The sequence below is a fragment of the Tasmannia lanceolata genome, unplaced genomic scaffold (genome assembly GCF_043159265.1).
Source record: "Tasmannia lanceolata isolate RefF3 unplaced genomic scaffold, GAP_Taslan_0.1 ptg000015l, whole genome shotgun sequence".
NCBI classification, from domain to species: domain Eukaryota; kingdom Viridiplantae; phylum Streptophyta; class Magnoliopsida; order Canellales; family Winteraceae; genus Tasmannia; species Tasmannia lanceolata.
This window is the reverse complement of record NW_027518692.1, coordinates 29,621,065-29,673,934: the sequence shown is the minus strand read 5'-3', so window position 1 is coordinate 29,673,934 and position 52,870 is coordinate 29,621,065. Positions and strand designations below refer to the sequence as shown.

At 38.0% G+C, this 52,870-nt stretch overlaps 3 protein-coding genes and 2 long non-coding RNA genes across 9 annotated transcripts; 1 reads left to right on the top strand and 4 right to left on the bottom strand.

Moving 5' to 3' along the window:
- Nucleotides 1–2,223: 2,223 nt before the first annotated feature.
- On the bottom strand, nucleotides 2,224–7,283 carry LOC143846785 (uncharacterized). Of its 2 annotated transcripts, none has more exons than XR_013234847.1 (3): nucleotides 7,056–7,283; nucleotides 2,912–3,032; nucleotides 2,224–2,832 (listed from the first exon to the last, which is right to left on the bottom strand). It is a non-coding gene; the product is annotated as an uncharacterized LOC143846785 (long non-coding RNA). The 2 variants fall into 2 exon arrangements; XR_013234848.1 differs by having other exon boundaries at nucleotides 2,934–3,032; nucleotides 7,056–7,274.
- A 2,087-nt stretch (nucleotides 7,284–9,370) lies between these two features.
- Nucleotides 9,371–36,284, bottom strand: LOC143845913 (putative leucine-rich repeat receptor-like protein kinase At2g19210). 2 transcript variants are annotated; one of them, XM_077354312.1, is made up of 9 exons: nucleotides 36,201–36,284; nucleotides 34,415–34,964; nucleotides 25,494–25,978; nucleotides 16,437–16,577; nucleotides 16,035–16,258; nucleotides 14,179–14,305; nucleotides 14,035–14,103; nucleotides 12,839–13,028; nucleotides 9,371–10,144 (listed from the first exon to the last, which is right to left on the bottom strand). In XM_077354312.1, the coding sequence occupies exons 1-7, from the start codon at nucleotides 36,271–36,273 to the stop codon at nucleotides 14,063–14,065; spliced, it is 1,641 nt and encodes a 546-aa protein (XP_077210427.1). In that variant the 5' UTR covers nucleotides 36,274–36,284; the 3' UTR covers nucleotides 9,371–10,144; nucleotides 12,839–13,028; nucleotides 14,035–14,062. The 2 variants fall into 2 exon arrangements, with proteins under 2 accessions (XP_077210427.1, XP_077210428.1); XM_077354313.1 differs by having other exon boundaries at nucleotides 16,035–16,252.
- On the bottom strand, nucleotides 9,736–14,050 carry LOC143891920 (putative LRR receptor-like serine/threonine-protein kinase At4g29180). The gene is made up of 3 exons (XM_077396415.1): nucleotides 14,035–14,050; nucleotides 12,839–13,028; nucleotides 9,736–10,144 (listed from the first exon to the last, which is right to left on the bottom strand). Exons 1-3 carry the CDS (start codon nucleotides 14,048–14,050, stop codon nucleotides 9,736–9,738), a joined length of 615 nt encoding a protein of 204 aa, XP_077252530.1.
- On the top strand, nucleotides 17,466–20,358 carry LOC143846180 (uncharacterized). Of its 3 annotated transcripts, none has more exons than XR_013234681.1 (7): nucleotides 17,466–17,791; nucleotides 17,882–17,932; nucleotides 18,182–18,271; nucleotides 18,503–18,748; nucleotides 18,865–19,035; nucleotides 19,277–19,319; nucleotides 19,952–20,358. It is a non-coding gene; the product is annotated as an uncharacterized LOC143846180 (long non-coding RNA). The 3 variants fall into 3 exon arrangements; XR_013234679.1 differs by having other exon boundaries at nucleotides 17,878–17,932; XR_013234680.1 differs by having other exon boundaries at nucleotides 17,878–17,932; nucleotides 18,077–18,271.
- A 6,251-nt stretch (nucleotides 36,285–42,535) lies between the features above and the next one.
- Nucleotides 42,536–44,853, bottom strand: LOC143846418 (transcription factor MYB87-like). Its single transcript, XM_077354851.1, has 3 exons — nucleotides 44,591–44,853; nucleotides 43,350–43,479; nucleotides 42,536–43,238 (listed from the first exon to the last, which is right to left on the bottom strand). Exons 1-3 carry the CDS (start codon nucleotides 44,724–44,726, stop codon nucleotides 42,668–42,670), a joined length of 837 nt encoding a protein of 278 aa, XP_077210966.1. The 5' UTR covers nucleotides 44,727–44,853; the 3' UTR covers nucleotides 42,536–42,667.
- Between the last annotated feature and the right edge of the window lie 8,017 nt (nucleotides 44,854–52,870).

Sequence of the window (52,870 nt, the reverse complement as noted above, 5' to 3'; positions counted from 1 at the left end):
ATGATTTCCTGAATTTTGGAAAACCTGCTAAATTTAGAATTTCTCAGGAGTTTCGCTTAATTTGGAAATTCTAAGTGTTGAGGGCATTTTGGGTATTTTCAGGGGATACCAAATGATCCTGTTTAATATTACTCACCAAAAGGACCCAATTTTAAAAGTTTCTATTTTTGAAGTTTGACCACAAAGACTTTCCATTTTTAATTTTTTCCTTTAGAGGTGAACCAATCTGAGAGTATTTTGGTCGCATTTGGATGTCTAACAGTCAAATAGGGGCATTTTGGTCCGAACAGTTATTTTCCAAAAAAGAAGGTCCGATCATGTGTGAGGGATTCACCATAAATGTCAAATGGGTTAGGTCCATATATAGAATGTTGAATTTAGAAAGATTTTATTGAATTTTTACGGAAAAACCCGAAACCCGTGTGAAATGACCCATTGGGCGTAAAGCCCGCAAAGATGGAGCTCATGTGGGTTCACCCATATGGGTCGACCACCATGGTGGGCGCCCCACATGGCTGACCCACATGAGTTGAGCACCCAACCATGATGATGTCACAATGGTGACATCATATTTGTTAAAAGAAAAATAAAAAGAATAAAAAAAAGAAAAGAAAGAAAGAAGGAAAAGATGAATGATTGCTTAAAAAGGTTTTCTTCCAAAGAAGCAATGTGGAATGATAATAACATGTCTTGATTGACAAGAAATTAAGATTGAAATCAAATCCAATTTGGAAACAAGAAAGAAAGAAAGCAAGAGGGGAAAATTGAAAACAAGCAAAAAATGAGAGCTCTCACATTGACCCCTAAAATCCTAGATCTAAATCCAAACCCATTACTCCGACAACAGCCATGGATTCCGGCCACAATCTCCATCTCTTTCACCAATCTGAAACCCTAACCACCAAGCTTCACTCAGATCTATCCAAATCTGATCCGCGCTGTCTCCGGCAATCCTGCTCCGAGTCTCAATCGTTATCGAGCTTCGCTCTCCGCCACCAATCCTATCATCAATTGCAGAGAATTCTCATCTTTTCCGGCATGATCTCCGCCACCTCCGATCTTTGGAAGTCCTGGCAAACTGACCGCCAATCTCTGTAAATTTCACCCTGCTCGTGCACAATTCAAAGGAAGAAGGAGATGTGAAGAATTCCTCTATAGCAGGTATCACTTGGTCAAGCTGAAATTTTCTATCTCCTGCATTATTTCATGCCATGAATGATTAGTTTTGTACCAGTTTCTCCTCTGATTGAGTGGTGTTCGGTCCATGAATGTGGATTTAATTTGATTTTTACCATAGCTTTGATCCCTGACTCTCATTGTGATGGCCAATTTCCTCGAATTTCAGTTTTGGATCTGATTTTTGTTTTAATGTTCTGTCCGGGAGAAACCTGAATGATACTTGATTTTTATAGATGGGTTGGCCCTGCAGATTTAGGTTTATTCAATTCCATAGCCTTGAATTCAAATGCATAAATCACAATTTTAACTCAAACTTCTAGGCTCTGTATTACCTGCAATTAGGAGAGCATTCCTACTCTTCATTTATTCGTTAGAAATAATTTTAGCTTATCCATGTTCTTTATAAACTGTATGTTCAACTTTGCTCTTTTGTTGCCCATGAATGCCTGCTAGTAATCCCCACTTAAGCATGAACTATGATAGTTGGAAGTGAGGTCTGCTAGTTTTGTTGTGAAATGGCAATTCGAGAGCAGACTTTGTGAAATCATGAGAACTTCAGCAATCAAACCATTCTGACCTTCTCTATGTGTTAGATGTGAAACACTGTCTCTTGTGACGATCTTCATCTTAGGTTTAATCTAGTAATTACAGTTGATATGTGTTCCCATTTAAGCTGTTGTCCATTTGCAGGACCCATGTTGGTATTCCAGGGTCTTGGTGCCTTAACCTTGGTGTGATTAGATCCATAACTTGCTTAAAAGTATATGGTAGCCATGATGCTCCTTTACTTTTGTTGAAACAGCCAAAGATGAGCATGGTTTAGGAAGATATAGTTAGAGGGTATAATGTCTCGGGTAATACTATTGTCAAAGAACAGGGCCATTGTTAAATCATAGTAACATGGATGTTAATTGGCAGTTATTGATATTGACACCACCATGTTTGGCATGTATGTGACCTAATGTGTTTTTCTCTTTTGGCGAGCTTGCAAGATCCTGTTCAGAATTATGATGATATCTTGACAATTCTTTGAATGATATCAGGTTATAGCTCAATCATGTTTTGATAGGCATATGCTTCATTGAGTAGTAAAGGACGACGTGAATAAGGTGTGATTACAATTTGATGCTTGGGTGAATATCTTTTTGTGAAATTTGGGATGTTTGCAAAGCAACATAAATTTCCTGTTCTTTTTATATATATGCCTGGGCATATGTTGTGGTGAGCATCTCCTTGTAACATCTGTAAGCTCAAGTTGTCTTAGATACTTGCAAGGTAACTGAGATTCCCTCCATTATGCACATAGGACATATGATTTTGGGATCATTTCTTCATGATGTATGTGAGTATAGGTCATTTCTGCATTTTGTCAAAATTATGGAGATTTATCTTTCCTGTGTGAATTCAAGTCATAGGGGTAATTGCAAAACTAACTGAGACTTTATTTTCGATGTGTTATGGTAATGCCCCAAAGATCATATCTTTCATGGTATATTTGGGGTTCAGGCTATGACGGAATGTTTCTTGAGCCAACACCTTCCTTTCCTGCCTAGAGCTTTCACAGGTTAAGGGATTTCTTCCACTTTAGGGTTCTTCATAGAGTCATCTAGATCCCCATCCTATGTTAAGCTCCCTCATCAATCTCCACATCATCTGTGAGAGGAAAATAGGTCAAGCAAGTTGTACAACTGGAGAAGACTTCATGTAATAAAAGTGCTATAATGGAAATTACATTACAAAATTGTTCAATATACATCAGTTCCAGAAGAGTCTTGATTTCCTTCGGCATAGAGCAAGTTGTACAACTTTCGGTGCTTCTTTCTGCACGGATATGATGTGCATAGACCTGAATTCTAGCCAAAACTACCATTTGAATTATGAAATGATGGATGTCCAATAAATTCCATGGAAATAGTACTAAATAAAATGAGAAATGATACAAATGTTAAATCTAACAGTCATGATTTCCTTCAGCATAGAGCAATAAAACAATAAAGAACAAGAGCTTAAAGGTATCTAATAGCCACAAAGAAATTTAAATTTATAAGGCATTTGATAGCTATAGAGAAATTCACATGTGTATGATATTTAATAACTATATATATGGTATTTAATATTTAAGTAAGCTTTACATTTATGATGTTTTAAATGCCATGGACTCAAGTTATTAAATTACCGAACACAGATGTAGATAATGAAAATCGCATGTATAATCTATTTAATAGTGTAGACACCCCCATTTTGCTACGCTTTAAAAAGCAAAAGATTCAGTAGTATCATCGAGTTTTAAATCCGTATTCAGCATTAGATTAGGCATCCATGCATTTTAGGGTAGATTTCATTTCACTATGGGAGTTTTGAAGTTGATTCGCGATCCTGAAGGTCTCTAGGGGGTTCCTTTGGCCTCTGGAAGATGAAAGTTCAAGTTTCCAAGCAAATGAAAAAACCTGCTATTTTTAAAATTTTCAGGATTTCTCTCATTTTTGCATATTTTGCACTGCAGGGGTATTTTGGTCATTCCTGATATGTCTCGTTTGACCCCCGAGTTATATTTGAGAAATCTTGAGTGATTTTACAAATTTTGAAAATGCTGCTATTTTTAGAAACTCATGGGGCTTCTACATTTTCATCATCTTATGGATATTTCAATCATTTCTCATATGTCCAAAACCATCTCGAGGGTACGGCTGATTGATTATGAGTAATTTCGTAAGATTTGGGAAACCTGCTAAATTTAGATCTCTCAAGATTTTCTCTTAGTCTTGCACTTCAGGGGTATTTTAGACATTTCCAAACATATCATATTTGGTCCCTAAGTTGTGTCTAAGAAATCTTGAGTCCGTTCATAAATTTTCGAAAATCTACTATTTTTAGAATTTCTCAGGGTTTTCCCTAGTCTCGCCAAATTTTAGCACTTCGGGGTAATTTGGTCTTTTCATGTGTAATTCTTTTGATCCCCGAAATATGTCTGGGAGATTATGAATGATTTCCTGAATTTTGGAAAACCTGCTAAATTTAGAATTTCTCAGGAGTTTCGCTTAATTTGGAAATTCTAAGTGTTGAGGGCATTTTGGGTATTTTCAGGGGATACCAAATGATCCTGTTTAATATTACTCACCAAAAGGACCCAATTTTAAAAGTTTCTATTTTTGAAGTTTGACCACAAAGACTTTCCATTTTTAATTTTTTCCTTTAGAGGTGAACCAATCTGAGAGTATTTTGGTCGCATTTGGATGTCTAACAGTCAAATAGGGGCATTTTGGTCCGAACAGTTATTTTCCAAAAAAGAAGGTCCGATCATGTGTGAGGGATTCACCATAAATGTCAAATGGGTTAGGTCCATATATAGAATGTTGAATTTAGAAAGATTTTATTGAATTTTTACGGAAAAACCCGAAACCCGTGTGAAATGACCCATTGGGCGTAAAGCCCGCAAAGATGGAGCTCATGTGGGTTCACCCATATGGGTCGACCACCATGGTGGGCGCCCCACATGGCTGACCCACATGAGTTGAGCACCCAACCATGATGATGTCACAATGGTGACATCATATTTGTTAAAAGAAAAATAAAAAGAATAAAAAAAAGAAAAGAAAGAAAGAAGGAAAAGATGAATGATTGCTTAAAAAGGTTTTCTTCCAAAGAAGCAATGTGGAATGATAATAACATGTCTTGATTGACAAGAAATTAAGATTGAAATCAAATCCAATTTGGAAACAAGAAAGAAAGAAAGCAAGAGGGGAAAATTGAAAACAAGCAAAAAATGAGAGCTCTCACATTGGAAACTACTATTTCTCTCTTAACCCTAGCTTTTTGTATAAAAATCAAGCAAACAATCCTGGGAAGGATTCAAAAATATCCAAATTCGTCCTTTTTCTCTCTCCTCCCAAAAAAAAAGAAAAGAAAAAAACCTCCTCTCTCTTGAAGTGTGTTCATCTCTCTCTTAAGTGTTCTTCACAAAAGGAATTCTTGAATTCCTTCTTCTTCTCCAAGGCATAACACAATCAAGGATTATTGGAGTGTTCTTCGGATCTTTTTTAGCGTATAAAAGGGTTGGACAAAGCGTATCTCTTGGATCACCAACCCTAGAGACAAGGATCGCGATCAACGGTAAGGATTCCTCATCTTTGTGAAGTAGAAAAAGTATACTAGGGTTTTAATTTTGATGGATCAAATCAACGAGTTTTTCTTTGAAATTCCAGTATGTTATAATATAGATTATGATTTTTCAAAATCCAAAATTTGATCCAAAAATTAATTTTCCTCCATTTAAAAATGGTTTTCTTTTGTTTTTATTCAATATGGATTTAAATTAGATTATCAAAGCAAATGTTTGACAACATGGTTCTTTTTAAAAACTGATATTTTCTGGGTTTTATATAAAATACAAAACTACTGAAAATTTAATTTCCAACCGCGGTTCGGCCGTTTTATTTTTCATTCTATTTTTCAAAGAATAACCCCAAAAAGGGTTATTTATTGATGAATGAAGCCAAAAGTATATCAAATCATGTCCAAATTTAGTGAAAGTTTGTTTCCAGTATTTTTACAAGGTTTTTAGATCACCCAAAAAGTTTCATATTTTTTAGAGTTTATTTAATCGGATTATTAATTATTTTAAATTTTCGTCTATTTTTAATAAATACCAAATCATTTTAAAAATTGATGAAACTTTCCAGAATTAAAGCCTAATAATAAATGGAAGTTTCCATTGAAAAATATTTTAAAACAAATATGGTTTTTATTGTTTTCTAATCGCTTCCCCGTTTTACGTGCCATAATTCTTTTTCTTATTAAATTAATATATTTTCAAAATTTTTCTTTACAAACCAGTAACGTTAGATAAAATTGTAAGCTTCAAATGCATGAATGGAGCTTTATAAATGATCTTGGGCCATTATAAATAAAACAATTCTTGAGAAAAAACATTAAAGATAAACGAATTTCGCAATACCGGAATTTTCGCTTCTCAAATAGTGAAAGCAAAGTCTATTCTAGCTAAGAACCACAACAAAAAATGAAGGACAAACACATAAGATGTACTTCAATACGAATGATAGAAGAACATGAACACAAGATAAGAACAAATAAAGAAACCTTCGAAGCATAGAGAAAATTTGGGGCAAGTTGGCCCTCTGCTTAACATCACAAATAGAGTTTCAATGGAGGCCTTCCTAGTGGAGAATCTCTACAAAAACCCTAGCAAGTAGTTGTAAATGGAGATAGGCTTAGTCGATGGAAAATAGAGAGTTACTAACTAAGTGAAGTGGTGATGGGTATGAAAAAGTGGAGACTTAATTTCTCAGAGAAATGGTGGTGGGTTTAGAGTTTCAAAGAAGGGTTTTAATTTGAAAAGATGGAGCAAACATGGGTGACTCACATGTGCAAGCAAGGCAAAATGAACAAAATGTCCTTAGACACAAAATTACAATTTTATCCTCACCACATCTCTCAAAATAAAAACTAAACATAGTAACCTTTCAATTATTTGGGGAAGATCTTGAATTTTTTTCGTGTAACCCAGCTTACCTACCAACAGGAGGGAGGGGGAGGGAGCTTAACATGCTATAAGTAATTCGGTTTCAAAAGTCCCATTTCTTCCTCTCTTTCTATGGTTTCCCTATATACAAATTTTCCTCATTCTTTTATTGGCCTAAGAGAAAAATAAATAAGAGTAACAGAGACATTCCTTGTACATGGAGAAGAGGAGGAGAATTGTATGAATGTCTAATTTCAGTTAGATATCATTTCAAGAAAAAAAAAGGTGTAAATGAAATAAGCGAGGGGCATAGAGTGAAGTAAGACAAACAAGTAAAAAGATAGATATTTACTGGAAAATGGTACAAGGAAAAACACAAGATTTTGAACTTACTAACCTGGTTGTCCATGGAAAAAAACAGCAGCAGAAACCAAGAAAGCCAACAGGAAGAAAATGCCTCTCATCACCATTTTCTGTTCATATCTTCCTTTCCCTTTTGCAAAAGAGTCCTCTTATTCTAGATTTCGAAAGAGTCCTCTTTGATGGCAGAGTGGTTGGCTCCATAGTCAAGTCTTTGCAGATGGGCCACTCTAAGATAGTAAGATGAGAGCAAAAGGTCTTACGTCTTGACTAATGTAGGTGTAGAAAATTTATAAGGAAAGTTCCATGAATTTATGTGAGGGAACACAAAACTTCTTGCAAAATTATGCACGAATATTATTTGAAGATTACGCCGTAAATTAAAATTTTGAAAATGATTTTGTAAGGAAAATTGAACTTACATCCTAATGTGGCAAAAAATGCACTTAACCACCCTTTCATGCCTTATTTAAAAATAAACATGTGTTGTACGCTGGAGTTTTCCTAAATATTTCCCTAATTTTTTCAAACATTTGCCTTGCCAAATACTTCTTGGACAAGTCTTGGGAGTTTTTATTGAAGCCACCCATAAATCACGGAGAGATGCTAGGAAGACCCAGTTATCTTAAAAACATGGGGCTTGAATAGTGGCACGTGTGGGGGCATTTGTTGCTTCCAGTGAAATGACCAAAATAACCCTACACATCAAGGTTAAATTCTCACAATAATAGGGAAATGATATATTCGCCCCTTTTTTTTAGGGCAGTGATAAATCGACCCCCATATATAGAGCAGTGCTTAGAGAGAGAGAGAGAGAGAGAGAGAGAGAGAGAGAGAGATGGGGGTCGATTTATCACTGCCCTTTTTTACTTGGGACATCCTCCTCTAGTGTAAAAAGTAGCGATACATATACTCGAGGGTAGGGTTGTCAACGGATCCACCTATGTCTTAGTCATATGATCCATTCAAATCCCTGATCGGTCGCATTGGATTCGGAGTGTTCTTCGGATCCTACTTCTTGTGTCCCGGTCACGATCCATTTCAAATCGGACCATCCTTCGGAGTGTCCTAGTAGGTCCTACTTACATAATAACAAAAAATCTCAGCTTTCTTCACTTGAAATGATCTCCAAAACTTCCTCAATTTAGAAAAGAGTTGGTCACTATATCTAATAACAACCCATGATTTTGATGATTGTTGAAAAGAACCCCAATGTTCAAGGGTGAGTGATGATAAAACTTTCTAGTAATTAATCCTTGTTGACAGGTGAGTGGCAAGTTTAGAGAAAGAAAAACTAATTGAGGAAAGGAAGAGAAAAAGATGTCTAGAAAAGGGCGAGGTAAAAAGTCGTAAGCTAAGCAATATTTAGTTCATTTTTATGAAAATGCCCCTCGTGAGGGGGTTGTCCTAAGTAAAAAAAAGGGAGAATATATCACTTCCCCCATGATAACAGTACATCATCTATGGTGGTTGGGTTAGGGGTGCAGCTCGGGTCGGGTTGAGGCCAACTCGAACCCGACCCAAGGAACCATTTACTCAACCGGAACCCGACCCAATCCAACCTGAGTTTTTAAGTTTAGTAGAAAAAAAGTGATTAAAGATGTTGTGTTTTGCTCGGGACAAGTTGCCCAAGCCCTCAGCCCGAACTCAACCCGGTAAGGAAAAATCAACCCGAACCGACCCAGCCTGACTTTTTTAGGTTGAACCCGACCCAGCCAGGGTGATAGCTGCATCCAACCTAGGGGTGCAACTCTGAGTTATGGTCTCGTGATCACCGGTGTTTGAGCCGGGCCGAGTTCGAGCAACGGGTCGGTATTTGGGCGAACCATGTTTTCGGTGATGAGCAGGGGCCTGAGCAGGCCGAGGGGAGGCACGCGGTGCACAGAAGTGCTAGAAGGCGCTGTTACATTAAAGCGCTCGGAGGAGATGTTGAACGGTAATGATCAATGGCACTGTTACATGTTCTATCTCTCTCAGTTCTTGGCGTCATAGGCTCTCTCTTGATCATTCATTGGGTGGGATGGCGAAACCAACCCATCAAAGTCTGCATTGAATCCCTTACGTCCGATCCAGGCGATCGGAAAATAAAGAAATGGTTGATATATTCAAGATAATTACGTATTTAGGTGGCAGATAAAGACTATGACGCGCTGGAAGAAGACTGCAGCCACGGAATAGCTACGGAAGCTCCCTCGACTCTACTGTCGCGCGGTCGGCTGATCCCAAAGTTTATGGTGAATAGCTTGTCCAGCTGCTTGGAGGATGTGACGACCCATAGAATATGTGATAACAGGATTGCAAAAATTCTAGCTTCAACTTCGTCATTTAATTCTCAGACAACTTTTTTTAAACTGAAATTTATCTAGGGTGCCGGTCTGGCACCTTAAATTTTATTGATAAGGTAAAAAAAAAAAAATTTACAAGAGGGGGTGTCCCCCCTTACCTGAAAACCCATAGATAAACTGGAGTTACTTGCATCGAATACTTGGACCAAAGGCATCACATCTTATAACACCCTTAGCATTAGTAGGAAGATCCCTCCAGTGCCTAAATGCATTATTCGATTTCATATCAAAGCAAAGCTGGCCAAAAGGTCGGCAACTTGCTCTGTCTCTCTATTGTGATGAGACATCTTCGGCTTCAAATTGAAAGAAAACCATATTCTATATAAAAGCATTAGAAATCATAAAGCTCTCTCTACTAGCGGCGAAAAACTACTACCTTGCTGAAGGATAGCTCATACTATCGTAGGATAATATCTCTGGTTGTTCAATCATCATACTCATTCTACTTTCTTCAGGAGCTATGTCTACTTGCAAAAACCCTTTCAATTCCATTATTACATCACTCATGCTTGGTCTCTGTATGGCTATGGGTGGTGTGCATGCAATGGCTATCTCTATAGCCTTCCAGGCTGAATTAACGTCGTAATGTCCTTGCAACCTTGGATCAACAATATTTCTTATGTCTCCTCTTCCAATCATGTCAGTCACCCACTGGACTAATGTTACCGTCTCCAAGTTTGCGAGTCGGATTATCGCTGTTTTGCCTGTGATTAACTCCAAGAGAACAACCCCAAAGCTATAAACATCACTTTTCTCGTTCAGATTGTTAGAAATGAAGTACCTGTAGAGCAAAAACAAGTAATGTGGTCAGCTTCTAAATGATGGTAGCCTTAGATAAATGTTCTCTCAACTATCCCTAAGGCATAATGAACTACTTAGACTCGAATATAGAAACTATCCAATTTTATAAAATAAAAATACTTACTTTTTTAAAGCTTGTCCCTTATTTGGCTCTTTCTTGGAATAATAAATGTCAATTTTCAAAAAAAAAAAAAAAAACTTAGTTTTTGCCTAGGTCTCCTTCTAGCAGAGGTGGGAGGTGGCTGAGTAACCCCCACCCCCTATATGGGATGCTTGGTATGACGTCTAATTAAAATGAAGACAACAAATCGAAAAAGAAACCAAGGAATTGTTGCAAGGCAATCCACTTAGGGCTCTATCTTAAAGACCTTTGTTTCTGTACTAATGCAAGTGGCTAACATAGAATAATGCCCCCATGATACAATGTCCACTCATAAGTTATCGGGTTGATCGATTAAAAACAATGAACCCCATATCGAAAAAGTGTTTCTAGTTGATCGACCAGATAACGTATCTAGTCCGTCGACTAGAAAAAGAGTGGGGCCCTAGTTGTTTGGGTGATGCAAATCATTCATTTGTCCTGACATAGATAGGGTGTACCCAAAAATCATTTCCATAGGATCATCCTAACCCTTCGATTCATGGAGTTATTAAAGACCTTTGTTCCTGTGCTAATGCAAGTAGCTACGATCAATGCCCTAAGGCCTATGTAGAACTCATAAATAGAAAAAAGAAACAAATTTAGAAATCTGAGACAGTTCTAGAACTATTTTCAAATGAGACTATTAAGCCTCCTTTATGTAAGGTGAAAATACATGAAGCACCGATTCACACAAATGATTTTTGGATAAAAGAAACTGATAATTTAAAATACTAATATTTGCAAATACTTCACTCCCAACAAACACGCCCTTAGAAAAAGCAACCAGGTAAATAATGTCCCCAAGATACAATGCGCACACTCTTTCCACCATGGAGTATGAATAAAAGCAAACCAATGATGCCCGAGGCTTATATAGAACTCATATATGGAAAAAGAATACTAATTTAGAAATCTGAGACAGTTCTAAAACCAAGGTTTTAAATTTCGCGTCGATGTCGGTTTCGGTTGCAATGGAAACGGAAACGTTTCAATCTTGATTTTGGTTGGAAATTTCGGTGGAAACTTTATAAAATCACGGAAATGTATGGAAACATATGAAAATGATAGAATTTTAAGATGAAACTCCAGAAAATACTTGAATAAGCACAAATACACACTTAGAAACCACCACATAAGCATGGTTTTAAATTTCGTCTGAAACATTTCGATTTCGGTTGTTACCAAAACGAAATCCACGTGGTTTCGAAAAAATTCAAGATTCGCCTGAAATCTTGGGATTTCCTCCAAACTTTTAGATGAATTCGATAGCAACCCTGACAAAAATAAACTCCAACCGTGGAAAAGAGAAGAACAATGAGATTTCTTTAAATTATTTCTAAAAATGAAAAAATAAAAAGAAAAACAATTGGTGAAGAATTTCACCTGGATTTTGGCTGTGATTTTGTACCAAAATGTTTCTGTGATTTTACAAGATTTTGGCCAAAATTTCATACTAAAATCAAAATGTTTCTATTTCACTGATGACCGAAACCGAAATGTTTCTGTTTCATTGACGATCGCCGAAACTGGAACTGAAATTTAAAACCTTGCACATAAGCAAGAGTGCAAGACAACCATCCATAATGGTTTAATAAAATCAAATACTTAGCGACATGTGCAATCACACTCACACATGCCTGATAATTTAGTACATACCACATTTCACATGAATTTATTAAACCAATTCAAAGCCAAATCAAATTAGCTTGTACCATAATGTGTTCATTCCCAAAAGCAATTTGAAGAGGGTACCGTAGGCATTGCTCTAAATTTGGAATCAAATAATGTTGGTGTTGTATTAATGGGTGACGGTTTGATGATACAAGAGGGAAGTTCTGTAAAAGCAATAGGAAGAATTGCTCAAATACCAGTGAGTGAGGCTTATTTGGGTCGTGTTATAAATGCTCTGGCTAAACCTATTGATGGGAGAGGTGAAATTTCAGCTTCTGAATCTCGGTTAATTGAATCTCTCGCTCCGGGTATTATTTTGAGACGTTCCGTATATGAGCCTCTTCAAACGGGGCTCATTGCTATTGATTCGAGTCAAAATGAATCCTCCCTAGATACATTTCTTAAATTTCATTATAGAATATAGATCCATTATAGATCTATTTCGAATATACGGATCAGATTGTGCTAAAGATTCAAAACCAATTTTATTCTTCTCTTTCTTTATAATTCTTCATTGGAAACCAAGTACCTATACTCTGAATCTGTATCATGTGTATTCCACAACCAGTTTAGAGAGTATAAAATAGTGTAGAAGGTAGTGTTAATTGGGCATGTTGTTTAACACAATCCAATATTATATTGTGGAGCATTTTTAGGATAAACCTTTTGTTGGGGTTTAGGGGTACCAACCTCACATATTAAAAAAGGACTAATAGATATTGTAGAAGATAATAATATGACCATCTGCATCGCCTAATGTCTTTAATTGCAATAATGAGTCAAATTTAGTTCTTTAATTGCAATAATGAGTCAAATTTAGTAAAATCATACTGTTTTTTCATGCTAGGCAAGTGAACATACTCGGGATCAAGATAACCTTGCGTGCCCTTGACATCGGTTGATATGTGAGTGAGATCCTCATCATGGAGAGCTTTAGACATACCAAAATCTGCTATCTTAGCCTCTAACCTTTCATTTATAAGGATATTTGCCGCTTTCACATCTCTATGAATTATTGGTGGCTTACAACCTGTATGTAGATACTCCAATCCTACAATAAAACGTTAGTCTCAAAGATAAGCAAAGAGAAGCTACAGAAAAATAGGGTGATGGCCACTTGGCCTGAGCAGATTGGATGCGGAGCAACTAACTGCATGTAAGGAGGTGTAATAGGGGGAATAGGATTGCAACTCGGGTTGGGCGGGTCGGGTTTTCCTGAACCCTACCCTACTCAGAACGAGAAAGTGAGAAACTATCTCAGGTCGGGTCATGTTGGTTCTTTTAAAAAAAAGCCAAAGATTCCTAAACCCGACCCTACCCAAGATAGTTTCTCAGGTCGGGTTGGGTCAGGTTTTTCTACATTCTCGATGCATACACCATAATTTATGTTCGAATGGTTGAATTTATGGCGAGTGATCTATTCCAATCCAATGGTTGCACTTATATATTTGGAGCACATCTTGGTTAACGGTTTTTTCTCCAACGACCTCCCAAATATGATAAGAATTCAACAAATATGATAAGAATTCAGCACTCGTAGAGGCGTGTTTGTACATCAAAATGCCCACATTAAAATGATGTCTAATCCTCAGTATTTAATCTAGTTGTCCTAGGAATCGCTAGGACACAAGAAATTATTGTTGTTGTATTCAACAGTAATGGTTAATTTAGATGATCATCATGATGGAAGTGAGAGGCACAAAAAATGGAGTTGCAACTCAGGTTGGGCAGGTCGGTTTTGTTAGAACCCTACCCTACCCTAGAAAAAATCTCGGGTCGGTTTATTTTTTAAAAAACCCGAGGTTTCTAAACCCAGCCCATGGTTTTTTTGGGTCGGGTTGATGCGTGCAACCCTAAGGGGGAGGGTGCAGCATTGCACGCTCCAAGCAGATTGAGATGGAGTTGGACTTTCCAACTCAAACAGAGTATATAAACAAGAAAGATAGACATGATCTGATCCAAGTATTTTGCTACCAGTTGCAACAAGTAGCCCTCCGCATCATCTAAAATATTTTCTCTACAAAAAATAGGTATGCAACACACATTGTCCTACTAACCTTGTGCGACATCCATCCCTATCCGAAGTCACTGACCCCAATTTAGAACTACTGAATCGTCGCCTTTTGCTGTAACAGAAGATAATACTTGCATCACTGTATTTGTCAACTGAGCTGGATTAAGAAGCTGTAGGTTTTTGATACCTGAGAGAACTTTTGCTAGGTTTCCTCCCACCATGTACTCTAAGATGAGGGCCCTGTTGTTACCTTCAGCACAATACCCGAAAAAACGGACCAAGTTCTTATGGTGAAATCTCATTAATAACTGAGCCTGCAATACAAACGGAAACCGTAATTGAGTGAATTTCGGGTGTGTATGTGATAAATTTTATTAACGTACTCATTGCACTTAGCTCTTGCTAAGGAAACCTATAAAATCCGATCCAGCATTTTTTTTTTTTTCAATTGGGAGGATCTGTCTAGAGAGGCGAGAGGCCGAATGAGGTGTGGCAGAATCCTAACATTCTTATCAAAGTACATAGCCCTAATGGTTAGTGCTACAGTAAATATGTCTTCTTTCAGTCTTCTGGTCTTCTTATTAGGATTATGAGATATTCAAGGTCAATGCAAGACTGCTATTGCTACCTTTGTACTTTTTTTTTATCTTCAAAAAAATCCAAGGTGAAGGATTACACACTCATTGGACTTCATGAAGGATTACACACGAAGTAACTAGCCCACTGTGTGCCACATGTATGTAGGCACATCCTCGTTCCAAAATGATTCGAGACAAAGAAAATTAAGTGAGTTTCAAGTAACAAAATAAAAATAAAGGGAATGGTGCTACTTGAAACACAAAAGAAGCACTCTATGAGAACATTTTATTAACTAAAAGAAAATCAACAAGGATTTAAAACAAAGCCAACACATCAATCTTTGATGGAGTTCTCACATTGAGCAGTATTATATGAGAGGTTGAGAGCTATCGTTTGGGGAGAGTAAATTTCACGTCAGTCTACAAAATATCTGTTAGGAAGACACGTCCATGTCAGGGATGCTCCTAACAGCCTTCCTTATTATGCCATCGTTTTAATTGCATAGTACCACTTCATGACAAAAAGAAGCACATCATGAAGATCTCACAAGGTCCCTAAGCAAGTGTCAAGAAGGAGCTTGGAGTTGAACATGCCTTGGTGACACCTCATGTACCTCACAACAAGCATTGAAGATTGGAGGAAAAGTCACAAGAGCCGAATCAAGTTGAAGATGTTCACTCAAGCCGAAGAAGTCCAAGAAAGTGCAAATGAGAGATTACATTCCAAGAAGACTCAACGGTATCCTCTTTAGAATGTATTTAAAGTCCTCTTGATAGTTTGGTAAAATGCACTTTCAATAGGTTTTCAAATGATTTTCATACTTAACTTTTTACATCTTTGGAAACCACACACACCCAAAAATGTGTTTGAAAACTTAGGACCTAAGCCCAAAAACCATGGCCTAAAGCCCCTTATTTTTAAAGTTAAAAATAGAATTTTACTCAGGACCGGTCGACCGGACTATGCCGGGCGACCACGGGATGGTTCCTGAAATTCTAGGCATCTCGAAATTTATCAGGCCGGTTGACCGGGCCAATCCGGTCGACCGCGGATGTGTTTCTGTTTCTTATAACGAAATAACACACATGACCTTATCTTGGTGCATTCGGAAGCATTATGATGGATGTTTGGAATGACCATAACACAATGGTGTTTGCTTACTGCATTACTTGTCGAATGAGAGCTGTTAGGAAGACATCCTCCTCATGTCCTAACACCTCTCTACTGCGCCACATGTACCATCACATTAATAACCAGTTTTTTATGATAAGAAAATCCTACTTTTGTATGAAATGACATGCATACCCTTATGTGGGTTGGTGTGGCAACATTGCGAGAGTTGTTTGGGATGACCTTGACACAAGTGTGCCTTCGTATTGTTTCCCCTTACGTTGAGATTAATCTAAAACACACAAAAACACAAAAACACACACACACACACACACAAAGGATTGCTCTTATTACCTCAGTTTGAAATTCATTACTCCCATGATGAATTTGAGAGAACAATTTGATTGCGACCTGATTCCCATCTTCCATATGGCCATGGTAAACAGTCCCGTACGCTCCTCTGCCAATGATCCTTTGGAAGTTTTTGGTCATATGCATGATCTCAGTGTATGTGAACCGGCGATTTCTTGAGAACACCAAGCTTTCTTCTTCACTGGCCTTAACGGCAGGCTCTGTGGCTAATAAAATCATAATAAATACTTTGCATGGTTCGAAAATATCAATGCCCACGAATAAAACATATGAACTGTATTTCAAATGATGGGACTACTTTTATTTAGTTATAATTCTGCAATTTCATTATTACACTGCTATTACAATTCTGAGAAATTGAAAAAAATCAGATCAGAAATTTACCTCCTTGTCTTCTCCCTCTAAATTTGTGACAGACAATCAGAATGGTAAAACCGACCATAACTGCTACAACCAATACACCCACGATAACTGGAATAATAAACTTTCGGTGCTTCTTTCTGCACGGATTTGATGTGCATACACCTGAATTCTAGCCAAAACTACCATTTGAATTATGAAAGGATGGATGTCCAATAAATTCCATGGAAATAGTACTAAATAAAATGAGAAATGATACAAATGTTAAATCTAACAGTCATGATTTCCTTCGGCATAGAGCAATAAAACAATAAAGAAGTTATTTAATAGCCACAAAGAAATTTAAATTTTTAAGGCATTTGATAGCTATAGAGAAATTCACATGTGTATGATATTTAATAACTATACATATGGTATTTAATATTTACGTAAGCTTTACATTTATGATGTTTTAAATGCCATGGACTCAAGTTTTAAATTACCGAACACAGATGTAGATAATGAAAATCGCATGTATAATCTATTTAATAGCTACAAACAAAGAGATTGTTTCACCTCTGTTGCGACTAAATGCGCCACCTGGAATCAGTGTTAAGGGCCAAGATTAAACAACATGACTTATAATGAGGCCAATCTCAGTCCTTCACACAAAATTGCAACGGAGGTGAAACAACCTCATAAAGAAATTAGCATCAATAATGTATTTAATAGTTTTTTTTTTTAATAGCAATATAAGGTATTTAATAGTTAAACTTTACATTTATAAGGTTTCAAAGAACCTTGGGGGCCACCTAAGTTTCCCATTATATTTAGTATAGAAAAATCTAAACTTGCCACAATCTCCAACATTTTATTAATTACGACCCTAATATACCTACTTGCAATGTCTTTTTTTCCTCTGAACAATTGCTACTTGCAATCTATTCGGATTTGGAAATTTGTATAGTAAATGAGGGTATAATCACACAGTACTCAGCAATGGTCACAAGCAACATTCTACGTATACTAAAATGAAAGGGTCATTTTTAGTACACTAACCCTCTCTTTCACAATTGTTTATTGTGTGAAGCCTCTCTTTCTCTCTATCTCGGTTATAATATCTCCCCTCTCTTACTACCAGACATTCTAATCGTAAGAAAATCTCTCCCATCTTACACATTTCTTTAAATCTTCTCTCTCTTTCTCTCTACAATAACTTCTCTCTCATGTCATGAAAATCTCTCTCCTCTTGTAAATCCCTCACCCTTCATCTCTCCTCCCTCAAGTCCCACTCCCATAAACTCTCTTAAATAACCCTCTCATAAATAATTAAATATCTCTCTCAAACACAGATATTGGTATCCACCTCTCGCTTGGACATTAGAGTCACAAACTGATTGGTAAAGGGTATTATTTTTAGTTTTTTTTTTTTTTTTTTGTAGATGGAGTGCTATGAGAGGGATTTTAGTTGGTGTTTTTTCTGTAGGTAGCTATGGAGCAGTTCGATTCGTGGGCACTCTCTTGTAGACGAAGATGGAATGGTGGGTTTCTCTAATGACCGAATATTGAGTGGAATGAAGGAATTCTGTAGCATCCCCAAATCTCACTCAAATTTCCTCTACAGAAGATATTTGGGGTGCTTTTTAAGTATTTTAAAATCCCCATATTTGACTTGGCTGTATCAGGATTGGAAAGAACACCAAGGCAAATCAATGAACTGAAGCCAAGTTTTGTTCATCAATGAAAGAATAGAAGCCTTAATATCTACTTCGCAATTTCCTCCAATGCAGGATGAGATCGGGGAAGGATCACAGTGACATGAGTGTAAGATGTAAGCAACAACCTCTCGCTCTCTCTTTTGCCCACGGATTTTGCATCAGGTAATAAAGCTATATATTTTCTTTTCATTTCATTTTTTGTATCAGGCTTTGTCACTTTCTCTTTCACACAAAAAATATATTTATTTTTATTGTATTTTGCTCTTCATTTATCTGTAATTCTCAACTCTAACGACCTTTAAAAAACATCTATCCTCCGTTGATTCACTCCTTTTAGTTCATTGGTAGAGATGGTAATTCAATGTCTAAGAAACTTTTTCCCTGTTTCTACAGATCTCCATTGGTAGAAATGGACAAAGTAGTTTTTTCGGTGTCTCAATACGAGATAAGAAGTTTGTGTATTTCTGGTGCTTTGTGGTTCCAAAATTTTTACATGGGTTGGTAAGACTAGGACACTAACTCCCAAGCTGTTACTGCAACTTAAGATGCTTTCCATGGTAATATTTCATAGACTCATACCATGATAACCTGGTCTTGGCTCTGCTGCTGCGGCTCTGCTTTTGGTAGACTAATTTGCAGGTAAGTCAAATCACTCCATGCATCCATTCACTTATGGTTCAGTATTTTTGTCAAACTTCATCATATTTTGGAAGAGATGATTCATCATGGCCATTTCTGGTTGCTCAAATTTGCAGTGTATAATGTTCACAGCGAAGACAAAAAACTTCGAGTTGACATTAATATTTGGGAAAAGGAATAAAAGAATAGCAAGCAATCTTAGTGTATATCTTGGTGCATCTAAATTCATTGGGGAGATGGAGAAGGGACAGGAGAGATGATGCCATCAAAGGAGAGAGGATTCTATGGTTGGTAATGCTTTCTTTTTGTTTGCATAAGTGATTGTTTGTTATAGTTGCATGTATTTCCTATTAAGACTCATTCTTTCACTTAAGTTTCAAGTGATTCTTGTTATTGAACTGATTTTTATACAAATGATTCAAATCATCTATACATACATGAAATTTGGCCATGTGGTAACTTCATGAATTTCCTTTTCTTTATAGGTTTTTTTTTTAATTATTTGAGACAGGTTTCAATTTTTTGTAGGTATATTCTTTCGTTGAAGAGAGCAAAAGGGGGAACAAAATTAGTGAGTATTTTCCCGGAGGGTGTTTTCCATATCTGTAATTTTTCACTATGGGTCAAATATTTTCTTTCTTATGATGTGAATGGTTTAGTGTGGCATTCGAGTCATGTTTGCAGGGGTTTTCTCTTAAATTTGGATATTTAGGTCCCATTTTTCTTTCCCTGCATGATTTTGCCATCAAATGAATGCCACAACCATAAATCTCTAAATTTAATTTGTTTCAGCAGATATAGCTGCCGGAATTGCGTAGTCTTTAATGTTAAGGTTTTCATGACTTTTTGGTATTCCCAACAATGCCCTTATGGCCGCTTTGCTAACACTCTTTCGGACATGGGTGTAGCCCCTTATGTCCTTTACTGCAATTGTATTTATCTGGGTCCTCTCCTGAATGGGCTAACAGCTAACAAGTGTCTCTTCTTTGTTTTATTTATTCCTCTCAAACATGGTATATAGCTTACAGTGTTAGCATTCTATGCTACTTTATTTGTCAGGGTAATCTCTCTTCTTCCTTTTATTCACTAGATACACCTGCATATGTAAACTATTTGAGATTGGTACATATCATTGTTTCAAAAATTGAGGAATTAAATTACCTAAAAGAATGGAATGGTAATTCTTTCATTTGTCATTCACAGGTCGTCGTAATTGAGCAACTTAGAAGAGTTTCGTGTGTGAAAATCTACATGTTGGAGGTTTGATCCCGCTCACTTCTACGCAAAAAGTTGCATCTCATTAGTGTTAGGATGGACTGTGGGAGTACATACACATTCCTCAATCATACTACCTTGCTTGGGGTTCTTTTTTTTACAATGGATGGGTATTTTTCCTTTTTATTACAATGGATGGGTGTTTTGATAATTGTTTCATATTTATATTTGTAGATGAAAGTGTTGATTTGCTATGTAATGGCATTTTTATTTCGAAGCTTTTGACGAACACGAGTTTTAATCTTCATAAAACTATAGACTGTGTTCTTTGCTTTGGCAATTGATTCTTGATTGTAATTTTTAGGTTCTTTAATAATATTCCACCCCATCCTCCATATGGTAGATTGTGAAGCATGTTTGTTTCATGCGTGCATACTGCATAGTACTTTTTGTTTGACCCTTTGCGGTCACTCTTAGCAGCCGTGGAGATGTAACGCTAAGAAATGGGTGAAGAGAGTTTTCAGTGGTCGAGATGAAAATTTATTTCTCCCTATGAATTTACTTTCTGAATATGGGTTTCCCTGAAATTCTTCTTTACTTGCATCATTCAAAAATTTTAACTTAGTTTCTTTTTGTTAATCATTTACATGCATTTTCTTTTTTCTACAATTTTTGGACACATTTTTTAACTTAACATTTACCTCTTTTTTTCCCCACGGGTCTGCAACTAGTTGGATAGAAAATCAGGTGACTCTAAGCAACAGAAAGACTTGATCCCAATGAAAGATTATTGGCAGTAGTAGTAGATGGATTACTGGAAGAGGAAATGTCACTTTTTGGACTAAAAAATGATTTGATTAGTATCCTCTCATAAATCATGTTTCCAACTGGGAGCAGGTAAACTTGAAGTTACTTGTTAAGGATGTGACAAATGAAGATTGAGAATGGAATTTTTCTCTAGTAAAGGACAATATTCTGCAAAACTGCCATTAAATCCACTATAGTTAAAATAACAAATAAGGAAGATGAATTGGTATGGGCTCTTAACAAGTCTGGTTATTTCACTACGGGATTAGTGTGGAATTTGGTGCGAAACAAAGTCCCTAAGGAGATATTGACTAATTTCATTTGGAAGGACCTCACAACCAAACTTGGATGTTTCATGTGGAAAATATTCATGCATGTTGTCCTAGTTGATAGTAAATTGACCGATATTCTCATACCTATCCCTTCCAAGTGTGTACTCTATCAGGCCAAAGGAAGGGGACCTAAATCATGTCTTCATTGATAGTGATGTGGCTTAATCTATATGGAACAAATTTGCAAGATAGTGTACCTCTAATTAAGAACCCATCTATCAATGCTAGGCTGCTTTAATGGTTTGAGCTCTCTAAGAGGAGAAGTAAAACAACATTTGGGTTTGCTTTAATGGTAATTCCTTCAACTATTACCTGAGAGATATGGTGAGATAGATGCAATAGGTATATGAAGAGTTCTTTTAAGCCAAGCAACTTTCTAATTAACGTCGTGACTAACTGGGGGAAGACACTTGCTCTGATTGCTCCTCTTGGTAGAAGATGGCTCTAAGCATCATGAGGATTATTCCTAGACCATTAAAAGTGCTTAGAGTTATACGAGTGTGTTGGGAAAGATAGGATATCATAGATTAAATACTGATGTGAGTCGAAGGGCAATCCAGGTTTATATGGGGGTGGTGGAATAATTAAAACTTTTGAAGTTAAGACTATCTTTGCTTTCTCTCCTTGTTACGGAGTTAGGACCAAGATCCAGGCAAAAATAAGAAGCATTCAGGATGACCTTGATTTTGGTTTCTCGAATGCTAGGGTGGAATCCGATAAAAAGTCCTAATTGATTTGATTTCCACTAATAAGGAAACCCCCTGTATCATAGTTGTGAATTTCGGTATGTTTCAGCTGAAATGGCCGAAACCAAAGTTTTGAAAATTAGAATCAAATCATAAATCGTAAAAGGGTTCGAAATGTATTGAATCGTAAATAAGGTCGTAAATCTTTAAAAAAAATCAGATTGATATATATAACTGAGAAAATATATTAAAAAAATATAAAAGGCCAAACACAAGAATAAAACGAGTAAGAATTTATTTTTCATTCGGAATCATTTAATTAAATATAAAATTCCATGATTAGTAATTCAAAGCACAAACTATATTCATCATACAATAAATCACTAAACAAAGCACAAATATATTCATCATCTAATTTATCACAACAGCAAACAAAGCACATCCTAAATTCTATAATCATAATACAAGAAGTGTCAGCAGTAAACAAAGCATATTGAAATCACATTCAATTCTTGAAATCCAAAAAAGCAGAACCTAAATAATTGAAACAAGGGAGAAACAAACAAGGCTTAAATCAATTAAGAGATTTTCATTTTAAGGCCTTGTTTGCCCCATATGCCCCACATTAATTGTATGGTGATTATGGTTCTCAAAAACCAAAAGAAATTGGGCCTAAGTCATTGAAATGATTGTCATATTGAAATCACTATCAGCTCTCATAATAAAAAAGAAACGTGCCTAAATAATTGACATCACAATCAGTTCTCAAAATCCAAAACAAACAAAAACCAAATCATTGAAAAAGGGAGGAAAAATCCCTTGAACAGACAAAAATAACTTGGCAAAGATAGGCTTAAGCAACCAACAAGTGTCCTTGTTTGTTTTGGATTTTGACAACCAATTGTGAGTCCAATCAGTTCTCAGAATACATACCAAATAGTAGGGCTACAGATGGTTCGGTTTAAGAAAATTTCTTAAACCCAACCGATCCCATCGGTTTGGATTTTTTCCAAACCGTAACCGAACCGATTGGCAGTTGAACCAAACCAAAACCGAACCGGTTTTGGTTCACGGTTTATCTGTATTTTACCTATAAGTAATGGGCAGTCATAAATAGAAAAAGACATAATGGATTACTATTGGACGAACCGTTTGATTTTGGGGATAATGGACAACTTTGGACCATTTGATTTTGGGGATAATGGACGAACCGTTTGAAGTTTGAAGTTGAACGACAAAAAATACTAAAAAGAGATATCTGAACCGGTTTGGTTCGGTTTTCATATCAATTGCGGTTCGGTTCGATTTTGTGGATTAATATTTTCTAAACCGTGAACCGAACTGATTGGATCGGTTTTGTGAAAATCGTAACCGCAACCGAACCGGTAGATATAAAAACCGAACCGAACCGAACCGGTTCGGTTCGGTTTATTGGTTTGAGCGGTTTTGTTGTGCAGCCCTACCAAATAGGAACTAAATCGTTGTTCAAACTGGAAAAAAAAAACTGCAACTGAAAAAAAACCAGCGGCTCGTATTGGTAAAAATTAGGAAGGGTGAGGAGGAGAAGAAGGAAAGAAAAGGAGGAAAAGACGAAGAAGAAGAAGAAAGTTAGGATTTTCTTTCTTTGTTTTTAGGAAAAACAAGAAAAATGCAAAGAAAAAGAAGAACAAAGTTTCAAAAGGCGCTACACGTTTTGTAAGTTGCTAGCTTTGACTCCTTAATTCTTCGTCTTCATCGACTTGGTGATTTGATGAGGATCCTCCATATGAACACCTCGATGATGCCAATGAATGTTGACCATGGTAGTTTCCTCTCCACAACAATTGCCAAGGATTAACTTTGTGCTCTGACGCTAAATTAGTGCAGCGGAAGAAGAAAATCGCAAACACAAAACGCAAATACCATCCAAACCACTTGAATCTCCTAAATATCTCGTTTCGGTAGTGATGGATACAAAAAACATTTCAGTTGTTTCGGGAAAATATCGGGGAAATTTTAAACAATGGCTGCAATATAATTGACGAAGGACCAAGTTTATCATATGATAAGCAATCATATCGATACCAAATATCATTTCATGGATGAAATGATATTTGATGGAACCATGGTTTTGGAGAAGAAAACTACTGTATAAAACTCACCAGGCATAATGAAAAAGCATGTTCTAGTGGATAAGTTAAATTTTTTGTTGGACTTGATCGATGCACGACATAGCTAATTTGAACATACTACCGATGCAGTGGAGAAGATGTAAAATGAGTATCTTTTGCCGAGAGACATGTTATATTTATTTTTCGAATTCTATCTCATGTATATTCCTATGTTCCCTCCTCCTATGGCAATGACCTTAAAGCACAAAATAAGAGTATATCCATCATATAAAAACCACATAGTTTCCATGTGTGGGCGGAACTGTTACAATGGGAATGAGGTTGGGTTCTTTATAGGCCTTGTTCCTAGACCTTTAGATTAATCTTCGCCTATTGTGGAAGCTCTTGGATTCATTGATGAACATAGTGAGAAGAAGTTATGAAACATGCAAATCTCATAGGTTCTGAATTTTTGTTTCATTGTAATTTCTTTCTTTCTCTGTGTTTCCATCAAAACTTATATTGATGCTTTACAAACTTAGATCAGGAGGTTATTTTAGTAGTTTTCTAACAAATTTACTCATCATGGTTTCCTCCTAAGATGCGTGGACATGCATTCACGTGTTTAGTGCTGACATGGATATGAGATGTCCGACACTACAACCCCTAAAAATCCAAAAATGGGAATATGCTAGTACACACATACATATAAAATTACTGATTATCAATCATAATTTGCAACAAGATAAACGTGTATTCATTTAAAAACTATATTAAGCAACCACAAGTGTAAAATAAACGTTAGATAATCAAATTGCAATGGAATCATCAATCTGATCTAGTCCTCTTCCGTCTCAAATATGCAACAGGAAAGAGACACCAATAAGATATAATGAATATAATATTGGAAGGAGAGTCTGTTTAGGTTTTAGGTTTGAGAAGAGAGGGGTACGGAAGATAGCATAAAATAATAAGTGAAGAAGGGTTAGTAATAAAATGAGAGTTATAATTAAAGAAGAGGTAAACAACTCAACTCAACTCAACTCAGCTAAGCCTTTGTCCCAAACTAGTTGGCTAATAGAACTTGACACAGTAATAAAATGAGAGTTATAATTAAAGAAGAGGTAAACATAATATTTAATAATAAAACAATATTTCGAACTTGACACAGTACAAAAACGTGTCGACACACCCACACTAAGTCTACACTTGTAGCAATATGTTTACAAGTGTCAAAAGGAGGGCCGACACATGTGGACACGTGTGTCAGGGTCGACACGTGTTTGCGCACAAGTCAACAATAAATTCAAAAGTGTTCGCTAAATCATAGGTTTCCTCTACATGGACAATGATACCCATGGACTTACTCTATGAAAATATGTTAAATTTCCCCAATAGATTCTGCCCTAACATGACATGTCTAATGGCATGTGTGAACTTACTGTATGAAGAGAAATCTCAAATGTTGGATTCATGGGGCACCACCCAAAAGGAGTGAACTAGAACTTGGAGTACTAAGTACTAACAATACTAATATTCAAAATAAAACAAAATGGTTTGGATGATTCATCCAAATGAAGAACAATAAGCAAAGGCAATTTGGATGGTAACATACCATCGTGTTTGTTTGTTGGTGATTTTAGATGCTGCTTGACGTAATGAATCTCATAGGCATTGAGGATCGGAGGAAGGGTGGAATTCCTCGTCTTGTAGAGAGCAATTGTATAATTTTCATTACCAGTCAAAGGCGATGGAGTGGAGAGGGTGCTTGCAACCTGGTACTTAGGAGAGAAAGGGTCAAGCAAAAAGGCACCATTCAAAGAGACGGTAAACTCTCTCAATTGGTTGCCCTCTAGCAATTGCAGTTCGGCGAAGTGCATGTAAACATAGAACTGTATACCGGAGTCTATGAAATTCAATGGAAAGCTGAAGTTCAAGTTATCATTGACACCGAGTGGACGGACTGCAGTACTCATGACCACCGTTGGGGGTTCAAATCCAAGGTCTTGCTTGTTTTTTACGATAGAAGAATTGCTGAATGGAGTCCAAGAACCGTCCTCGCGATGCATCCAGATGCGATCGTAAGGATCCTCTGGGTACCTGTATAAAATAATCTCAATCGGATAGGAAGATGATCTTATTTGCAAATGAGACACTATGACCATTATGGAAGCCATAAAATATGGTAGATAAAGCCATATATAAAAATCATTTGCGCATAGAATTAGATGCAAATAAGACTACATGCATAAGATTATATAAAAATGCTTTTTAGTGCTACCCAAAGAAACCCATACTTATTACAAAATCACGCAAACCCTCCATTATCATTGTTTTTTGCTACTATCGAAGACCATTTTGGTCTTTATGCATGTGTTAAAGGGTATTGTAGTCTTTGTACCCTGTAACCCTATGTTGGGCTCTATATATACATCATACACATGAGAAGCTCCCTAGTGGAGACTCATCATCTCACTCTTCTTCTTCTTCTTCCTCTCTCCTTCCTTATCCACTATAGCATGGTATCCGAGCTTCTGATCCTGCGCTGACCACAACCCTAGAAGCATCACTCTCCAGCGGACGGCCAGATTAGTAGCGGACGTAGCCAGACCTCTAGCAATCCTCTCTCTCTCTCTCTCTCTCTCTCTCTCTCTCTCTCTCTCTCTCTCTCTCTCTCTCTCTCTCTCCAGATTAGTAGCTGTCCGCCGGACCTGTAGCAATCCCATCTCTCTCTCTCTCTCTCTCTCTCTCTCTCTCTCTCTCTCTCTCTCTCTCTCTCTCTCCATATTAGTAGCTGTCCGCCGGACCGCCAAAACTAATTCAGTAGCCTTTCTCCTTGCATCCGCCTCACACATGTGGAGAGGTGACCTGATTGATGTCACTTTTGTCTAAGATTGGTGTTGCTTCCTCATCTCCCGCATCCCTATATTGTGACAATAGAGCAGCAATTCATATCGCCTCAAATCCAGTCATATGAGAGGATGAAGCATATTGAAGTGGATTGTCATTCCATTTGTGGGAAGCACGAAAAGGGAGAGATATGACTGTGTTCACTCAATCTGAAGATCAATTGGCTGATGTGTTCACCGAACCATTGGAGAAGTCCGAGGATTGTATGACATATACACTACAGCTTGAGGGGGAGTGTTGAAGGGTAATTTAGTCTTTATCATCTTGTGTAACACTAATTATATATATACATCATATTATGTGAGAGGTTATTATTATAGAATCTCTCTTTTCTCCGTCTCTCTTTCTCATCGCCCTCTCTCTCTTAACTTTTCTCCTTCCCATCATCATCAACAGTGGATTGAGTGCCCAACCACACCCAATCATGGAGTTAGGCACTGATATCCAACTCCACACAAAGCCTAGCAAGATCAGTTATTATTCCTTGAATTGTAGGAACGTCCATTTTGAGCACTCTCCCCACCAATCCGCAAATAGAAATCAAACAGTACTCATTGAGAAGACCGGGACGGGTAATCCAAATTCGAGCTGGTGATGGGGGGAGCTCATCACCCAGGCTGAACTTAGGAGACCACCTCTAGAACCTGAATAGAAACCCCTGAATTTTCAAATTATCAGCTAACCACATAGCTAGGAAGCCCCTCTCCTTTCCAAATCTGAGAATTAGGCTTCTTTGATCCAAAAGGGTAACTATATGGTCGTCAGATAGTTGCAACTAGGCTACCAAGGCAAGCCGGAAAGGTGCCACACCTTTCAGGATCTCTTTGTCATTGAAGAAAAGAGCAGGAAACCCAGAAGTAGTTTCAAAGGACTTCTTCCCTCTCAGATAGAGTTTGGGACGAAAAAGCTTTCGATGTAGCTACGTCTAGACCTGGTAATAGTCGTATGGATAGTTAGTTTGGGCGGCAAAAGAGAAGGAACCAAATATATTGCTCCTGCTGATTGAAGGAGGGCAGGGAAAGGATCCTCAACACGGCAAATGAGGGAAATGGACGGAGGAGCCTCCAATTGTGGAGGCTTCTCAGCTAAGGGCTTGGCCAGTCCTCTTAGGCATTTTGTCAAACAGTTGAAGCAGTCTTCAAAAAAACCACAAAACTGAAAACTCCACTTTAAAATTTCCCTAAACTCTACCCAGAAAGGGGAGAGGGATTTCGGGCCTCATCACGTATGTCCTGGCTCACTCACCCCCTCCTCTTCGGCAGCTTTGAGCTCTACCCAGATGAATCTTATTTCCAATTTCAGTACATCGGGTAACAATCGATCTTATTATGCGACAGCAGAGGAGACTGGGGTCAGCCAATTGAGAGGACCTAAGACAATAAATCCCACCAGCAGATGTTTCTTTTTACCTAGAGAAGACTGTTTTTCCCTTCAGTGCCGGGTGGGACATAGGGTGGTGCTATTTGACAATCGTTGCTGGGGTGATATGAGTTCTTTATTCTACTGTACCCCTAGGGGGCGGCCCTTTTGTTCCCTGGTCCAGGTTTCAATCGGCAACTACTCCCATCCTCCTTCTCCAAGATGGTGTAGCAAGGCAGTCCTCCAGCCCCTGCTTTGTGCCCCATCACTCTCTTCTTCTCGGGTTGAATCAGGCCCAGTTACTATCCATCAGGTGATTGAATTGATGGTGGATCATACAGTGTCTATCAGCTCCCACTTGGGCCTAGTTTATCCGGGGCCGGCTGAAGATTACCGATCCAACATAAAGGCGGCAGAATTGAGGGAGGTCGATGTAGTGTCATCTCCTGCACCTATATCCGACGCAAATCTGAAACGTACGGAGAGAGAATTGATACGGCTTCATTCAGATATCAATTATGACTCTGGCTCGCATAGCAGTGGTCTCAAGCGTACGAAAAAAGGAAGAAAAATTGGAGTTGGGGAGGGGAGGATCTAACCGCACTCTAGTTGTTGATGAAGATTCTATCCTGGAATATCAATGGCTTGGGCTCTCGAGAGAAACGAATTCAAATAAAAGCAATAGTTAAACACCGGCGACCCGAGGTGGTGTGTCTACAGGAAACTAAGATGGAACAAATCAGTTCCATAGATATGAGTAGCATGGGGTTCAACTCTGATTGGAATTTTACTTTCGTAGCATCTAAAGGAGCTTCAGGGGGTATCTTGGTGGCATGGGATACAGTCTTGTGGGCCAGCTCAGATGTTTGGCGAGGGGTCTTCTCACTATCTGTAGCCTTCCGCAAATGTAACGATCAATCAGAATGGTTATTCACAGGCGTCTATGGTCCTTTGTCCCCTTCCGACAAGTGTTCTTTTTGGGAAGAATTAAATCAGAGGCGTGGCCTATGTTCCGCTCCTTGGTGTATTGGGGGGGATTTCAACGAAGTTCTAGATTCACGAGATCGAATTGGGGGTCAGCGCATTACTGTAGGTATGAGAAATTTTGCTGATTTTATCGCAAACAACGAACTAGTCGATTTACCGTTGGGCGGTGCATCCTTCACATGGGCAAGAGGTACGAACCGGAGCCGGCTTGATAGGTTTCTTTTATCGGGCGACTGGTTGGCAGGTATCTCAGAAGTTTACCAGCAGGCATTACCCCATTCTGTCTCCGATCATTGCCCTCTTCTTTTGTCCCCTAAAATGGAGTCCTGGGGCCCCCCTCCCTTCCGATTTGAATTAGCTTGGCTGGAAAATCCCCTGTTGGAGGCTCAATTAGTCCGTTGGTGGGCGGACTGTGCCTTCTCGGGACCCAGTGATGTCGTCATTGGCAAAAAATTAAGGTTTATCAAAGGGAAATTAAAAGCATGGGATAAGGAGCAGAAAGAGATTACCCTCGGCAGGAAGAGGGTCCTTGAGGACCGATTGTTGGAGATCCATTCATTGGCTGATAGTGGATCGGCAACGGCGGAGGATTTTGAGCAACAAGGCAGGCTTATCCAAGAACATAAAGAGTTGTTAAGGCTTGAAGAAATCTCATGGCGGCAAAAATCCCGAGTCAAGTGGTTGATGGAGGGGGATAAAAATACAGCCTTCTTCCATGCCATAGCCAGTACTCGCAGACGAAGGAACCGAATTGAATCTTTAGAGGTGGAAGGGGTTGTTATCTCGGACCGGGAGAGGATTATTGCGGAAACTATTGCATTCTACCGTTCTTTGTACTCCGCTGACGGACTTCTTCGCCCAATACCCCAAGACATTTGTTTCTCAACTTTGAGCCTGGAAGCTTCTGCTGGATTGGAAATCCCCTTCTCTGAGGAGGAAATCCGAATCGCTCTATTCTCTCTAGCTCAGGATAAAGCCCCTGGCCCTGATGGATTTTGCTTGGCTTTCTTTCAGACGTGTTGGGACACAGTCAAATCGGATCTTATTCGTTTCTTCCTAGAATTTTTTGAGGGTGCTATTCTCGACAAGGGGACGGGGGCGACTTTTCTAGTCCTTATTCCAAAAATTGATGGAGCATCCAAAGTATCAGATTTTCGTCCGATTAGCTTGGTGGGCAGCCTATACAAGGTGCTTGCGAAGGTGCTGGCGGACCGTATCAAAGTGGTTCTTCCATCCATTATATCGGTAAATCAGAGTGCTTTTATAGGCAAGCGTCAAATTCTTGATTGTTCCTTAACAGCAAATGAGGCAATTGACTATTACCGACGGTCAGGGGAAGGCGGCATCTTATGTAAGCTTGATATGGAGAAAGCATATGACCGTGTGGATTGGGCCGCTTTAGATTATCTTATGGGTCGTATGGGTTTTGGGGAAAAGTGGAGAGGGTGGATCCGGAATTGCTTATCATCTGCATGGTTTTCCGTTCTAATTAACGGCTCAGCAAAAGGATTCTTCAAATCCTCTAGAGGATTGCGGCAGGGCGATCCTCTCTCTCCATTTCTTTTCTTGATAGTGGCCGAATCCTTATGCAGTATACTGAAAAAGGGAAGTGATATGGGGCTATATAGAGGTTTCCTAATTGGGACCAATAAGGTGGAAGTCTCGCTGCTTCAGTTTGCGGATGATACCCTCCTGTTCTGTTCCCCGGTCCTCTCCCAGCTTCTCAATCTGAAAGCCATGCTTCGGTGTTATGAGATGGTCTCAGGTCAACGATCCAATTTTGGTAAATCTCGGTTGTATGCGATTAATGTATCTGAGAGTGAGGCTTCATCCTTCGCCGGAATTATGGGGTGTGGTCTAGATGTCTTTCCCGCTACCTATTTGGGTCTCCCTCTCGGGGTGGGCCGTCCGAGACACACCCTATGGACTCCTATTATACAAAGGATTGAGCGTCGGTTGGCCACATGGAAGCGCCGTTTGGTTTCCAAAGGAGGTAGATTGGTGCTTATAAAGGCTGTTCTCTCTAATATGCCGATTTATTTTCTATCCCTTTTTCATTGTCCAGCTTCTGTTGCTGAGAGCATCGAGCAAATTCAGAGACGATTTCTGTGGGGCGGTTCAAGGACTTCCAAAGGGGTCTCCCTTCTTAAATGGAGTTTAGTTTGTTCTCCAATTAAAAAAGGAGGTTTGGGTATCAGGAGAGTCCAGCTCTTTAATCAGGCCCTTATGGGTAAGTGGTTGTGGAGATATGGAGAAGAACAATCCTCTTTGTGGGTTCGGGTCATTGACAGTAAGTATGGTTCATCTCATGGGAATTGGGACTCTGTTGATACTTTCAAAATCAAAGGAATCACGGTATGGAGGGACATATTGCGTTTGAAGACCGTTTTTGCCCCTGGAGTTCGCTTCAGAGTCTATAGGGGGGATCGAATTCGGTTTTGGCAGGACCCTTGGTGTTCGTCCCATTCTCTCCGAGTTTTGTTTCCTGACTTATATATCGTATCTTCTCAGAAAGAAGCTTGGGTATCGGAATGTTTCGAACGGGTCCAAGGGCAAGTGGAGTGGATTCCTAAGTTTCGTCGAGCCTTCTTTGTCCGGGAGTTAAGCGATTACAACGCCCTCATCTCCTTATTGAACTCTTACTTCATCAAGTCTTCGGGCATAGATCGTCGTATTTGGATTTGGAATCCGTCGGGGATTTTCTCTGTTAAATCTTTTTATCTCCATCTGATCCCCACTCTAATGGAGCATGCGTCCTCCGCGGTTTGGCGCCTCGCATGCCCCCCAAGAGTTGCTTTCTTTGGGTGGTCGGTTAGCAGGGGACGAATTCAGACGATAGATTTCTTACGAAAAAGAGGAATGTGGCTGGTTGATCACTGCCCCCTATGTCTATCCGCCGGGGAATCCATCGACCACCTATTTATACATTGCCAGGTTGCTTCATATATTTGGGGTCAGCTCTTTTCTAGATTTGGAGTCAGTTGGGTTGCTTCCAATTCTATGGCCGAATTTATTAGGAGTTGGGACTGGGCTCCGTGGAAGAGGAAAGGTAGAATTTTGTGGAAGATGTGTCTCTTAGCCTCCTGGTGGTTCTTGTGGAAAGAGCGGAATGCGCGGGTCTTTGAAGGGAAAGTCAGGTCCCCATATTGGATTTATATACAGGTGGTAGCAGCGGTCATCTCCTGGGCCCGTTCACTTCCTCTTTTTCGTTTTGTTTCTGCGTATGCCCTTTGGGAAGGGTGGTCAACCATATGCATGGAATCGGTTACCAAAGTGCAATCTCGACCCTCATGGTCCCCCCCGCCACCGGGGTCTCTGAAGCTCAATTTTGACGGTTCCTCTATCGGTAACCCAGGGGCGGCTGGAGTGGGGGGGTTATGTCGGAATCACAAAGGGGAAGTCATTTGGGCCTATTCAGGGCCTCTTGGATTTGCCGACTCGTCTGAGGCGGAGGTTCGAGCCGTTCACAGTGGGATTCTTTCCATGCCTCGCTTGGAGTGCGACAGTCTGATAGTCGAAGGCGATTCCGTAAATGTTATTCGCTGGCTTTCGGGAGATGCTTCTCCCCCTTGGAGATTTGTGCCTTTCTTTGAGGAGATAGAGGATAGAGGAAAGGGCTACTCCATGGTCTTTCAGCATGTCCGGAGATCGGCCAATGTGGCAGCCGACTCTCTGGCTAAAAGTGGTGTTTCTCGGGCCGAAATGGAGTGTTTTGACTATCTCCCCCCTTGAGTCATTGTCTTGCTATTTTATTTGCTCATTGTTCCGACAGGACCATCTCGGTTCTGCTTATTCATATATATAAATATATATTCTGTTGCCTTCTTCAAAAAAAAAGGTTCAATCAAAAAAAAAAATTTCCCTAAACTCTAAATCCTAAACAACCTTCTAATAGTTGAGGTTTTTAACAATCAATTTGTAATATGCTTTAATGTAAGCCTTGTACTTTTTTGGATTTTGAGAAATGATTTTGACTCCTAAAATGATTATTGGACTCAAAATTGCGTTTAATTTTGACCCCAACAATCAGTTTTGAACCCAAAATTATCTCCTAAAATCCAAAAAGAACAGGGCCTAAAATCTCACGAGTTCACTCTGTTTTGACTCTGCAAAGTCAATTAAAAAGTCATTTGAATCACCCGAGCAACCAAAAACTTATCCATCAATCATTGAGTTACCGAGTTAGTTCCTGTTGAAGTATTAATGTTTAAATAACATCAACTCTAGCAGCTCAAGTTTTTGTAGTAATTGGTTGTTTCACACGGTATCAGAGCTATTGCTAACTCTTAACAGCAAAGCTTTCGGAGCTATTGCTTCACGGCAGGTCCTGGATTCAACTCAAAACCCAACAACTCCTTGATATTAAAAATCCATATGTAGTGCTAAAAAAACAAAAGAGACCACACCTGAGGGGGAGCCTTAAAGTATAAATTATTAAACAACACCAAAAAGAAGTTAAATGATATCGACACAACCATATTTTGATATTTTCACAAACTATCTTGTCTCTAGTATTTAAAGAGCTGCCAAAAAGTTATAACATTTCCCAAAAAGCTCTCACAAACCAATTAAAGAAGAAAAGACAACTGAGTTGCATAAATATCAAAATATGGTTATGCTTATAACATTTCCCAAAAAGAGGGGTCACAGTTCTTAACCATGTAAAGATTTTTTCAAGTAATGCTATCGTTGAAGTATAAATGATAAAATGACACCAACTCTAACAGCTTAAGCTTTTGGAGTAATTGGTTGTTTCGCATGGTATCAGAGCTAAAGTCTTGGGTTAAAATTCAACAACTCCTTGATATTGAAAAATCCATGCCCCCCCCCTCTCCGGAAAAAAAAGAGAAATAGGAGGACCATATTGTTAGAATGTGTGTGAGAGATCCAACGGTTGGATTGGGTTAAGATCTCACCGTTGGATCATCTTAGAGGTAGATTGGGTAAGTTGGCTAAATGAAGCAACTAGATAAATTAGCCAAGTGGATTAGAAGAGGCAAGCAAGAGAGATTAGGAAAGTAGATTTGATTAGGTAGATTTGATTAGGATTATTTCCTTCTATAATTATCTTAATTCCATTCTATGTTTATCATGTAAGTACTCTATATAAGCACACCTTGAGATTATTGTAAAGCATCCAAGAAATTCAAGAATAATAGAAATTCTCCAAAAACTCTTCACATATGTGAGGGGGAGTGTTGAAGTATAAATGATTGAATAACACCAACTCTAACCGCTTAAGCTTTTGGAGTAATTGTTTGTTTCACAGCTATCACATACCTGACATCTCTATTAGTAGATGCTCCTGGGTTGAACCGGTGGTGGAGTAAGAGTGATTGAAACTCGTTCACATCTCTGTAGAGTCCGTTCTTGAGAGGCCTCAACTCGAGAGCCGATATGAAAGGCGTCCCAGACCTTGTGTTTACCAAACAGACGGGAAAATAATCCATGTAGGCCATCGTCATTATCTCTATATTTTTCCTTTTACTTGGATCCTGAAAGTTCATGGTGTGCTTGATATTTGCCCCAAAAGAAAGATCAAACACAGGCATGTTATTTAGGCCGTCATAGTTTCCATACATAAATGAGGCTCTGATCAGATATTTGTGTCCCTTTACCACAGGTTTTAAGGTGTAACAGCTCTGATTTCCTTCGGGAAAGCTTCGTAGATTCTGAAACACCCGTTGAGTTGACTTGAGATCGTAAGTGGAGGATATGTTATGGTTTGTTCCCGTGTCTATGAATCCAGCATCTGAAGAGTAATCTATAAAGGTTTCGCGGTCTGTGTAGTTGAGCCCTTCAGCTGTGCCACAGTCAATGCTTATGAAGCCTGCAATAAAATCGATAATTAACGACTTTATTTGGATAGGAGATTGTCTAAAATGGTTACAAATTTGAAATGTTGGTTGTTTCATCATGAGAAAACAGTAAAAATAAGGGATAATTACATTTACACCCTCTCTAGTTTCTGACACATCCACTTCCACCCCTATAGTTTAAAACGTGACAAATACACCCCTGTAGTTTCAATTTGTTTAAGGTTTGCCCCCTCAGCTGAAGGTTCATCCATAGATTGAAGGGTTAGGATGATCCGATGGAGCTGATTTTTTGGGCACACCCTATCTATGTCAGGACCCATCAAATGAACGCTTTGGATCATTCAAATAATGTGGGCCCATACCCGAATCCAAACACTACCAAACGCTTTGGACTATTTGTCATGTTTTAAACTATAGGGGTGGAAGTGGATGTGTCACGTTAAGGTGTATTAAATAAAGCATCCCCAACAGCTTAAGCTTCTGGAGTAGTTGGTTGTTTCATCAAAGAAAGCAAAGCTCCATGTTTAAATCACTTTGATGTTTAAAATCCACATGTAATCCCCAACCCAATTTGACAAAAAACAGAGTAGATGGGTTGAGTTAGGGTTGAGAGATTTAGAGGCGGGTTGAGTTAGGGTTGACCATCCTCGACCCAAGGCTCCGGTTGGGTCAATTTAGCGTTGAGGGAAAGCTATCTCGGTTTGGGCTAGGGTTGGCCTCAACCCGACCCCGAGTCGCACCCATATTGTTCATCTCTCTATTGTTTTCCTATACAAATTGTCCTCATTCTTTCATTGGCCTAATGAGATAAATAAAAGGAGACTCGTATGAATGTCTCATTTCAGATAGAGAGCATTTCATGAAAAAAAAAAATGTGTCAATGAAATAAGGGAGGGGCTTAGGCTGAAGTAAGACGAACAAGAAAATAGATATTATATAGAGAAATGGGTAGCTACACGTACGGTAGCTAACTTAGCTACTCCGTCGGCTTAAAAAACAGTGGGCCCACATTGTTTGGGTGATCCAAATCATTCATTTGATAGGCCCTCACATTGATAGGGGTGCCCAAAAAATCAGCTCCATTGGATCAACCCAACCCTTCAACTGGGGAGCCAAAAATGGACAGATTTGTGAAGGTTTTTACACGTCCATTTTTGTCTCCATCAAATGAATGGTTTGCATCACTATATAACTAATTTTACTGGAAAATGGAACAAGGAAAAACACAAGATTTTGAGCTTACTAACCTTGTTGGCCATGGACGAAAACAGCAGCAGAAACCAAGAGAGCCAACAGCAAGAAAATGCCTCCCACCACCATTTTCTGTTCAAATCTTCCCTTACCTTAAGAGTCCTCTTATTCTTGATTTCAAAAGAGACCTCTCGGATGGAAAATTGATTGACTCTGCAGTCAAGCCGTTGCATATGGGTCACTCTAAGATGAGGGCAAAAGGTCTTACTTATTGACTGATGTGGGTATAGAAAATTTATATGGAGACTTTCATTCCATGGAATTATGTGAGGGAATCACGTTTGGAAACGATTCATTATTTCCTTACCGTTCACGCCCCGTTTGCACCTTTGGAAACGATTCATTGTTTCCTTACCGTTCACGCCCCGTTTAGCCCTGTTTGTTTTGGATTTTGAGAATCATTTTTTTTAATCAGAAAACTTATTCTTGGTCAAATTAGGCATTTGATACGCAATTTAGAATTCATTTTGGATTCAATTCCAAAACAAACATGGCCTTAAGAGAAAGATATATGGTACATGGACTGCCACAATATGGGGTAATTGGGTCCTTGGATCTTTGACATCCGTCACTCATTGCATGATCCTAGCCCATTGATCAAAAGAGATAAAAATGGTGTCATCTTATATGCCTCCAGGCCATTGATTCTTTGTAAACCCTAATCTTTCGATAGTCATCTATGTTTTGCATAGGGCACCAAATGAGGGTTCCAAGTCACCAAACATGAGCACAATTTTCGCCGCGATGTCTAGTTGTTATGAGTTTCATAATATATGTGCTTACAAAACCTTAGCAGCAACCTTAATTAATTTCACCCATTGATCTTTATCCTCACCCACCATAACCTTATAGGAAAAAGAGATGAAGTGCAATGCGTTACCCTAGCTAGCTGTTTTTGGATGTACACCGAAACAAACACAAAAATGATTAATCTATTGAAATGCTCATTTCATGTCATCTATCCAAGTAGGAGAAACAAATGTGTCAAGGCATTGACTTCGAACAGCATGATTGGAATCCACAACAATTTCTTGTATTTCTCTTTTGTTTACTATAATTATGGTATAAGATTCATTGATTTTATCAGAAATATTATGGAATAGTAAGGCATGAAGCTTAAAAAAATATGAAGGCTATCGTTGATTATGGTTTTCTTTCACTAAGCAAAAGAAAAGAACAAAGGAGAGGTCTATTCTATTAAGAAGTAAACTACGAGTTAGGTCATGTTCTTTAACTCTTCCCGACAGAGTTCTTGCAATTTATTCGTTGTGTAGAAAATGAAAAAAAAAAAAGAGAATGGTGTGTGTGAAACAACCAATTACTCCAAAATCTTAAGCTGTTAAGAGTTGTTGTTATTTAATCATTTATACTACAACATGTTGTTTGGCAAATCTGACCCATTCCATCCATTTCTATTATTTTTAGTGATTTCCAATGAATTATCAGAGCAAGATGAGTCTTTCTAGTCGATATTCTCTTCCACCCATTTTGCCCAATCTAAATACTTGAGATTGAGAAATGTGGAAGAACACACCCTTAGTCTCCGATAAATTCATCGAAAGCTTCGTAACTAAATTATGACTTAATCTCCAATCGCTTCATGAAACATTCATTTGAAAACCTTGGGTGTGAATTCTATCATATTAGAAAATTTTAATCAAATCTTTGTAGTTCATACATATTATTTATATAGATAAGCTTCTTTCCCGTGGTTAAACCCCTGTCGCCATGCACTTTAAAAGAAAATATATCCATTGACTTAGTGTATTGTCTGTTTGATCATAAAGTTTATCTCAGTTAATTACACACCATTTGGTGAATATAATAAAGAGGTTTCTTTGTTGACTTTAACATGGTAACTGGACTCAAGGATTAAACCAACCCATTATTTTAACAGAACATTCTTTGACTTATTAATCCTGTAGTGCTTACTTTTCTTTTCTTTTTCTTTTTTTGCAGAGACTTGAAAATGTATGTTGCACGGGGTGTAGATAGTTTCTTCCATCCCGCAGACTAAACTCTATAGTGAAGACTCTTTGGATGCCACCAAGATTGGACTTATATGCAGAGTAGCATTCCTGACACATGCTATGCATGGTAAAAAATGGTGGGCCTCACCCTATGCATGAGTTTGGGTGGAGATGACATGCCCCACTCATCAAAATTAACATGAGATAAAATGGTGGGTCCTACCCATGCTATGCATGGGTATAAAATAGTGGGCCCCACTCCATCAAACATTAGGTTTAAAATGGCGGGCCCCACCATGTTATGCATGAGGTCTAAAAAATTCCATGGGAAATGTTCCATGTTCCGATAGGTATGCAATTTTTCTTGAAAAAACAGGGAAACTGTTAAATTTTGGAAAATAGGTTTCATAGACAATGTGTTTATGAAATGCTTGAACATATTGTCAATGTGGTTACTTTTTCTTGCAGGAATGAAAAGTAATCTACTCATCCAGGCACATCAATAGCCTTTCTAAGAACGAGAGGAATATTTAACTACAAGTCATGCCATCAAGATGTGTCATGACAAAGTAATTGTTCTCCAAACCAAAGGGAACAAATGGAACAGCTGTGGTGGGCTCCTTTGTTTAAGAATTCCACACTCCATGTAGAAACCTGGGTGAGGCTCCAAATCCTTAGAAATCAGTCCCAACCCTAGCTAAGCTTCAGAGTTTTGTCAAAGAGCAACCCAAATGAAGAGAAGGGAATCACACTAGTGGCACAAGAAGTCAAGAATCCTAGGCCATGTTTGGCCACCTAATTATGGTACACCGAACTTCAATTAACAAAACCCAAGTTAAGAATAAACTAAGAAAACTAGGGTTTCCTAGTTTAATTGACATGATAGGATCCAATAATGGTGGGAATCTTAGAATCGAAGGAAAACTTCAAGGAACGAAAGGACGAAGTTGGAAGGAAGGTGGTTTGGGAGTTAACTTGGTCTTAACTCCACTGCCGGGGAAATTTTCTTTGAACCTTTTCTTTGTCGTTGCATGAAATGTTAAGCCGATGTGAAGGTTAATAAAGTAGTTCAAGAAAAAGAAAATACTAATTGAAAAAGTACTTAATTATCCGAATTTCCTGTGTTTTCTTATTGAGAAACTTTAGAAGGAATTTTGAGGTGTTGAATAACGACCCAATGCTTTGGGCCACCACTAGTCTGTCCTATCTACCTTGGTCCCACCTTAATTGGATGGTTTGATCAATGGCTTATAATCATCCAATTATGGTGGACCAAAGACAATCAATTGCATGGTGATGGCTCTAGATCAACCTGCTTGATTGCTACAAATGTAACATTTAGGATGGACCATACTATGTTACAAAAAATAATAGTTTTACTAAAGGATTTTCTATTATTTTTTCTTTATTTGTTTCTATATTTGAGACCTTTAATGTCACTTGAGAAAAAAGGTAACGTGGGTAGAATATATTCTTAAAGTCATGTAGACATCAAGGTGGCAAATGGGCCGTGTCGTGCCATGCCGGCACGATATTTCTCGGCCCAACGTGGCCCGCGGGCCGGCACGGCACGATTTGGCCACGGGCCATGCCGTGCTGGCACGAATAAGGTTAGGCACGGCACGGCCCACAGTCCGCGGCCTGTGTCGTGCCGGCCCGGGAAAACAACCACATAGGCTTACTTTTTAACTGATTTTGTCATGCCGGGCTGCTTGTCGTGCCGTGCTGTTTCGTGCCGCGTGCCTAAACCCACAGCCCGGCACGGCCCACGCACTGTAGCAATTCATGCCGTGCCATGTTGGCCAGGTCGGACCGGCACGGCCCAATTGCCACCTTGATGTAGACACGAAGACGTGTAGACAAACTTGGGACAAACTATTAAAGTCATGTAGACCAACTATAGTCATAGATACACTCAAGCTTCATTGTATGTGGCAATCATCATTCCTTCAAATGTAAAGTACATCAGCCCCTTTGCAGTCATAGATACACTTTAGCTGGGTGTCCCAAGTAATGACCCATTTATCATTTCCCTTTCGTTTTTGATAAACTTTAGTAAGTGGAATTTTTTGGGAATTTTACGTTAGGCTCCGATGTAAGATGTAAGATGGGCCTAGATCGAAATTTACGATCATGTTTCCACTAAAAAAATGGGCATAAAATTTGTTTTGTGCTCATTTAGTGTCGCAATGAAACAAAGCCTATGGCCAATAATGAATGTGCTCACAGAGCGAACACACACATCCACACATGTGAAATTGACAACCAAGACAAACTAAAAAACAACAATGAATCAACAGTCTAGGTCATCCGAAGATCGTAGGGCTAAGGGAATTAGGCCAGACTTGTGATGACCAACAATGTTCATGGACACGATCACTGTACATGTAAGAATGATAGATGAAAAAGGTTTTCTCAATGTAGAGATGATGGATTTTTATCTCATGCTCAATGTTTTTTATTTTCATGCTTAACATGAATTATTTTTTATGATATAAAATGGGTTTGCTAGTGTGGAAATAAAGAAAGCTAGGCACATTTGGCCCTTTGTTGGAAGGAAAATGCCAAATGGATGCTCCATGGCCCGCGATTGATGATCGAACACATTGATCTTGTAGGCCACGATTAGGATAGAGCTAAAATTTAATTGATCGGGCAATCCGGGCAATCCTAACCATCCGATCGGTACAGATTTTTCCTATACAATGCAAAACACCACTCATTTTTTACTCAACCTTTTCGTAGCCATCTATTTGCAGACCACGAAATAGATTACATTGATAGTCTAGTCTCCCTGATTTTGGGCCCACCAAATCTATGATCAAAATCACCATATGCACATTCCATGTTTACGGTCCAGATGAAAGAGATAACTAACCACATGTCATGTGTACGGTTCAGATGAAAGGGATAACAAACCACACTTTTTTAATAGCTCGAGCATGTTTGCAAACCTGTTTATATATTAGCAATCAATTTTATTTCCATTCAATCGAAGTAAAATTGTCGTAAAATTTTTTGAGTAAAACTTTTATATGGTAAATTTTTTCACAGTAATTTTTTTTTGTTTTTCTGTCAATCCATTCAACACAGTAAAATAAAATATAAATCAAATACAGTAATGCTAATTTTATGGCGTAAAGCTCGAACTTCTGTAAGCCATCTATTTTTGTGGCAATTAATTTAGTGGGCTAGGATCATCTTCTCTAGAGAAATTTTGGAAAATAATATTTTTTAGTGAAACCATGATCCTTGTGATCTCCAATCCCTACTCTTCAAACCCTAATTTGATAATCAAACCGAATCGAAAACCCTATTAACAATCGACGATGGTGGACTTGAATTTCCTTACAATATTGAAAATTGAAATAAATTGATTAGAGTGGGTCGCATCGGATCTTAATACTAATTTTCTTTTAACATGAAGAGATCCAATTGCAAGAAATTAATCTGAAAGAATCTATGATTGGTCTAATCTTTTAGGGTAGGGCCCTCTAAAAGGTGAGCTATCATTTTCGACGGTTTGATCCGACGGTAGAGACGATGTACACACTGAATTTCGATGTATAAACGGCCAAGAAACTAACTCAAGAGGGAAGAACAATGGGGTCAGTTCAACTTTTCTTACCTGTCAAAAGAGAAGAAAATTGTGTGTGCATGTAGTAAGTTTTAAATGATATCTAGAAGAACTTGTTATTTCTCATGGAAATGAAACAGTGTGAAGTTTCTAAGAAACCTAGTGCAATGACACATTCACACTTCAAGCTGAGGACAAGTTGTAAAATTAAATAATAAATAAAAAGTAATAAAAGAAGAATCACTATTGCTCTTGTGTGATGAATATGATTTCTTCAGCTTTGAATTGGCCATCCCATGAATATTTTGTGATCTCTGAGCAGTCAGAAAGAAAGAACCTTGCTGATTGTAGCCACACTCATGGAAACTTCAACACAGACAAATCCCATGAATATTCCTCTGACAAAAACAGATCAGCATCTGAAATCTACTTCATTGTAAAATCCATTTATTTACATTAAGGCCTTGCAAGAATTTCCTGGAAAAGTTTGGAAAGGAAAAATATTTCAAAATTTTCCAATTTTTTTTACACACCAATAAAGATAACTTGACCAACCCCATTCAATTTTTATTTAGAGGGAACTTTAATTTATGATGATATCCCTCTAAATTGTGAAAAGAAAAAGTTTTCCAAGAAAAAAATTTCCATCAGAAATGTTTTTCTTGCAATCCAAACATGGCCTAAGATTTCAATCTATACACACACAAAAAATATACTAGAAAATAAAATAAACAAAATCACACACAAATCCCATGAAGATTACTATGACAAAAACAGACCCGTATATATAAAATCTACTTCTTCCTTGTAAAATCCATTTGTTTACATAAAAATGTCACTCTCTACACACACCAGAAAGCTTCTAAAACACCTAAAGAAGACTACCATTCCCTCTTTTTTGTTTAATATTCTCTGCTTAGTATGTAATACTTTGATAATTCTCAGCACTATAAAACAAGTCAGTACATGGAAAATTAACCATATTTGGAGCAGTTTCCCCCATTCTCTCCTGAAAGCCATAACCATTGAGTAGATCACATGAAGACCCATAACTGAAATCCATCAAAAATCCCTCAAATTCACCACCTCCATTACCAGCCCATGAAATGTAGTTGTTTTCCATAGGAACAGAGGAAGAAACAGAGTAACTGTTTTCACTTGGGCTAAAATCGGAAATTTCGATGACCTTTGGGGGAGGAAATGAAATGGGTTCAGAAAGAAATCTCTGAGAGTGTGAATTATTTTGGAAACCCATTTCAATTGTTGGAAATATGTTGGATTCTTGGTTGAGAGACACCGAAAAATCATAAACAGAGCTTTTGCTTTGTTCAATTGAAGCAGGGGAAGGTGAAGAGCTGAGCTGAATATGATAATTATTTTTGGAATCTGCATTTGGTGGCAATAATTTCTTCTTCAATTTGGTGTTCCAGTAATTCTTCACATCATTATCTGTTCTTCCTGGGAGTTGAGAAGCTATAACAGACCACCTAAAACAAAAACCCAAAAATAAAATCAGTAAAATGAAGAAAATGACAGTAAAAACAATTCTTCAATTTTGCCATTTAAAAAAAAAAAAACAATTCTTCAATTTAATTCACCTGCTCCCCAATTTTGAGTAAAGAGTATATATGATATTATCTTCTTCCTCTGTAAATCCACCATGTTTGATGTTTGGTCTGAGATAATTAAGCCATCTCAAGCGGCAGCTCTTCCCGCAGCGTTTGAGGCCTGAAACAGAAAAATTACATTGGGTTAAATGGGAGAGGAAAAAGGGAGAATTGGGAGAAAGACACTGCCAAGAACTGAGAAAATGGGAATTGGGCATTTGAGAACTGTATTGAAGACAAGAAAATTACATTATTGGAAAATGCAGAAATTAAGAAATGGAAGTTTAGTTTAGGGCTCAGCTAGAAACAGAGTAAACCTGCTTTGTTGGGTATTCTAGTGGGAAAATACCAACAAATAGGAATTTGATATTTGAGAAATTGGTCAAAATTGAATTCCAATAAGTAGTGGATGTTGGTTGCTATTTCACAAATTGATCAACAACATAAGATGGTCTGAAAAAGGAGCAACAAAGAAATGGCTGCATTAATAAGAAGACACTGGGGAAAAAATCTGCTTAATTGCACCTTGGGCCAAAAAATGGTCAAAAATAGGGTATTGGATGGCTATAAATTTGCAAAACACAGAGCCTGATTTGAAACATGGGGTTAGAAGCTTTGTTGATAACTTGGATCATATGTTTGGGAAAATGAAATTGAAAAAGAAAGTACTTTTTGGCCTCCTGCAGTGAAATTATGAAGAAGTTGGAAAATGAGTATTACAACTTATTCAATAATAGAAGAAAAATCTCATTTTTGGGATCATGGGTTGTATTCTTGCATCTTTGAGTGATAGATGTTAAAATTGAGAAATGGGTATTGGAGAGTTTGATTGGAAACACGCAGAACACCAACTTTTGCAGTCCTTGAAGAAAAAAAATGTAGATATTAGAAGTTGGTAAAGGCGAAATGTAACAAAAAAGTGGGAAAAACTTCAAATTTTTCTGTTAAGTAAACATAAATAAGAAGAAACAGTTACGGATTCCATAGAATTGTTCAATCAAAGACATACAAAAAATGGTACTTTCTATGAGTTCAAATTCATTTCCCAATTACATCTATCTAATTCCTATATTTCCAATCCAAGAACCACGAAACTCTTAAAGGAGAACAAAGAAACATAGAAATTGAAAAATGGGTATCCTTAAAACATAGGGAAAAAAACACTTTTCATGAAATTTGGATTGAAGACTGTAGAAACTGAGAAATGGGTGTTCAAAACATGCATAGAAAACCTGCTTTGTGGGGCAAAGCAATCCAATTTCCACCAGTTCCATATCTCTCTACATAGTTCTTAAGGGCTGTGTCTTCTTCAGGGGACCAAGACCCCCTTTTCACCTTAGCCTTGTCACAACAAGGAGCTCTCCCCATGAGATTGATCAATGGAAAAAAGGCAACTCACAAAGAGAAAACAGAAGGCTCTTAATTATTATACTCTTGTTGCAGTTGAACCCAATCAGTGGGCTTTGCTCACTATTTAAAGAGCTTGGAATGGTTGAGTTTGTATGACTCTCTCTCTCTCTCTCTCTCTCTCGGACCTTTTTAAAGTAGTTTTTTTTTTTCTTTCTTAAAACCCAGTCAATGTGGGATGCATGGAGAGAGAGACTACCAATGGATAAAAATCTGAAAAAATCAGGAGAAAACCCAGTCCTCGAGAAATTACCAATTTTAAACTACTTTAATTTTACTACAAATGGCATTAATTAGTTGGGGTTATTTTTCACTGAAATTGTCTATTAAGCTCACCATATTTAGCATTATATAGATTTGAGATTCATCTTCTCGAGATAAACGTGGAAGATATCGTCTTTTGATCTAGTACAGTACTTGGTAGAAAGCAGAAAAAAGTAGGATTTGAACTCTTCAAAAAGGAGACGAACAAAAACGATGCAAAACAGATCTTCAAGAAAGGGTAACTGATATTGGCAGTGTCATGAGTTCTAATAACCGCACAAACTCAGGTTGTCTTTTCTATCTTGATTGGCTACTTGTGACTTTTTGGGTACGATAATAACCTTTGACAGCTATTTAAAATAGAAAAGACAAGATGAGTTAGTGCCATTATTGAAACATAGCAGTGCAGATATCAAAGCACAAAAAGATGCAAAACAGAAAAAGGTACCAGCACAACCATTATTAAAACATAGTGGTGCTGGGAAATGATATCAGCACAACCATGTTTTGATAATTTGTACTAACTCAACTTGTATATTATTATTAACGAGAAGTCGAGGGTTATTATTGTTCCCAAAAAGCTTTTGCAAACCACTTAAACTGGAAAAAAACAAGTTGAGTTTGTACAATTATCAAAACTTTTGCTGATATCATTTTCCTTTCTATATCATGAAAAGTGATACTTGGAGGGTTGTGAATATCAAAACAATGGGCGGCGTTAGATTATAAACTATCCTTTTTCTTGACCAACAAGGGTAATTCCGTCAATAAATTTGCGAAACGGCTAATAGGAGACATGAACCGTTTCGGTGAAACTAGAGGACAACGGTTTAGAGTGAAATTACCAGTTTACCCTTTCATTTGCTGCTCATTAGAATCGTGAACGATGAAAATTTCAACATTTGGAAATTATTACATTTGAATTTGTCTGCTTTGCTTTTAGAAAACGTTACATTATTTAATAAAACAATTCATTTTATCCATTGGCTTGAGACTTTTTCTGCAATTTTGGGAAGAAGAAATGGTAATAACGACTAAATAAAAGTCATTTACACCCCTCTTGTTTTTTTTGATAAGGACACCACCGTCACCTCATATATTTATTTAAAACTTTCTCGATTGATTGTTAATGATTCATAAGGAGCATTGGAGCTCCAATGCGAAGAATCATCTTGGGTAGGGTTGCAACTTGGGTCCGGTTTTACCCGACCCGACTTGAAAACAACATGGGTCTGGTTTAGAAATCCTGGGTACTGGGTAGGGCTGGGTTGTAAATTGGAAAACCCGACTCAATCTTGGGTAAGGCTGGGTTTAAAGAAAGACAATTCGAAATCCGACCAAGTCATATCGGTGTACTGTGAGACTTTCTTAAATATCTCTTGACCAACATAGCAAATCATTGGCCAATACATTGTTACAATTATTTTCATTGAAGTGAATAAGTGATCATGTCTTTTATGTGAAAATATAGTGTCTTTAAATTTATACACTAGATTACATATATTTAGAGATTGTTAGTGTGAAGATTTGTGTTTCTTTTCTACAATCTTTAAAATTAGTCAATATTATACGCTGCAAAATGAAAACCTGACCCGCCCGACCTGAGTTGCACCCCTAAACTTGGGTATGAAATATGATCTATACACACCAATTTGGACTGTTTAAAATCGTACCAATCGGAAGTTCTTAACTGTCCAATAAATGACCAAAGTTTGTATGATCAGTAAAAGCAAACGGTTCAGCTGAGAGCGCTTGATTGGACGATAATGATTATATCCCACTTTTGAATGGCATGTGCATTATTTGAAGTTCAACCCTAGATATGCATATACATCGAGTTTAAGCGTATGCTTTACAAGTTTACATACATACAGTAGGCAAAATAAAAGGGAAATGATAAATTCGAACCCACTTTAGCAGGTGCGGAGGCACATATACAATGATGGGGGCATGCCCCCCCCCAACCGACTTGGAAAATCCCTTTAAAGGTGCATGGTTGTTCATGCATGCCTAAGTAGCACTCCTTTAACGTTCAAAAAGCATTAAAGTCTGTCCCCATACCCTCCCTTAAAGAGGTGCGAATTATTCTACAGGGGGTGCGAATTTATCATCACCCAAAAAAATTGTGTAACAAACTATAAAGGGAAATGATACCTGCAGGTCCCATGTTTTGATAAAGCTCTAATTGGCTGACGGTAGCTTGTTGGGAACTCTAACAATCTATGAAATAAGTGTAAAACAATGAGAGGAGTGGCAGTATCAAACTAAAGGGGTGCAGATATCATTTACATCGTTATAATACTTGTCTAAAATATTTAGGCTCCATTTCTTTCGACGTAAAATGGGCGTAAAAACCAATTTTAATGCCCATTTTTACACTTAAAAATGAGTGTGAAATTTGTTTAAAAATGAGTGTAAAATTTGTTTTACATACCATTTTACGTCGAAACAAACAAAGCCTAGTTTAATTCTTTCGACGTAAAATTTGTTTTATGTTCATTTTTACAACATAAAACAAATCTTACGTCCATTTTTACGTCGAAAGATACAGAGGAAAACACTTCCAAAATGAAACTTCATTTGGCTAATAAAGATGAAAGTGGAAATGCCCGCCAATTTGGTTATTTCCACACTTTTTTCGGTGGATGTGAGGGTTCAAGCTCTCTTCATTGTCTTCCTGCGCACTTGTAACGAAGGCTGACCCCGTTTTTCCTTCAAAACATATTTTTTTTGTTTGGGAAATGATATCCCCCCCCCCCCCCCCTAAACGGATAAAATCCCCCCTTTAACGGTTTCTGTGAGAATGGTTCACTGCTTGAGGATAAATTCACCCCCTTTTTAATGTTTTTCTTTGCCTTTAAAACCTAACGGATAACGTTAAAAGGCAGATTTCATCCATAAGAGGGAGGGGGGGAATATCTTTCCCCTTTTGTTTTGCTAGCAGTCCTAAATATTTAAATAGGGAATTGATACTACACATCCTTGTTTTGACATTGTGGTCCCTATATTAAGTACTTTTTTTATTAGCAGTTTGGTGCAGTTCTTCGTGCAGATAGCAGGCCAGAGTTTATTCTATCCTAGGATAGTTTGCTATCCTCCTAACATCGAGAATAGCCTTAACAGATATTGTATACTATACAAGTAGGATAACCAATCCCAAGTGTTTTTTCAAGATAAGATTGATCCAGGTTGATCTCAAAGGTATGTGGGCTCAGATCGGGGTCCCACATGCAAGATAATATTTCACATGTGTAAACAATAAGATAAGCACCAAAAAAATAATGAGCTATGAGGTCTTTCTTATATTTTGTTGGAAAGAGTTTCTCTTAAGAAGGGGAGAAAAATACCGTAAGAGATCTCCATCTCCTAGTAAACTTACTATTGTTCATAATTTCGCAACTTACTATTTATAGTAAGTCCACAATTTACCATTTATAGTAAGTACACAATTTAATTACTAATCTAGTAAGTCTGAAACTTATTATTTATAGCAAATAAGAGATTCAAGGAAGCTGCAACTATTATACGTAGGGGCATACATATAAATCAAGAAAAAAAAAGGAAGAGAAGAACAAATTGATCGAAGAGGACCAGTTACTCGAAAAGCTTAAGCTATTGGAGAAAGGTGTTATTTATCTTTTATACTTTAACACTCCCCTGCACGTGTGGCCCACTTGGCAAACACGTGGCACATGTGGTCCCACCATCGCATGTGGATTTTTGCTATCCGGGAGGTTTGAACTCGAGACCTTTGGCTCTTATGCCATGTTAACTACCAGTTACTCCAAAAGCTTTAAGCTATTGGAGAAAGGCGTTATTTATCTTTTATACTTTAACATAAGTCAAGAGTATCTCTCCCACTCATTTTCTTTATTGTTTCTTGTTCTCTTCTTCTAAATATCGTTGTTCCTTCCCTATATATATATATATATGATAAATAGAGGAAGTATTATCTTTCTGGGAATTTAGAGATAGGTTTGTGGGTGGTAGGGCTTATTTGATCAAAGATTATCCAAGCAGGATGGTAAATTCTATTCACAACTTATCCCATATTTCTATCCATATAAAGGACAGCCCCAGGGAGGATTGTAACATCTTTTAACAGCTAAAGTAGAATTTGTGTAAAATAGAGTAACGTCATCATTGAAACAGTGGAGTGCCAATATCATTTTAATGCAAAATAACAACCAACATGGCAACACGAATCACCACTTCAATGGTGTTGTCATTACATCAATGATAATGCCACGGCAATATATTCATTGATTTTATTTTTTTTTGTTTTTGCTGCTGTCTTTTGTAACAATCACACGCATCAGAGGTTTTTCTTGCAATCCAAACATGATTGGAAACTATGAATTTTTTTTCGATGGAATATTAGGTTACCCAAGGTAAGGGAAGGGCGGAAGACGGAGAGAGCTGATGGGGATTGAGTGAGGAGAGGGTAAGAAAACGCTGAAAAACATGGAAAAATTCCACTCAAATTGTGATTTATTTTTTTCCTGTTTTCAGCCGCTTCTCACCCTCTACTCACTCGAGCCCTCTCAAGTCTCTCATCTCACTTCCCCCATGTAAACCTTTTTTGGTTTTTTTTTTTTTTTTTTTTTTTTAAGTTGGTATTCTTGAAGAAGAAAGAGAATGAAAAATTTAAAGTAACAAGAGGAATTTGCTTTGCGAATAAATGTGAGTCACACACACAAAGAAAACTCGCAAAGAACGTGGATACAATGTTTCTGCTGACACGTGAAAAACCAACTTCTATTCACACGTCTACTTCGTATATATAGTTACAATAAAGAAAAAGTAGTTTCGTCAGGTAACTCCAATTACCTAGTTATCCTATGCTTCTCGAACTCCTTCTAGTTATTCTAGATGAAGAGAAATCATCTAAATAAACTAGATAAATAACAAGACTTTCAACCTATGCTACTAGAAGTCTAGAAGTCCAACATAATCACAACTCCCTAATAGCTATCCCTACCGGTTCCTTAAAACCAAATTTAAAAAAAACCTCTAAAGTAAATTACTAAAAGGGCTCTCAAGAGTCGGTGGTGGTGAAAATACACGTTCACAATTCTCTCCCTCAACACCAACTCACAAAACTACTCAAACCCGTCGGCCCGGCCCCTCCAACACCGTGCACAAATCAGCGATGACACTAGCACTCCCCTTCAACGTTAACTCTTCACAAGCCATGCTAAGTTCCTTCTGAGAAAATTTTCGCGATCTATCAATTCACCACTCCTTGACATGTTTTGTATCTTCAAAAAAAAATACCGAATCCTCTACCTTACAAAAACAAGCCAAATTTGCGAACTTCGGATTCGCCTTTGGAATACGTGTCGATCTCCGTGGCTTAGACGCACTAAACTCACGCTCTTCAAAATCTTCAAGTTGCGATGGTCGCAACTCTTCTGGTGAAGCTAGAACATCTTTTTCACGCGACGGACTTTTTCTAGTCTTCCATGGACTAGAGCTCTTGCTCATCGAACTGCCATTTTATGGGGTTGTGGTTGAACTTTGACGTAGCGCCTCCTGTTCTGACTCTAACACATCTCCATCCATTTGTAAGAGATCAACCGTGCTTTTCACCCTTGAGATCGAATCAGGATTTGCTTCACCATGATTTTCCTGTAGTAGCACAATCGAATCTAATCTCTCTTTCAAATTACCAATCAAATCAGTTGAATCTGGCATTGCGGTGTTTTCCACGGACCACCAAGATGACGCTTCATCGAACACCACATCTCTTGACATATAGACCATTTTCGTACATTGATCCAAGCATCTCCACCCTTTCCTTTGTTCATCATAACCAACGAACATAGCTCAAATCGCCGCTTTCTTCATCTTTGTCCTCATTTGCTTTAATAACCGCACAAACTCAGGTTGTCTTTTCTATTTTGATTGGCTCCTTGTGACTTTTTGGGTACGATAATAACCTTTGACAGCTATTTAAAATAGAAAAGACAGGATGAATTAGTGCCATTATTGAAACATAGCAATGCAGATATCAAAGCACAAAAAGATGCAAAAGAGAAAAAGGTACCAGCACAACCATTATTAAAACATAGTAGTGCTGGGAAATGATATCAGCACAACCATGTTTTGATAATTTGCACTAACTCAACTTGTATATTATTATTTAACGAGAAGTCAAGGGTTATTATTGTTCCCAAAAAGCTTTTGCAAACCACTTAAAATGGAAAAAAACAAGATGAGTTTGTACAATTATAAAAACATGGTTTTGCTGATATCATTTCCCTTTCTATATCATGAAAAGTAATATTTGGAGGGTTGTGAATATCAAAACAATGGGCGGCGTTAGATTATAAATTATCCTTTTTCTTGACCAACAAGGGTAATTCCGTCAATAAATTTGCGAAACGCCTAATAGGAGACATGTACCGTTTCGGTGTGAAAATAGAGGACAACGGTTTAGAGTGAAATTACCAGTTTACCCTTTCATTTGCTGTTCATTAGAATCGTGAACGATGAAAATTTCAACATTTGGAAATTATTACATTTGAATTTGTCTGCTTTGCTTTTAGAAAACGTTACATTATTTAATAAAACAATTCATTTTATCCATTGGCTTGAGACTTTTTCTGTAATTTTGGGAAGAAGAAATGGTAATAACGACTAAATAAAAGTCATTTACACCCCTCTTGTTTTTTCTAATAAGGACACCCCGTCACCTCATATATTTATTTAAAACTTTCTGGATTGAGTGTTAATGATTCATAAGCAGCTCCAATGCGAAGAATCATCTTGGCTAGGGTTGCAACTTGGGTCCGGTTTTACCCGACCCGCATCAATCCGACCTGAAAATAACATGGGTCTGGTCTAGAAATCCTGGGTATTGGGCAGGGCTGGGTTTTAAATTGGAAAACCCGACTCAATCTTGGGTTTAAAGAAAGACAATCCAAAATCCGACCAAGTCATATCGGTGTACTGTGAGACTTTCTTAAATATCTCTTGAACAACATAGCAAATCATTGGCCAATACATTGTTACAATTGTTTTCATTGAAGTGATCATGTCTTTTATGTGAAAATATAGTGTCTTTAAATTTATACACTAGATTACATATATTTAGAGATTGTTAGTGTGAAGATTTGTGTTTCTTTTCTACATTCTTTATAATTAGTCAATATTATACGCTACAAAATGAAAACTTGACCCGACCCGAGATAATTGTCGGGTAGGGTAGGGTTTTTGAAAACCCGACCCGCCCGACTTGAGTTGCACCCCTAATCTTGGGTACGAAATATGAGCTATACATGCCAACCAATTTGGACTGTTTAAAATCGTACCAATCGGAAGTTCTTAGCCATCCAATAAATGACCAAAGTTTGCATGATCAGTAAAAGCAACGGTTCAGCAGAGAGCGCTTGATTGGACGATAAAGAATATATCCCACTTTTGAATGGCATGTGCATTATTTGAAGTTCAACCCTATATATGCATATCCGTCGAGTTTTAGTGTATGCTTTACATACATAACATACATACAGTAGGCAAAATAAAAGGGGAAATGATAAATTCGCACCCCCTTTAGCAGGGGCGGAGGCACATATACAATGAGGGGGGGCCATGCAAACAACCCCCCACACACACACAACCGACTTGCAAAATCCCTTTAAAGGCGTATGGCTGCACATGCATGCTTAAGTATTTTAGTGGCCATGGCCCCCCAATGGCCAATGCAAGCAAGTGTAAATCAGTCCAGCCCCCCAAGTGTAAATTCCTGGCTCCGCCCATGCCCCTTTAGGGTAATTGGCACTCCTTTAACGTTCAAAAGGAGTAAGTCTACCCCATACCTAGGGCTGCAACTCGAG

Excerpts from the sequence above, each read along its gene's own strand:
- LOC143845913 (XM_077354312.1), bottom strand. The coding sequence starts at position 36,273 with ATGGTGGTGGGAGGCATTTTCTTGCTGTTGGCTCTCTTGGTTTCTGCT. Across the intron at positions 25,979-34,414 it reads TCTACTAATAGAGATGTCAG|GTACCCAGAGGATCCTTACG; the intron begins GTATGTGATAGC and ends TATTTTATACAG. Across the intron at positions 16,578-25,493 it reads ACCAACAAACAAACACGATG|GTGTATGCACATCAAATCCG; the intron begins GTATGTTACCAT and ends GCTAGAATTCAG.
- LOC143891920 (XM_077396415.1), bottom strand. Across the intron at positions 10,145-12,838 it reads CAAGGTTATCTTGATCCCGA|GTACTTCATTTCTAACAATC; the intron begins GTATGTTCACTT and ends TTTGCTCTACAG.
- LOC143846418 (XM_077354851.1), bottom strand. The coding sequence starts at position 44,726 with ATGGGGAGAGCTCCTTGTTGTGACAAGGCTAAGGTGAAAAGGGGGTCT. Across the intron at positions 43,480-44,590 it reads TGCTTTGCCCCACAAAGCAG|GCCTCAAACGCTGCGGGAAG; the intron begins GTTTTCTATGCA and ends TTTCTGTTTCAG. Across the intron at positions 43,239-43,349 it reads TACTCAAAATTGGGGAGCAG|GTGGTCTGTTATAGCTTCTC; the intron begins GTGAATTAAATT and ends TTTTTGTTTTAG.